At 37.9% G+C, this 72,089-nt stretch overlaps 4 protein-coding genes across 7 annotated transcripts; all 4 read left to right on the top strand.

Moving 5' to 3' along the window:
- Positions 1 to 42,370: 42,370 nt before the first annotated feature.
- Positions 42,371 to 42,916, top strand: LOC145099584 (uncharacterized). Its single transcript, XM_079037135.1, has one exon. The coding sequence runs from the start codon at positions 42,371 to 42,373 to the stop codon at positions 42,914 to 42,916; it is 546 nt and encodes a 181-aa protein (XP_078893261.1).
- A 60-nt stretch (positions 42,917 to 42,976) lies between these two features.
- On the top strand, positions 42,977 to 43,552 carry LOC145099583 (uncharacterized). Its single transcript, XM_079037134.1, has 2 exons — positions 42,977 to 43,019; positions 43,089 to 43,552. The coding sequence occupies exons 1-2, from the start codon at positions 42,977 to 42,979 to the stop codon at positions 43,550 to 43,552; spliced, it is 507 nt and encodes a 168-aa protein (XP_078893260.1).
- Positions 43,553 to 43,734: 182 nt separating this feature from the next.
- Positions 43,735 to 44,722, top strand: LOC145100710 (uncharacterized). The gene is made up of 2 exons (XM_079037875.1): positions 43,735 to 44,082; positions 44,165 to 44,722. The coding sequence occupies exons 1-2, from the start codon at positions 43,735 to 43,737 to the stop codon at positions 44,720 to 44,722; spliced, it is 906 nt and encodes a 301-aa protein (XP_078894001.1).
- Positions 44,723 to 44,991: 269 nt separating this feature from the next.
- LOC145097428 (uncharacterized) lies at positions 44,992 to 47,676 on the top strand. 4 transcript variants are annotated; one of them, XM_079034989.1, is made up of 4 exons: positions 44,993 to 45,409; positions 45,538 to 45,630; positions 45,738 to 45,825; positions 45,994 to 47,676. In XM_079034989.1, the coding sequence occupies exon 4, from the start codon at positions 45,996 to 45,998 to the stop codon at positions 47,334 to 47,336; it is 1,341 nt and encodes a 446-aa protein (XP_078891115.1). In that variant the 5' UTR covers positions 44,993 to 45,409; positions 45,538 to 45,630; positions 45,738 to 45,825; positions 45,994 to 45,995; the 3' UTR covers positions 47,337 to 47,676. The 4 variants fall into 4 exon arrangements, with proteins under 4 accessions (XP_078891113.1, XP_078891114.1, XP_078891115.1 ...); XM_079034987.1 differs by lacking the exon at positions 45,738 to 45,825 and having other exon boundaries at positions 44,992 to 45,409; XM_079034990.1 differs by lacking the exon at positions 44,993 to 45,409 and having other exon boundaries at positions 45,423 to 45,630.
- Positions 47,677 to 72,089: the final 24,413 nt, after the last annotated feature.

Below are 72,089 nucleotides of genomic sequence, written 5' to 3'. Positions count from 1 at the left end.
GGTTTGTTCTTAGAAGGTTCAGGTTATCCTTGGATTCGTGTTTCCTGCTGATTGGCCCTCGGAGGTTTTTCTGGTTCATCGGATGAATTGGGTGTCTACAGGTATCTGTTTTCTGTAGGGGAGTCTATCTCAGCTTCGTGCAAAAAGAATCTGCACTTCTGATCCTCGAGGTGTTTCTAACGAAAACCCTCATAGTCAGTGAGATAAGGTTTTACCAGACGAGTGTTTTTAGGAAGTTTTGAGACTCCTCATCATCGTCTAGTTGGCGCTTTCACAATATGATTCTTATCGGGAAAGAATCATGCTCTTACTTGCTTTGCTATTTCACGAATAGCAAGCTCTGCTCAGGGCTAAATCAATCCTTAGAGATTTTCTGAAGTGTTGGACTATCTCGGGAGGTGGTTCTACTATTTCTATGTGAGATAGTGTTCTTGGAACACCTAGTAGTCCGATGAATCTCTAAGATATGCCTTATTCTCTAAGGCGTCGGTTTATTCTGAAGTATAGGGTTCCGTCACTTGGAACATCTAATTTCCTGATCCACTCTTCTTAGCATTTAACTTATCGTAGCTTCCAAGTTTCCGAGATATCTGCCGAGATGCTTAATTCGTGGGATTAAGCGTGAATAGATGGTCGTAGTCAATTTCCTTGACTCCTACGACTCAGACTTCTTTACCAACTGAGGGTGTTGGCTACTATATTGGTTTAACCGGGATGACAACAAATTTCAGATTTGTGGTCATTTTAGTAGCTCAACCCATAGTGGTTCTCTTGACTCTAGTTCCTATTCTCTGGGATAGGATGAAGGGTTTACTATGAGATTCGTGGTAGAGCTCATACTTGGATTAACCACTAATACTTGGTGTATGCAATCCGTATATAATTGAGGTCGGCATGATGTTTAGTTGTGCGACTCCACCCCAGACCCACAACCAAACGAGGAACAGGGAGTAGGGAGGAAGCACACATCTTAAATCTTTTTTATCTGAATTATATACCACTCTTATGCATATACCCAGTTAATAGTAGTCAATCCCATGAGTTCTTTCCTCTTGATTAACGAACCTGATTGTGAGGTGCTAAGGGTCTGTCTGGGGGATCTACGGAGTAGGTGCTAAGGGTCTGTCTTGGGTCTTGAAGGAGGCGTTTTTGGATCAAAATCGGCTTTGTAGAGAGAGAGAGAGAGTAGAGAGATGGTGGAAAGTTTCAAATGGAGTCCACTCACCCTTATATAGGGTTTGAGTTGGTGGCTCGGTGGAAATCTACCCAATACTGACGTTAGGGGTGCAAACGAGCCAAGCTACTCGCGAGCTACTCGGGATTGGATCGTTAAAAGCTCGACTCGAAATCAGTTTTAAACGAGCCCGAGCCGAGCTCGAGCTTAAAATTAAGCTCGTTTATTAAACGAGCTCGAGCTCGAGCCTATGTCATTAAGCTTGATTAGGCTCGCGAGCCTAAACGAGCCTTTACATAATATAATTTATTATTATTTATATATATTAAAATAAAAATATATTAGAGGAATTACGGATTTAGGGTATTAGTAAACGAGCTTCTTAACGAGCTCGAGCCGAGCTGAAGCTTATTTAGGCACATCAGATAAAAAACGAGTCGAGCCCGAGCCCGAGCCGAGCTTGGATAATTCTTTACGAGCTCGAGCCGAGCTCAGTACCAGAAAGCTCGAGCTCGAGCCTCATATAACTTAAACGAGCCCGAGCCGAGCCTGGCCAGGCTCAGGCTCGGCTCGGCTCGTTTGCACCCCTAACTGACGTTAAACGGGGCTTTTGGTCGCACCCGATTAAATGGTCGTAATTGGTTGAAACTAAAAATTTTCAAGGGAATATTAATTTCAACCCTTATGAAGTCATAATAAAAGTCCCAATTTAATTAACCTATTCCAAAAATGTTAACAGGCAATTTAATAAAGCGATGCTTATTAACGGAAAAAGAGGTTAAAATGACGGGATAAATTTCGGGTTGTCACATAATCATCCATAACTTATATAGTGGGCCAAGGCTCCATGGATTATCAAGTTGGGTTAATCCCATAAGATGCTCCATGGATGCTCCATGGGGGTTACAATAGGGACTGATTGACGCAGTTAAGGAAAGAGTGCCAGAATGTGAGCATAGACAATGTGCTAGGCATGTTTATGCCAACTTCAAGAGAAAATTCTCAGGAGCTGAATATAGGAAACTTTTATGGGGTGCTGCCAAGGCAACAACCACCACAAAATTTGAAGATATCATGAAGGAGATCAAATTAATTGACATAAATGCATATGAACACCTGATGAAAAAAACCAAACACATGGTCTAGTCTCTAGGGCATTTTTTAGGTACGATAGTGGTAGTTATGCCATTGAAAATGGTATATCAGAGTCAATTAATGCATCTATGGTGGAGGCTAGAAAAAAACCAATAATATCAATGTTGGAAGATATTAGAGTCTATGTCATGGAAATGATGTTTACTCAGAAAAGGAAGGGCCTGAAGTGGAACTTTGAGTATTGTCCCTCAATTAGAAAGAAGATTGAGGACATGAAGAAAGTACAGAGGTATATAACTATATTTAGACATAATACACACACACATAAATGTTTGGAAGCTATATATTAATACTAACTTATATGTTACATTTCATAACAGGTTTTGGGGAGTAACTCCAAGTGGTTTTCATCAATATGAGAGTAGGTGGTTGAATGAGGTGTATGCAATTGACTTACATAAAAGAACATGTGGATGCAGATCATGACAACTGACAGGTATACCATGTGTCCATGCTATTTCTGCAATCTTATGCTTGAATGGAAATATAGAGGAGTATGTAGCAGTTTGGTACACAACACAAAATTTTAGAAGTTGCTACAGGTATAATGTGAAGCCAATAATTGGCTATGAGATGTGGCCAACAAATGATATGAATACCATCTTACCACCAAAGCGTAGAAGAATGTCTGGTAGACCAAAGATGAACATGACGAAATACAATTCAGAAAGAAGTGACAGACACACTGTTAGAAAAGTTGGGACCACTTCAAAATGTAGCTTATGTTCCTAACCAGGTCATAATAAGAGGAAATGTCCTCTCAATCAGGTTAATGCAATAGATGATTCAGATCTCTTTGATTACCATGAGCTATTTAAGGGTGAGGGACAAGGACAAGGATAGGAACAGGGACAAGGACAGGGACAGGGATAGGGATAAGCCTATGGGGTTGCTGAGGATGTTGGAGGTGATTTAGAGGAGGATATTGGAGGTGATGGGGGCTAATTTAGAGGCGGATGATGAACAAGTGGTGAATCCTGGAAATCATCATGTGGATGCTTCTACTTTGAAAAGGATAAAGTGTGGTCCTTCTCATAGGAACACATAACTTAGGTTGAGGAGGAAAGTGGTGACCAAGGATGATACAAGGGGAAGTCTTGAAAATCCACTCATAATCTAGTAGTAGTGTTGGGGACAAATTTTGTTAGGTAATCTTTTTTTGGGCACATCTTTTGATAACTTGTTTGTTTTTATGCCAAAAACTAATGAAGGCACATGTGGTTAGGTGTAATGTATGTGTCTTTGTAAATATTTTATTGGCATGTAATGTATGTGTCCTTTTGTTATTTGAAAACTCAATTATTGTTGGACTTTTTAATTCCATTCCAATATATGGGGTCCAACTTTTGTAATGTATGTGGTCCCATTGTTATTTGAAACGAATAAATAATTCCATTCCATTCCAGGAATCACCGATTCCATTCCTGTGTGAACATTCAATTATATTTAGGAATCATTGGTCCAATTCCTTTATCAAAACTAATTTTATTTCACATTGATTTCATTCCAATACAAGACTTTTAATTAACCAAACTTTCAAAGTACATTACCAAAGTCATTACATTACAATTTTCAAAGTGCATTCCCCACTCTTACATTTCATTTCAATATAACATACATAACAAACATAACAAAGAACAACAACATACAACATTTGAGATTCCAATATTTCCTACTTAATTTATCCAAGTCTTTTTTGAAACTCAGTGATTCTTTATCTGCCTTCACCTTATGAGTCCAAAAATTATTTTCCAATACTGATATCTTGGCTTCAATGTTGTATAGCTTTATTAGTTCTTCATCTTGATCGACTCATTCCCAGAAATCACACACTTCTTCTACTTCTTATCCTTCATATACATAATAAAATTCACATAAAAAATTACTTATGTAAGATAAGTAGATGATAGAACACGGAACCACTTACCAGTGAGTTATGACATACTCTGAACTTTCTACCCGGGTTATCAGCCATAGTTTAGGTCCAAACTTGGGAAGGCTTCTCATAGTGACAAGAGTGAGCATAATAAATTGTACTCCTACTCTTCGACATGTTCGAAATTGACTTAGAATAATTTGATGAACTTGAAGAGGCCATATGAGCCGTATTACAGGTGAAGGGGCAGAAGGAGATAAAGATGGAGGGTGAACCCTAATTTGGTGGTTGAAGGTTATTAAATCATGTTTAATATTTGACCTGAGGTAACCAGTTACCTGATGTCACCATAAAGGGTTATTTGTATTTTGTTGGTCTTTTTTGTACAAAATCTTCATTTTAATGGGGCGTTGCAGTCGTAGTTGCCACCGACTACTCTGTTTTGACGGGTGACGGTCGCCATAGGGTGGCGATTGTTGTCGTTGCTGTTCCCGTTGTTTGCCCTGGCATCTGCAATGCTAGCATGTTGGTGGAGACTTGTCCGTTTGAGGCAGATGGTTGTGTGCCATTGAGCGACAACATTGATCTGAGTGGGCTCGTTTCTCCCCCGTCGGACGCCGAAGGTGCCTTTTCTGTCATTGCCGCCGTCTAAGGTCATTTTAAGGTTGTGTAACTTTGAGTACACATCCGGATGGAGCCAAATGTTGTGATATATCTTCAAGCTTAATGACGTCGTGGTAGTTTTGCCTAAGTTAAGCCTGAGAATCATAGCAAAGAAATAGCCAACGTTAGTCGTCGTCCGGGAGGGGGGTGCAAGAACAAGACTCCGACGGTCTAGTCAGTAAAGATGAGAGGATTAGGGTTAAGCTTGAGATAGAGAAAGAGGCGATCCTTTCTTATCGGGAAGAAGGATCTCTTTTATACATGTCGTCGAGGGAGCATGTCCCCGACAGTATCTTTTGTCTTGTATGGGCCGGTAGACGTGGAGATGTCCTATTGGCGGATCATCCACCACTAGCGGTTATCAGCTGTTGGTGTAGAACCATCGAAGGGTAGCGTTCTGAACGCTACACATGTCACTCCGGGAGGCGGTTGGTACTGTTTTGGCTCACTATAGACCGGAGCCTCTCGTTTTGAGTCAGACTGTGGCGCTAGAGCGTCGAGATCTGAGTGCTAGGCCGCGAGGGCAAGGGTACGAGCCTAACACTTATTCGAGGCAACGACCGTTAGCTTGGTCATCATTTAGATAACCGTTCCGTTATCATTGACGTATTCCTGAAAGGATACGTTAACATACCGAGCCATAGGGGCCATTCATGTAATTTACACTTAAAAGAACAAAAAGAAAATGGAAAACATGATCGTAAATGAGTTACGTTACGAATTATGATTACACTGGCCACTAATCATTAAAGAAAATAAAAAAAACGTCAAAGCAACATTAAAAAATATATCCGAACAAAACATCAAAAAGTAATTAAAAAAAACATTATTTGAATAAAACGTCAAAAAACGTAAGCGAACATAGGTCATGTTCGAAAAAACTAGGTGGTAGCTTGTAGCGGGTAGCGGATAGCGGATAGGTGGTGGCTGGTAGCGTTTTGTTAAACACTGCATGAGGTTGCTTTTAGATTTGAAACATTTTGTTTAAATTAAACGCTAGAAGCTTTTAGTGTCAAACGATTTTTTCTGTTAAAAACGGAACATTTTATTAAATGCTAAAAGCTGAACCTCTTAAACCCTGCATGTCATAATGTAAAAAATAAAAAATAAAAAAAGTATTTGAACAAAACATCAAAAATCTAAATCTTGAAAAATATAAATAAATAAAATAAAAATAATAATAAATAATAGAAAAAATTACATAAATAATTGTGGTAGGAACAAATTACATATAAAAAAATGTGTAATGTCATAGGAGACTTAACTAAAAAAAATTATACTTTAACCAAAAGGACAAAGTCTTGTGTCGTTCTAAAGTTAAAAAGATCATCCATAAAATTCCACAAAAAGACCTGCGATTGTAGTTTCTACCAACCATAGTGAAAGAAAAACCAAAACCATAGATACATGAACCATCAGGGACTAAAGCTGTAATATACTCTAAGAATGATATCGCCCAATTGAAAATAGTAAACACAATTTATAACTAGAATCTAGATGCACGAGGAGTAGAAATAAAACATGAACCCTAGGTCATCATCATGAATTATAATGGTTGACGAACCGCCTGCTGCTGTTTGTCTCTCCATTTTTGGTATCAGGTAAACCCTCCGACTGGTTTTCAATCTTGTTGTCTGCTGTTTGGTGCGTATCAATACTCGATTTAAACAATTAGAGGCATACACTACAACAACTAAACTCGAAATTACAAGATTGGGTTTTTTTCTTATTATAAGTTTGGAATTCTTGAGAAATTTTGAAAGTTTTGAAGAGTTTAAAGCATTTGGACGGGAATTCTGCTGTTACCAAGCAATCAGTAGTTTTTGATGTGATTTGTATATGCAATTTTTTAGCTACGCATGGTTGGTGTACCTGTTTGTATAGCGTTGCTATTTTAGTTTTAGTTTTAGTTTAGTTTGATTTATATGTGTATATTAGTATATATAAAATAAGATAAGATAAGACGTGGAAAGTTGATGATGTGTTGTTAATTATGTGTTTGTAGGGATGATGAGACGGGAAGTAGAAGATGTTGCGGAGTTGATGCATCGCATACAATCATGGTTGCCCATAGAAGAAGCAGCCCGCACGTGCGTGTTGTCCAAGTCATGGCTACACGCTTGGTCAACCATCCCTACCCTCAGGTTTTATGTTCTCAACGAACGAAGAGGAATGAGCATGAGGTTAGTGGACATGGAGTGCATTGCAGTCGTGCCCACAATGCCTTATCGATGTACAAGTACATGCTCCAAAATTACTTTTTTTTCGATTTTGGTGGCCTCACGGTGCCTAGTTTCTTGTTTCCGGACTCGTCTCTCAGGCATATCGACCTTTCACTCGATCTCAACCTTCCTATTGATGCTAATTTTTTTCTCAAGACGAGGGAAGCACTCACTTTATCACGCAAGTGCCACCTTCATATAAGAAACAGTTGTAGGCTGCCATTGGACATTGACATCCATGATCTAAGAAGAAGGTTCTTGTTTCCTCCTGCTACGAATGTGCAAGACCTCGAGTTTGAAACAAGTTGGGATGAATGTTTGTGGGAGCGATCCCCATTTTTTGATGCATTCTTTGAGATTTGCCATCCCAAACACGTATATGCAAAGCGAGACATGATGGATGAATACAGTAATCACTTTTGCAGCCTGATGCTGAGGGAGGTCTTGGATACGACAACAGGAACTGCATTTTGGCCTCATCACCTGAAAGATGTTCAAATAAGACGTCACAAAAAATGGAAAACCCTAACAGATTGTGAGAGAAGCTTTCTACACGGGAACATACACTTCAAACTTAACTGGCGTTAAGGCCATCTTCAATGGTAGTTTAATGGAGAGTTGAATGGAGAGTTTAATCCCATTAAACTCAAAATCCCCATTGTGGGTTAATGACATGGCACTCAATAGAATGGGGAGTTCAATCCCCATTGAACTCCACACTCTCTCTCCTCACACACACACATAAATGATGTGGTAATCCATTAAATTGTATTGGGTTTAATGGAGTGTAGAGTTTAATAGGTAAAATTATATTGTGAGTGGAATGTACATGTGGCAATCCATTGAACTCATTTGAGTTCAATGCATTGAGGATGGCCTAACGATCATCTCTGGTCCACGTCATTAAGAAGCCAATTTTTTTTTTTTAATATATACACATATGTATGTTTAAATTTAATATACCCATGTAGGACTATATATATCATATTATGGTTCATTTGTTTTGATTGTTATTATAACACATATCTACTTATCTTAGTATTAAAGAATTTTATTTTTATGTATAAAAAATATATTTAGTGGTCCATTTTCATTTTTTGCACGCCCCCCTCAAAATCAACATGACCCCTTGCACGTTTTAATTTTTGTTTGGTCTAGGACCTTGCAAGATTATGTTTTACAAACTTATTTAAACACATATGGTATTCTTTATTATATTATATTATTTTACTGATGTTAGATTATGATTATATATTGGATATCACATACAACTAAAGTTCATAACCATTCACGAATTTAATGCTAACAGTAGTTTGTTTATGCATTTGTGGTAATAAAAATAGGTAGTTTTATATATACCACAAATTGTTGTGTACCCTTTTTAACTGGAATAAGTGTATATTCCTTTGATTTGATGTGAATGAGTCTCTCTCTCTCTCTCTCTCTCTCTCTCTCTCTCTCTGGGGTGCAAAATTCTTCATGTATGACTTTGTAATGGGTTGACTTGTGTAGACCCATTTGCATGTGGTGCATTAGCCTTTAGACCCATTTGTTAGTTAGAGTGAGAGAGACATGTAAACACCTCTATATAAGGTGGGTTTGTCCACTTATAGAGGTGTGCTTGAGAGATGTAAAAGTGAGTCTGTAAGTGTGTGTTATTTATGTAGATGTAGATCTATGTCCCTTTTTGTAACACCATACACATTCAATATATCTCTTAAACACCCAAATCACCATGTTCAATTGTGAAAGCTTTAATTCTGCATGCCAAACCATGTTCTTTGTCACAACAATTGGTATCAGAGTGGGTCTTCAAGATCAACGTGATATTTGAAGAACGATTCTCGATTTGGCAATTTTTGTCGCAATTTGATCAATTTTGGTGAGTCTCTCTCTATGATCTCTCTTAATTTCATTGAATTCGTGCGTTGCATTTTTGATTTGTGATGTTTGACTCATTGGATCAAATTTTTCTTGAAAAACCCATTTGTTGTGATCCAATATTTTTTTTTAGATCAAGGTCTGATCCAATTTCATATTTGTTCGTTTGATTTGATTCTCAAACTGTGATTGTTCATTTGAATCGAAATTTATGTTCATAATTCACAGTGATTCAATTACTTTTGATTTAGCCCAAGATTTTCGATCTGGTACTGTTCATTAAATCAATATTCGAAGTCCAATGTCTAAATTCCTTGATTTGTTAATGTTTTGCAACTTAAAACAATTTACGTTTGGTTCACTGTTCATAAAACCCAATTTGCAATCTCATATTGTAATCAGAATACCTCAAGCCCATTTGTATGTTATATTCGCTGATATCATATAACTGAGGATTTGTTGATTTGTAAACTTGCATTACCGAGTTATACATTTGTTTCCAAAGTCTATTTCCGTTCTTCATCGGTTGCTCTTTCACAGATTGTCCATTAGTCGGTTGTTCTTGATTCCTGATTTCATTCCGTCATCTCTAATAATCATTTGTTATTGATTGTTAATCTGAGTTTAGATATCGATTTTAGATGATGTGTATGTGATGAAATCAGATTTGTTCGTATCTAAACTTTGAAATCGGAAATTGATTTTGAGCTTTTATAAAACTTGGAAAAAAACACAATGAACAAGTAATGAAGATCTGTTCGTACAGCTTGTTTGATCTGAACTTAAACTATAAAGTTTTCAATTTGTGTTTGTTTGCTGACAAATTCAAAAAGTCAAAGATAAGATGGAAAAGTCAAAACCGATGTTCTTTTGAAATCAATACTAGAATCGATTAAAATGGAAGAGTTCTTTGTGATTTTGGGAGTTGTTGTTTGATGGGTATCGATTGGGAACGAATCAAATGGTGAAAAACTTCGATTTTTGAAAAAGTGAAAGTTGCAGTCGATTGATGAACAGATAGGTTTTGGTTTTGATAAGACGATTTGGTTTAAGATTCGAAGGACTATTGCTTGTTGGTTTGAAATCGAGATCTGATTGTTCGTATGGGAAGATGATTTCGATTGTTGATGTACGAAGGGCTCTCGTATGGTTGTGAACTGGGACGCAAGGTCTGTTAATGGATATGTGATAATCGAATGGTTGATCTGGAAATGTGAATCGATAGTCAATGTATGTTGCTGTCGATCGATGCGACGTCAAGAAAAATGGAATTGATTAATTTCCAAAGTGGTGTAATGGGTTGCTTAAAGAACGAAATGGTTTCAATTTCAAAGGATTGGAGTAGGTTGGAGACAATTGATGAACGAATGGAGTCAAGAAATCGATGTTTGGGTTTGACAATAGCTGATTGATCACGTTTGTTCATTGGCATCAACTGGAAAAGCGAAGCCTGTTTGGACTTTGATGAAATCGATTTGGACGATAGGTTTGTATCAACTAGGAATTCGATTTCATGAAAAACGAATTGTGAAGGGCACTGTGATAATTCGACTTTGTATTGGATGATGGTTTGGAGTCAACGAACACAGGATGGATTTGATATATGGACTTGAAAACGAAGTCTATGATTTTGTGTTGACGAAACGAAGTTTGGAACTCAGACCTATTAACGAAGTTTGGATTCGTTAATTTGTTAATTAGGTCTGATATCGATGTGTTACAAAGCGAAGGTTGTTTGCTGTTGAGGATTTTGGGATTGGATTTTGGTTTCGTGAAGGAGATTTCGATTTTGGGGATGATCGATTTGAAGGGTATTTGCCTTGGGTTTTGGGTTTCGTAAGACTGTATTATTAACGAAACTTTCATTCGAAGGTTGAATGATTAAAAGATTACTTTCATTCAGAGGCTTCGTTATGCTTGGATTTCGTGTGTTTGGATGAAGTTTCATACGAAGCAAAATGAAAAAGTTTCCTATGTTGTGATAGTTTGTGAATTTCGTATGAATTGAAGAAGAAGAAGTCGAATTTACGAAACTGGCCCTCAAAGTTTTGTTTGTTTGACAAGAGATTTCGTACGAATTCAAAAAGGAAGAAAAGGGCCTACTCTTCGCATTTCTGGAGAACAAAAGGGAAGAAGTTTCGAAAACGGCCCCTGAACCTTCAAATATTTGACACTTCGCAAATTAACTCAAGTTTCGAATGGTTGACATTTTTCACCCAAATTCGAATTTATTTTGGAGCTCGTATGAATGGGGATGCTTGGTTTGATTTGTGCACAAAGGGCAAAATTTTCGAAGATGGTCCCTGAGACTTCGAATTTTTGGCAATATGCACCCAAATTCGAAAAATGACTATTTTTTGCTGAAAATTGAAGATTGTGCATTTCGGGCCCCTGCAGTTTGTGCAAATTGACGCTTTCTACCCAGCTTTGGAAAAAGGGGGAGAGTTTTGCATATTTTGCTGTTTTGGGCACACCGGGTCACTGTAGAATTTTGAAATTGACAATTTCTACCCATTTTTTAGAAATTTTGTCAAAGGCAACCCGTTAACGACGATAAAAAATGATTATTTTTTGGGTTTTCCGGGTTGAAGTACAAAGTTTATGCGACATGTTAAGGGGGAGTTTTGACATGAAAAATTCCTAATAGAGCACGTTTTTTTTTCCTTTGAAGTTTTATAATCAAATTTCGATTATAAAAAGGGGGAGAAGTTTAATATGGAAATTCGAACTTGACTTTTTCATATTACACTGATTTGAAGACCGAAGTGGTCTTGAAGTTTTGAAGCCTACGAAATGATGCAATTGGAAGATCGAAAGTGATGTATTTGAAATGGGTTTGGTTTTATTGAAGATTTTTGGGGTGTGTTTTTATGCGCAATATTTGGGTGATTATTTAGAGTTTGGAATACTCTTGATCATTCGTTGCTGCTCGGTTTGTATGGTCTCACATCCCAGAGCTCAAATTGAAGAATCATGAAAGAATTGAAGATTGAAGTTCATTTCGACATGTGTCACCTGTGAGGCTCGAACCGCGTAGTGCTTGATTTTGGAAGATTTGAAGTGGGTCATCCATTCCTAGCTTTGAGGGGGAGAATGTTGAGGTGCAAAGTTCTTTATGTATGACTTTGTAATGGGTTGACTTGTGTAGACCCACTTGCATGTGGCGCATTAGCCTTTAGACCCATTTGTTAGTTAGAGTGAGAAAGAGACATGTAAACACCTCTATATAAGGTGGGCTTGTCCACTTGTAGAGGTGTGCTTGAGAGATGTAAAAGTGAGTGTGTAAGTATATGTTATTTATGTAGATATAGATCTATGTCCCTTTTTGTAACACCATGCATATTCAATATATCTCTTAAACACCCAAATCACCATGTTCAATTGTGAAAACTTTAATTCCGCATGCCAAACCATGTTCTTTGTCCAACTCTCTCTCTCTCTCTCTCTCTCTCTCTCTCTTTCTCTCTCTCTCTCTCTCTCTCTCTCTCTCTCTCTCTCGGTGGAGCTTTTGGATCCATCCCAGGTATGTGATGATCCACATTTCCTCGCATTAAAGCCTGGACTATGGAATCTCATATTATGGACAAATCCTTGTTTAGGTTATTTCGTAGGTCGCCTATTTTTCGTCCTAGATATGAAATTTCTCTCCGTTGATTGGATTCTGCTTCCCAACATCCCTGTGCCATTTTTTAGCCTATTTTTGAATTATAGTATCTTGGATCATATAATTTTTTAGTTATATGATTTTGGCTCTTAATATATTCTACTAAATCAAGTTTTGTCATAACAAATTTTGGAATATTATATTTTTTGAATCATTTAATTTTGAACCAAAAAAAGTTATGATTTATGATCATAATATATTTGAATCAAAATATTTTTGGATCATAAACATGTTCAATCATAACCTTTTTTTTTATCATAAATATTAAAAATTATCCCATTTTGGATTATATTATTTTCGGCATTATTTTCTTAAAACTTGACTTTTTAAAAAATACAATGTCATATCTTAAAAACTTTATTTTGGAAAATTTCTTTTCAAAAAGCTAATAATATATGACAAATAAGAAACCTTTTAAAATTATTTTTGATTTGGAAAATGAAAATTTCACGTACTAGTTTTTATAAAAAACATAGAATCTTTTAAAAGAAACGTATGTAACTTTAATAATAATAGTTTTGAATTTTTTACACAAACTTTATAAAATATTAAGACGAATGACTCCTTCATTTGTTTTTTTTTTATTTTTGAAAAAAGAATATGTTACATTTATAGAAACCAGGATTTCATTTTCTTGAGAGTTTGACACTTTATATGATGTCTTGGAAGTTGGGAAACATTAATTTCAATTGTGCTTCAATCAAGAGATTGTTCTTGTTGTCATGCCCACAATGCCTTATCGATGTACAAGTAAATGCTCGAAAATTACTTTTTTCGACATTGATGACCTAACATTGCATACTCTTTTGTTTCCGGGTTTTATTTTTCATGTTTTAATTCATTTTATCCTTATTTTTTTAGACATATTTAAACATATACTTATCAATGTTATATTTTTTTGATACTACCAAACGTTGAATAAAAGTATACACCATCACCCGATTATACTAACCTAATCACATTACAACCTTGTTGGTTTTAGCTAAACAATTTACACCTATTGATGCTGATACTGATACGACCTGAAAAGAATATGTGTTACAAGCATATTTAAACACTTATGATATTCTGTTTTATATTACAATATCTTAACCGATATAAGATTGTGATAATATATTAAGTATCATTTCCAACTAAAGTTCATAACCATTTATGAATTTAACTGTAGTTTGTTTATGCATTTGTGGTAATAAAAGGCACTCATGGTAATAAAAGCATACATTGTTAGATAATTTTGGGACCATTTAATTAATGTACATATATTGTTATCATTTAAATACATAATTATTATGGTAAGAATATAAAGTTGTTGATGGACTAATTTTATAGAATATTTGTTTACTTTGTGGGTTGAGTTCCCGGTTTGACTCAAGATCATCTATATTTTCCATCTCTCACATTAGAGTATATCTTCATCTATATATACATGTGATGAGGAGCATACTAAGAGACATGAGATACACACTAAAATTAATGAGTCTCTATGTTGCGGATTTTAAAGAGAGTTCTTAAGATCGAATTGAAAACCAACCCTAGTTATCAAATCTCAAAATCACAATAAAACAGGTATGTAATCGTTCTTGTTGTTTAAGTGTAACACATTGATTTTTGCCATGAAAATTTTTCATTTTTAAATCGAGAAAACATCCAATATTATTAAAACCGAGTCATAAAATCTCAGAAGAATCAAATACAATCATCCTAAATGAGAGTATCAAAATGAGGAAAATCATAAAATTTGCAAGCCAGAGTGTACAGGCAATCCTTCGCCTTTTTGCGATCGTCTAAAGTACTTGAAGCACATTTAATCTACAATTGTAAGCACGAAGCTTAGCGAGTTCCCAAAATAGTACATCCAACTCGGCAAAGTAAACAATTATGAGTTATCAGCAGCCTTGTGGATTAACAACACCTTTAAGGGGTTATAAACAACTCCGTGGACTCACCGTTGTCCAAGAGATATCAACAACACAGTTACACAAAACACACGAACAAGTAAAACACAGCTGGTCAACATGCATACACTACTACACAAGTAATATAGTGACAAGACTCACCTCACAGGTAGCAGCTCAAACAAGACAGCTCTCACACAGTGAAAACTGGTAATACGTAACAACTAGTAGCAATAAAAGTACTCACTCACTCTACACCCTGAATACTCTGGATTGACCAAAAGTTAACGGTAAAAATCAACTTTGACCGGTCTTTACGTCCTGGCCACCCATTGATCACATCGTGGGCACTCCAAGACAAACAGTCGGCCACCAGTCAAATCTCACGTTATGGCCACATTGGCCATGCCATGGCATCATCCCAAGGGAAAGGTCACAGAAAAAGCAATCGCTACGTTTTGGCAATTGATGGCCATGTCGTGGACACTAGGCATCCACAACTTAATGGATTAAGCTGTTATACCGCAACCCCAACAACTGTAACACTCAGATCTGAATCCCCATAAGGTCATGATGGATAAAGTTTCCAATTGTATCCATTAGGACATGCTAATAAGTCAAAATCTTCATTCCTAAGTTCTTAATGACAACACCAAGGCATGGGTTCACTTAATAACCCATGCAAGACAACTTTACAACCAACCCCAAGGTCCGGAAGCTATCAATGTACTCAAAAGGTTCTGGAGTTCACTCAAGGCCTATGTTTTTCTATCGGTAATCGCTATCGACCGCACAACATAATTAAGGAGTTTATCCACATGAATATCTTCCAAGAGGTTACTATAGTGGTCTCGTACGCTACACACTCCTGCAGCTGGGATACATGGAAGGTGTTATGGATCAGATTGAGCTCTTCTGGCAAGTCCAAATGGTAGGCGGTAATAAGGTGTATCTGGGTACCCAACTTATCGTGGAATCTCTTCCAAAATCTGGAAGAGAAATGGACATCCCAATTTGAAACAATCGAGGTAGGAACCCTATGGCAAGCAATCACCTTGCGGACATAAATGTCGGCTAGATTTTCAGCCGACGAGCTCTCCTGGATAGCCAGAAAGTAAGCACTCTTGGTCAATTGATCAACAATCACCCAGATAGCATCCAAATCCTTTGCAATCCTTGGTAGATTCGTGATGAAATCCATGGTGATATGCTCCCATTTCCATAATGGAACCTCTAATGGCTGCAATTTTCCTTGAGGGCGCTGATGCTCGGCCTTGACCTTTCGGCAGGTCAGACACCGCTCCACGAACCTGGCTATATACCTCTTCATACAATGCCACCAATAATTGTGTCTCAAATCATGATACATCATTGTCTCACCTGGGTGGATAAAGAATCTCGATTTGTGTGCCTCATCAATCAAAATATGTCGGGTCCTGCCCGAACAGGTTACCCAAATCCTGCCATTAAGTGTCAGCAATCCACGACTATCATAATCAAAAGTTGACATCTGACCAGTCACCCTCTCACTCTTCCAATTTTCCACCCTGATGGCCTCTATCTGAGTAACCCTAATTATCTCCAATACCAGAGTCACCACTGTCATCCTCAGACATATGTCCCGAATCGGAGTACTAACCGCCCTACGACTCAGTGCATCTGCCACCACGTTGACCTTACGCGGATAGTACAAAATATCATAGTTATAGTCATTCACTATGTCAAGACATCTTCGTTGCCTCATATTCAAATTTGGTTGATCTATCAGATACATCAGATTCTTTTCGTTCGTGCAAATAGTACACCAGACTCCATACAGATAGTGACACCAAAATCTTGAGGGTGAAGACTACCGCCCCCAACTCCAGATCATGAGTTGGATACTTCGTATCATGAGACCTCACCTGCCTCGAAGCGTAGGGGATCATGTGCCCTTTCTGCATTAGTACTATGCCCAAGCCCATGATAGATACGTCACAGTATACAACAAAACCCTCAACTTCAGTAGGAAGGGTAAGCACGGGCGCCTCACAAAGCTTCTGCCAAAGAGTGTCTAATGTTGCCTACTACTCAGGCACCCAACCAAAAGTGGCATTCTACCTAGTCAGTATAGTGTAAGGAACTACAATCTTGAAGAAGTCTCTGATGAACTTTGATAATACCTTGCCAACCCGAGGAAACTCTGAATCTTAGATGCAAACTTAGGAACCACCCACCGTATAATCGCTTGGACAACCATCCTTACCCTCAGGTTCAATGTTCGAAGAGGAATCAACATGAAGTTGGTAGACGTGGAGCGCACTCTAAAAAGGTATCTCTGTGACAACATACCAATCCAAAGGTTTGAGTTTCTTATCGACATTGAGAACCAAGAGTCGACTTCTCATGCTGAAAAATGGATATGTTCCGTGGCAACCAAAACTTCTCTTAAAAGGATTTCCCTCTCAATATCCCCTTCGAGTGTGTGTGCCTTGTTTGCATTGCCAGGTGAGATACTCTTGTGTGAGAACCTAACTACGCTAAGAGTTTTACCTTCGTAAGGGGCCCATTCTGTTTGCATGACAACTAACCATCATCTTGCGATCAACTGTTTATCCCTACGAGAACTACACTTAGATGGTGTGTGTGTAACACCCCAAGTTTAGAAGCAAGAGTTCAGGGGTGTAAAGTGTTATTAGAAGGATGGAATCAGGGAGTTGGAGCTATGAATCATCGATTCGGAGCGTGTGAAGAGCAAGTGATAAGTGGCCTGACTCGCCGAGTCAGCGGTTGGACTCGACGAGTCAGTGCTGGAAGAGGAAAACTCTAATCTTAGGGTTTGCACCCGATTTAAAGGACTTAATGTCCTCCCCTCAGCCCCCTTACTACCCTTTGAGATCCAGAAACCCTAAAATCGTGAGTGAGAGTCCTTGGAAGCAACTTGGAGCTTAGATAAGTGATTTTGTGAAGAGATCTTGAAGATCGAGGAGCTTGGATCAAGGAGATTTGTGGAGATTTGGCTTATTCTTCAGTGGGGGGTCATTTTGGAGGTAATGAATCGTTATCCTTGGCCTTCTCTTTTCTAGATCCATCTTTCATGGAGTTTTAGGGTTTGTTTGGAGATAATATGATGAGATCTTGGTGCATGAGTTAGATCTGGAGCTGAAACTCCAGATCTGAGTTCTATTTGGATCAAATATACAGAAAGCCCTTCTAATTGCTATGCAAAAGCCATTCCCCATTAGTTAAGTTCCTTTCTAGCTTGGTTTTTGGAATTATGGGACATTGACCGATTTGACCTTTGACTAAGTAGAGTCAACCAGGAAGGTTGGCTTTTGACTGAGGACTTTGACTTTGACTAATTTGACCTTCAGGGGTATTATGGTAATTTTGGATATTTATGTCATTGGGTCATTGATGATTATAGGTGTTGGAGTTGGAGGCAGTGCTTCGGGTTTGTGCTTTCGTGATTCGGTTCGGCAGTTTCAAGGTGAGTTATCCTTACTATATCAACAGGGTCTACGGCACCAAGGCCGGCCCTTTATCGGATAGGAATTAGTGTATTTGTTTGATATGTTATTGAATCGCTAGATCTGTATCCTGGTATATAGGGTAATGTTATGTTAGTGACTGGTTAGGTCGGTATCCTGGTTAGGATGCTGTTATGATGCATGATCTGATAGATTCGTTTTTTGGCTGAGGATTGTTATGTGATTAACTGTTTTATGTGCACATGGTTGTTTGACTGGGGTTGGGTTGAGGCGGCTCCTGCTTTGTGTTGTAGGCCAACATACCCAGGGCGTACCGGATAGACCGAAGGCCTAGCAAGCGGTCCGGATAGGTTGAAGGCCCCAAGAGGGCGGTCCAGACGTGTCGAGGCTCGGAGAGTGGACTAGACCAACTGAAGGCCCGGTGCAGGCGGACCAGTCATACTGTAGACTCCGAGAGTGGACCAGGTGGATTGAAGGCCTGGTGCGGGTGGACCAATCACACTGTAGACTCGATATGCATGGTTGTTCTGTATTGTGATATGATATGAGTATGGTTATATGTGGTTGGTATTTATGGGGTAACTCGCTAAGCTTTCGGGCCTACAGTTTCAGTGTTTTGTTTCAGGTGCTTCAGGAGATTGTGGCAAGGCGATGGCGTGATCGTACCGCTCCTCATTTTTACATTGATGTTTCTGGGATACTCTGATAATAAACAAACTGAAAACCTTTTTGTAATAATTCATGGATTTGGGTTGTTTTTGAAAAGCTTAAATTAGTTGGAAATTTTTGGTTGTTACGGTGTGCATAAGTGAAGAGACACTCAATCTCATATTTTCGTCTTGTAGCTTGCTTGTGGAGATAGAGCTTCCAAATATATACCATGATTACTTCGAGGGGTTCAAGACGATCAAGGTTATTAACCTTCCTTTTCTTTATGTATTAAGTATAGGTTTAGATGGTTGGCAATCTATTTCTTTGGGAACTAAGGATGTCCCAAATATTGGTGTGTTTAGCTACAAACTATTTCATTCATCATGATTGTGGGAACCACACCCTCTTTCATTCAACTCAAATGCACATTCGATATCATTAGGAAGCAATGTGACACACTTAATGCTAGGTGGTGTGATAGCGGACAACGCGGGTCTAAACATGATCAAATCAGGATTTCCCTTTCTCAAGTGTTTGATGCTTCATCTGACATCTTGGATGTTAGGAAGCTTCCATTTAACATGTGCTTCAATCAAGAGATTGTCGTTGTAGTCGTGCCCAGAAAGCCTTATCGATGTACAAGTGCATGCTCTAAATTACTTTTTTTCAACTTCGATCGGTGGCGACACGCTGCCTAGTCTCTTGTTTCCGGACTCATCTCTCTGGCATGTTGAGCTTTCACTCTCTCTCAACCTTCCCATTGATAGTGACTTTTTCTTAAGATGAGGAAAGCACTCACTTTATCACAAAAGTGTGATCTTTGTATAACAACTAGGAACAACTCTAAGTTGCCATTCAACATTGATATCGAGGATCTAAGAACAAGGCTCCTCTTTCCTCCTACTATGAACGTGAATAAAATCAAGTTTCAAACAGTTGAGGATGAATGTCTGTCGGACCGATCCCCATTTTTTGATGCATTCTTTGAGATTTTCCATCCCAAACACATATATGCAAAGCAGGACATGATGGGTGAATACAACAATCACTTTTGCAGAGTGTCAAATAAGACGACAGGAACCACATTTTGGTCTCATCATCTTAAAGATGTTCAAATAAGACGTCACAAAAAATGGGAAACCCTAACAGATTGTCCGAGAAGCTTTCTACATGGGAACGTGCACTTCAAACTATACTGGTGTTAACGGTCGGCTCTGGTTGGGTTATTTGTTTTACTATTTCCTGTTTTAATCTTTGTAATATCCTTATTTGTTTTAGACACATTTAAACATATACTTATATTTGCTACACCAAGCATTGCATAAAAACAAACCACCACCTGATTACTCTAACTTAATCACATAGAATCCTATTATTCTTAACTAAACATTTTACATCTATGGATACGACCCTTGCAAAAATGTGTTACAAACATATTTAAAAATATATATGATACTTTTTATATAACATTATCTTTAACTTATATTAGATTGTGATGATATATTGACGATCTAAAGTTTACTACTATTTTGGATAATTCCATAAAAAGCCTCAAATTTGGCCAAAATGTCGGTTTACCAACTGATGGATTTTAGTTTGTTTATGTCGAAAAACTACACGGAGACTTGCTAGAAAATTCCCAAAAATGCCCCTTTTGAAAAAAAAAGATGGCCGAAAAAGTAGTGTTCCGGCCGCGGTTTGAGATGAGGACAATTTTTGATAATTAAGGGGGTCAATGAGTACATTCCAGTCAATTTTTGCTAAAAAGGGTGGTTAATGATGGGAGCAATCGGCGACCGGTAGTTGTTTCTGGCGACCATGTTGGTTGTCGGAGTTGGTGGTAGTTGGTTATGAGTTTTTGGACAGGAGGGGGATGCTGGAGGATGAGTGGTAGTAGTTATGGTGGTGCACCGTGGAGGGAAGGGCGGCACATGGCTGTGGCCGAAAAACCGAGAGCGGAGAGAGATAGTAAAGAGAAATAGAGTAAAGAGAGATGAGAGAGAGAGAGAGTGAATGGACCGGATTTTTGTGAAGATCTAGGTCTCATTTTATAGCACACGGTGATGTCATGGTGATGTAATAGACAATGTGTTGCCTCGATTTCCATGTCCCGTAATTCGAGTCCATAATTTTTTTTTCCGAACAAGCCTTTGGAATGTAACGAATGTGGTCATATAAAATATGAAAATAGAAGTCCAAACTGATAAACAGAACTAGGTGAAAACGGCGTTCAAAAGCTTCATTTTTATAAAATTTTTGTCCGACAGTTTTCCCGAATTTGTCTTAACTTCAGTTAAATATAGTGCAAAAGTGAAATCAAATATTGGGCCCTAGTCTAAGTTCAAAAACATTCTCAAAATTCGATAACAAGATGTTCAAGTACCCAAACGAACAGTTTCGGTTTTCTTTTAAGAAAAATCACTTATATTATAATTGCTTTCTTAAAACGGACATATCTTTCGCATAGGAACTCCATTTTCAATATTCTTTATATCCACGAAGTCGTGAGAGTATGCTCTATCCAATTTCAGTGTCAATTTCTCACAAGTACACTTAAGGTGGGTTCTGTTAGGGTAGCACGTGCATATTTCCCTAGTGAAAGGAACAAATCGACTTTTTTTTTTCGTTTGAAGGTGATCGTTATCCGTAGAGTTTAAATTATGGGAGTCCAGTCCGGTGAGTTCTTGGTTTTGGAAAACTTTATCCGGAGTTCGGGATTACGTCTAAGGTGGAAAACGAAGTTGTACGGGAAATATTGGTATGAAAACGTCGGCTAGATCATGATTCAATCTCAATAAATCCAATAAGATGACATCTTGATGCGCAAGGAGGATGATTTCGGGGAGGAAATCTTTATAAGTGGGGAAGAGTTGTAACACCCTGTTTTCACTTTACAGTATAATTTAACATAACCGTTTGTTTATAAAAATCTAAATATAACTATATTGCTTTTTAGCCAAAATAATCATCATAAACATGTAGTAAACGTCAATACTATTTTTGTAGATATAAAGAATGTTTAAATCTGACTTGGTATGAAGAAGTTTAGATTTTCCGAAGTTTTGATGCAACATAGTACAACAACATGCGACACAGAAATTAAAATGAAAATCGATTGATTGTTAACCAAAAAATGTAAACGAGAGTTGAAGATCTCGGAAATATGAATTTATCAATATAGAGATAGTCGAGAACAAAGTTCGTATGAAGGAGTTATGATTTTTGCATGAATTTTAACAGTGTAAGCTCTATAAAATATGAATTTAAAAATAGAATGAGAATTAGTTGTTAGGGTCTAAATGAAAGTTGTAGTACTCCAAAATACCTACGTGTGGATGGAAAGAACGTCGAAAATGGAGCTTGTATGTGAGATATATGATTTTCGAAGTTTGCAAAATACACATGTGAGAATGATGACGTGACACCACATAAAGGCTCCACATGGACTTGTCGGGTAGCCTCCTCCTCCGAGAGACCGGGTAACATGGACCATCTAAATTGCAACACATGACAACTTCTAAAAGGAGCAACGTTACGAAGCACCATGCGGCCCAAACACAATGCACGGTGGGCCTCAAAATCTGGCTATAAATAGCAAATTAACTCTCTTCCCTTCCTCACTAATTTCCTCTCAAATCACTCTCTAACTCTCTCTCAACCTCCGAGATCCAAACCTCTAAGTCTTGAACGTTTTAGCGAAGCGTTGCAACATTGGAAAGCCCAATGGAATGAAGTGTTCGGAGTCAAAGTTCTGCCAACATTTTGGACTTTTGCTAGAAACTCTGTAAATTAAGCTGCACTTACTAGGCTTTAAGCATAACTTATGTTTAAGCTAATTATCATTATTATGAACCTATAGATAAGATTTATCAAAAATTCCAATCATAATACTAATTGATCTACTCACGGGAGTGATGTCTCAGCAAGATCTAGTGAGGTGTTTAAAGTGGATTTTCCAAACAGCATACTCTGTATACCATACAGATCCTACCTTCGATATAGTCTTACATCGTTACTCCTTATTTGATAGAACTTGGAGTATTCATTGGGATTAGTGAAAGATCTAGCATTTATTGCAAGATTACCATAGATGTTAATAAGTTATAGTAATATAGGTTATTACTTGTTAGGTGTGCTGCTTGCCAGTTGGATCTCTCAGATAGATGTTAATCGTCTGAATAATTGCTCAAGTGAGTTATCTCACTATACTATGTATTACGATATATATTCACGTATGTTAGTATATAAGAAATAGTAGGGTAGAGCAAAAAGTATAACCTCTATGTGCTTAATGTTATTATACTTGAGTAATTGAGTAGAGCCGAAAGTATAGTCTCCATGTGCTTAAATGCTATTGTACTTATTTGAGGGGTTGACGGTGGAACAACAACAATTCAGGAGCCTACAGACCAGTGTTGACCATGAAATGGTAGGTAGGCCGCAAGTCTAGATACACACATAATCATATTGAAGATAAAATCGTAGGTACGCCGTAAGTCTAAGTTACACATATTATTGGTGGATCGATGAATGGTCGTGAGCCAATAGGTGGATCGGCGAACGATCGTGAGCCATTGTTTGTATGCATGTATATGTATTGTGATATATGGTATTTTGGGGAACTCACTAGGCTTCGTGTTTACCCAATCGATAACAAATGATTCCTAGTACTTGTTTAGATCGTGAGAAGAACGAGGCTTGACTGTACACATGCATCAACATCATGTTTTCCTTATTAGTTAATTATACTTTGATTTAATTGAATAAATAAAAATGAAAATTTGGCTATGAAAAATTGCGATGTTACGCCTACTCTCTCTGTATCCATGTGTTTTTTGAGTGCTCAAATATCAATAAATATATGAAATCTACAAATTAGACTCATTTGCTGAAGTTATGTTGTTTGTTGGACCTTTTGACATTTTTGCTCCTGGGCTATTATTCAGGTTTCCTATTGTTTTTGTTGATTGATGTTGCCACTGCTTTCATTGGGTTTTCCCTTGGTGTATGTTTGAAGGTTATAGGCTTGATGATGTCTTCTATTACTCTAGCAGGGTTTTGTATGGTTTTGGACAATTTTGCCCATGATTATTGCATATATATTCTTAGCTTCCCTTTCAAGTTGTGTCTGCTTGTGAAATACAGTGAAGTAACAGTAAAATACCATTTCCTGTTACAACAAACAAAACCAAATTTGACTTATGCAAAAAAAATGGCCAATTTACCATTAAGAAGTAAAGCTTGCCAATAATACCTTGGAATGACATTAATATAACAAATGCATTATACTACAAACAAAACAATGCAAAAAATGACCAATTTACCCTTGAGAATTAAAGATTGACAATAATACCCTTGAAATAACATTAATACAACATATGGATTATACTACAAACAAAATAAATGTAAAAATAACCAATTTACCCTGAAGAGGTAATGCTTGGAAATAATACTCCTTGAATGACATTAATACAAAATATGCATTAAACTACCAACAATGAAATTCCATTGCAATACTATTTCCTAATAAAACAAACAAAATCAAAATTCACTTTTACAAACATGACTAATTTACCCTTGAGCCATCAGTAGATATATATGGTTGTGAAAGTAGGATACCATTGCACCACCATTGAAATACCTTTATGATACCAATAAAATACAACAGATTGATATTGTCACACCCCCGAACCAGACGGCGGAAACGTCCGAGGGCTCTTGTGACTTAAATTGAATATCATCACAATGAATATACATGAATCATAACATAAATCATCACCATGCATTGAAATAATACAACTGATATTGTTTACATCCAGTACATTGTTTTAAACATTACAATTTCATAACATAAACTGTCTGATAGATATCATAAGCAAAACATCCAGACATTACTTGGTACTTATTCTTCGGTTTACCTATTATCTGAGAATACAAGTTAATTTTGAAAAACGTCAACATATGAAATGTTGGTGAGTTCATAAGCAATGTTGTGATAAAATGATTTGGTGTAGTTTGTAGAACCCAGAAAATTCGATATTTTCTGAAAAGATCAATGTTTTTAAAAAAGTGTGAAGATCTGTAAATATATGCTTGTTGATTTTCAAACATGTATAATTGTTGAACTTCTGTAATGATCGCGCAAGTGAAAATGTTGAACTTCCTAGGAAAACCCGATGTTTTCACATTACATAAAACACAGTGAATTCTCAATTTGTTATACCGTCACAACGAATGATTTTTGATTACTCGGGTGGCTTTGGATTAATTAGGGTTTGTGAGTCGTTATAATCATGCATTTGAAAATGACTAGTTTATAACTACAGGTTTCGAACGATCCTTAAAGGCGTCTCCTGTTACTACTCACTTAATCCAACAACCATGATTACTTTTGATTAACGTCCTGAATCTGATTACCTTGATTACTCGTAAGCCTAACAAACGAGGAAAAAGGGAGTACGAAGTCCCGTTATATTCTGTGAGTTATTTAGGCTGTCAGGAATGCGAAAGGCACGTTGGCCCAACTCGCATTTGATTTCTTGACCTCACTAGCAATACTAATGGGCCACTAGGGCCCAATAGCACATTAGAGCCAATAAAAGTCCTTTTACATGAAATCGGGTCATAGGAGGCCAAATAGCACATAAGCATATTCCCTTTAGGCCCAAAGATCATGTTAATGGGCTAGCAAGGCCCAACAAGCATGATTTGAAATTCCAGGCCCAAAGTTTGTAAGTTTGCTCATCATAGTTATCGCGTATTTATTTAGATGGTTTGGTTCAACGCTTGCTGTTGTGTATTGATTCGAGACCAAATCGCTTCGTTTGTAACGATATTTGTTGTTGAAAGTGTATTTGCTTTCCGTTTCGTCGGTAGTCGTGGATCTTGTATTTTTGTATTAATGAATTAATTTGTTTAAAAGTAGAATTTGACCTTTTCACTACCCTTCTTTTATAAAAATAACACTTTTGGTCCTTTTATATAAAAGAATTTCATTTTTAGTCCTTAAAACCTTTTCTTGACACTTTTGTATTATTTATTTGATGAAAACACAATTTTAACCCAAAATTTATTTTGTTGACAGCTTCAGCCCTTTCAGAATAATGTTTCTCAGTTAGAGCCCCATTTTTCACAACTTTTACAGTTTTGGCCCAAAATCTAAAAACTTTACATTTTTGATCCTTTTTGATAGTGAAAAGAATTTTGACTCATAAAATGATTTTGTCATGCTAATTACCCCCTGTTTTACAAAAAAGTTTCATTTCAGCCCCTAAAATTTATCATTTTTCGCATTTTGAGGCTTATTGGGCCGAAAAGCCCAAAATTAGCCCATTTAGCTAAAAATTTACATTTTAAGTCCCTTGAAAATTCTAATGTTCAGAAAAATGATTATAGAAACTGATTTGACCCTTTTAACCTTCAAGAAACTTGACTTGTCGGTTTGTATCCCAAGTTTTGTATTTTTGACAATTTAAGCCCAAAAATGGGTGTTATGTTAGAATATGTTCATCATGACCTTATAAGCTATTATTCTTGACTTATTTTGTGTAAAATAACTTAGATTATGTTTTTTTTCCTTTCTCATGTCATAGATCTCGGGTTTACACCCTTTTTGGTAACATATTTATCACAAAACACATAAAATCACACACATACATGCATCAAATCACACATAGCATACACATACACATAGATCTACACATTTTCTTATATTCTCCCCCATAAAACTCATAAAACACGAAAAGAAAGGGGTATGAAGCTCACCTTGAGTTGTGGTTTCGGTTTTGAAGAAGATTTGGAGAAGTTTGGTGTTATTTTCGGCCCTAGCAAGTTCCTTGGATGGATCTCGAACTTAGTGGGTTCTAAGATGCAAGATAATGAATTTGAATGGATTAAGAGGTGATTTTTGATGAAAAGAAGTGAGTTAGATCATAGATTGAAGCACCAACTTACCTTGAATGATGATTTTTATGGAAGAAACTCCTTGAAAAGCTCTAAATCTCTAAATTTTGAAGAATGAATGCAAGTGTTCTTGAGAGAATTTGGAAAGAGTTTGAATGAATTTTGTGAGTGTGTGTGGGTGTCTCCTCTCGGCCGAGAATCAAGAAAAAGAAGAGAGAGAGTTGAGGTGACTATCTTAGATGCATGTTGGTCCATGCATGGAAGTATGTGGTGTATTAATGAGGTGGCAATCTTAAAAGTCAACTCTTCCTCTCCATTTTGTGAACTTGGGCCGAGAGAAGGAGAAAGGAAGAAAGAAAATTGGGCCTTGTGTGCTTAAGCCCACATTATGGTTCAATTAGAGAGCTTTTGGCCCAAAGTAAATCAAGAAATGATTTTTATGGCCTATTAGGGCTAATTAGGTTAGTTATGGCCCAATAAGGTCCATTTAGGTATTTTATTTCATTCTAGGCCCAATATGGCCCAAAATATTTAAAATGTATGGAAGTTGGTCCAATTAGAGCCCATTTAAGTGTTCTAAGCCCAAGATAGTCAAATTGGAAGTTTATTGGCACATTGGGCCCAATAAGGAAACCCTAGTCCAGAATGGACTTAAACTGGGATTTCTAGGGTTTCCAATTCTTTGTTGACTATTTGCAGTGCTTGTATGAAGTGTTTGATTGAAATTATGTTGTTATTGAATAAGCATCCTACATGCTTTCACATTGTTGGTTCACATTTGTTATCATTGTTCAATGTTTACAAGGCATCAAAATTCCTAGTTGTGACAGATATTGAAGCTTGATTTGAATGAGATGGAAGTAAGATGTTATTGTAACATGGAAGTAAGCATCGTATACAAACCTATATACATCACTATATATAACACTTTATACAACACAACTATATACACACCTGTACACAATACTTTAAACATCAAATCTATATACAAACCTATAACAGGGGTATCTTGGTCTTTTGTTTATATTTTACCACTAGTGGTTCATATGACCATAATCAATCATGATTTTGATCAATTGTCATTTACATGTTGTAATATATTAAACCATTATAGCATTGCACACTTTTCATTTACCCGATGTGCATCAAATGAAATATCAATGTACTTTCATTTCTTTCTATTTTTATGCTTGATGTCTTTTTTACTTTCATGCCTAATGTATTGCTTGGTTTTTTTTTTGTGATATATTAATATACTTTCATTGCTTATAAGAATTAAATTTTCATGTTTGGTGTCAAGGGTATAATATCACTGTCAAAGTTAAGGGACAAAAATGTCTAGGCCAAAATTTTCAAGGTCAAAGCTATGAAAGGGACAAAACTATAGAATAAATTGCATTAATATGTCATAAGTGCAATGCCTCAATAGGGTATTTTTGTTAAATACCACCAGTTATACTAATGAGCTTTAGATACTTAGCTTTTGACACTTCATCAAGAAAAAATGTAACCAGGTAATACTTTTACTTTCAATGATATACCAAAAATTCATATTTGCAACGTACATGACACATATGCACATTTAGTCAATTTTATCATATTTAGTCATAGATGCATATATGCCTAACACATCATATTTAGTCACAGAGGTGCATTTAGTCATAGAAACATATATAGCATATGAAGATTGCATATGCATTGGTTACATTTTCATTAAGAACAATATAATACATGGCATTTATACCCTTGATCACGAACAAATACAAGAGTTGCAGGGGTAATTTGGTCAAAATTGTAACAGAACCCACAAACATAAGCATAGACCAATTTGAGCAGAGGGGGTTTGATCACTCGAACCTTAGAGATTACACATTGATTCCTTTCACTTAATCGATTTGAGTAGAGGAGGGTTGATCGGTTGCTTTGAGTATTGTCGCTTTTGGGCTTCATTCCCTCCTTAAGTCAATTATGATTCATTTCCCTTAATCCACATAAGAATGCCATGTCACATTTTATTTTCCTTATTTTTTTTTACAAGTAATAACTTTCTTTTTACCTATACATGCTGTCGGTTACTAGTGCGTACAATTTGAACAAAGCATAAAGTTTGTTGGCGTTTTTTGTACAAAGTGTTTACTTGGATGGTGTTTTTTTTGAACAAAGCAAACTCAGATGGTGTTTTTTAAATGCTTTTGAAACATACTTACCCTTAGGCCACTCAGAGTAGCTTCGACAATCAGCTTGGATACCTAGGCGAACATCGAGCTAAGCCCTCGGCATGCCGAGCTCGGCTCGGCAACTCGGCTAAAACTTACTGATAAGAGAGGGTATTAGGTTTGAATATTTGTGAAAGTTGGAAGGGTCTTTTGACTATTTGTTTTTTCAAAAAATCCCCCTTTTTACCATACATAAATACTAATACATATTCTGTTTTATCCCACTTCATCATCTTCATATTTTCATTCAAACAATATAATTTTTGTTAAAAAAATGGCTTCCCCTTCCAACCCAAAATCTCAAAAAAGATACAAAAAAAAAACACCGAAAACCCAAACATCTCACCTTCTTCACCAAATTTCATTCAAAATCAAAAGTGATCGACAAATTTATTCTCCACCAAATTGACACTTTAGTGGTGTTTACTACCCATTTCAAACCTAAAACCAACCTCAATACCAAAATCAACCACAATACGAAAACCAACCTCAATTCCAAAACCATCCACAATTTCAAAGACAACTCCAATTTCAAAACTAACCACAAATGAAATTCTTATCCCAAGTGGAAACTGACTTCAATCTATTTGATGATCTTCCAAACTCCCATATGACTTTCCAAACCTAATTCCAAACTCAAGCGAACCCAGAGTTATCCCCGAAACAAAATCGGAGCTGGTAGAGAAGCCACCACAACCCAAAAAAAGTGGAAGGGTGGCTCCAAAGAAATTGTAACACCCATAAATATCAAGCCAATTTAAAACTTTTTCAACCATTCAAAACCACTAAGTTATTAAAAAGTGTTTTCAAAATAGTTTAAACATCAGAGTATCCTAGAAATCCAGATTATAAAAATGTGAGGAGGTACACGATCACACCTTCGCCGTCCCGCGATCATCTAAAGTACCTGAAACAAAATGCAAAATTGTAAGCTCGAAGCTTAGTGAGTTCCCCCAAAATACTCATACACAAAACAATATACATATATTCACAAACATGGTTCCAATCAACCATCATGTTGGAATATCCCATGCTCTCAACCATCGGGTTGGAATGCCAACATACTATGGGTTCAGTCATCCTTGGGACGGTATACTCTCGGCCCACAACCATCGGGTTGGAATGCCCACCTACTACGAGTCCAATCATCCTCGGGATGGAACACAAATGGCCCACAAACATCGGGTTGGAATGCCCAGTTCTGTTGGTTCTCGCATAAAGTAGATAAGCCTCAACCACTAATCAAACATGTGCACATATATCATATAATCACATAACAGTGTATAGACAGACAAACCGATCTAATAGATCATAAAAGCATAATAACATCTTATCTACCAGGATACTGATCTAACAGATCATATGATACTCGAGCATATAACATATTAGGATAATAATCCAAAAAGGGTCAGCCTTGGTGCCTTCGACCCTTGAGTATAGTGAGGAAAACTCACCTCACAAGTAGCTCGGGATGATAATGCCAAACTCCTCCGACTACAGCTCCAAATCAAACACCTACATCCACCAATGATCCACTTCCATAAATTACCAAATTACTAAAATACCCCCAGAAGTCAAACTGGTCAACCCTTGGTCAAAGTCAACGGTCAACGGTCTAGGTCAACAGTCCATGTTGACCTAACTCGTCGAGTGTAGCTCACTGACTCGTCGATTCCTTGCAGAACACAAGAAATCGTGAAAACCCTAGTTGACTCGTCGAGTTTCCAGACAACTCATCGAGTCCATGCGGTGTCCAAATGTCGAGAAAACCCTAACTGACTTGTCGAGTCGTCTCACTGACTCGCCGAGTCCATGCAAAAACCAACAATGGACAATCTTCATCTGACTCGTCGAATTGACCATGCAACTCATCGAGTCTATTCGGTCTATTTCTCATTCAAATGTTTTTAAGCTATCCCGAAGCTTCAAATTGCAGACATAACCTCCTAGGGTATGGTTTCCATGTAAAGTTGCAAACTTTATGTACATGCAAGGTCCTAAATGCCAAAACCAAGCTAAGGGAGAAGTTTAAGGTAAGGGGAAGGCCATAACTTGCCATAGACTAGAACTTTATAACTATAAGGGCTTAGAGGAGTCCAGATATGAAGTTACAACTTCAGATCATGGTTGTCAAAATCGCGATCCTGATCGTAGGATCGCACGATCCTACAATCCTAGGTATGAAAAACGATCCGGATCGTAAATAGATCGTATTTGGGGTAGGATCGTAAGATCGTAGGATCGAGATCCGATTCGATCCTACGTTCCCTTGATTTTTTTTTTCCAAATGAATTGTTTTTACTACTTTATGTCTTTTACCCTCTACCAATTTACCATTTTTTCCAAATGTTTGAAATTTTTTTTACTACTTTGTCTTTTTTACTAATATTTTAAAATTTTTATAACTTTTGAACAAAAAATTGAATGTTTGAAATATTTTTATGATTAAAAATTATAAGTTAAAATTATATTTTATTTTGTGGGATCTTAGGATCCTGATCGCGATCTTACGATCCCGATCTTACAAACCCAAAAACGATCCTACATAGGATCCCGATCTTGACAACCTTGCTTCAGATCATGACCAAACCCGAAATAACCCACAACCAACCAGAAAATGGCCCTAAACCTTTGCATGAAGAGATCTAGCTTGAGAGAAGTCAAGGTAATGACTTGTTACCTTCAAGATAATTCCAAGATGAATTAGAAACCAGATCCACAAGCTTTTCCTTACTCCAAGCTCCTTCGAGTTCAAGCTTTCTTCACAAAATCCACCTTCCAAGCTTCTTAAGACACAAAATGGAGAGTAGGCGCGATTAGGGTTTTTTGAGCTAAAGAGGGACAGTAAGGGAGGCAGACGGAGACTAATGACCCTTTAAATAGGGTGTAAAACCGTGGAAATTAGGGTTTCATTTTCCAGCTCCTACTCGTCGAGTTGGGGTCCACCAACTCGTCGATTAGACCCCTTAAATTCACGCGGGCTGAATCGTTTCTACACGATGAGTTGGGGCATCTAATTCGTCGAGTAGGTCTAAGAACATCACTATAAGTTTAGGAGTTTGGATGTTACAGAAATGGACATCGGCCGAAGAAAATGTGTTAGCTCATGTGTGGGTGGATGTTTTTGAAGATCCGGTGGTCGGAAACAACCAAGATTGTCCAACTTTTTTCCAGAAAATTACATGGTCTTTTCTCATGGATATGAATCTTGGAGAGTACCGGAAAAAAGACCAAATTTATTCGAAGTGTAGAAATGTCAACAAAGCGGTGACAAATTTTAATGTGATGTTTTTTAGTGTCAAACGACAATGACAAAGTAGTGCAAACGACAAAACTATTTTGCAAAAAGCTTTTGAAGTGTATCGGAATCAGAAATGGGCCAATTTCAAATTTCTATATATTTAGAATATTTTAAAATTGTCAAAAAAATGGCAAGAGGTCGACGCTTTTGAAACCTTTACAGGTGGTTCTTCTAAAAGAACCAAAACATCTAAAACGACGCATAGTCAATTGTCATATACGCATGTCAGGATTAACCTAACTGAGGAGGAGCATTTTGAGGCTCCAAGAGCCACTTGTATCATGGGAAGAGACCAAGTCAAGCGAAAGGGAAATGCGGTGGGCAAGTGGTTCGGGAAATTCTTTAGGAGATATCGACCAATTAACAACCAAAATGGACAACTTGAAGTCGTCTTTGGAACAATATTTGGCGGTCGCATAAGAGAAAGAAAAAAAAATCATGTCATGACGATCTTAACGAGAGAAATGGACAATTTCAAATTTCGATATATTTAGAATATTTTAAAATTGTCAAAAAATTGGCAAGAGGTCGACGCTTTTGAAACCTTTATGGGTGGTTCTTCTAAAAGAACCAAAACATCTGAAACGACGCATAGTCAATTGTCATATACGCATGTCAGGATTAACCTAAATGAGGAGGAGCATTTTGAGGCTCCAAGAGCCACTCGTCTCATGGGAAGAGACCAAGTCAAGCGAAAGGGAAAAGCGGTGGGCAAGTGGTTCGGGAAATTCTTTGGGAGACATCGACCAATTAACAACCAAAATGGATAACTTGAAGTCGTCTTTGGAACAATATTTGGCGGTCGCATAAGAGAAAGAAAAAAATTGTGTTATGACGATCTTAACGAGAGACATGAGCGCTCTCAGCACTTTCACGAGACGTGAAAAAGAAATGACAAAGCAAAAAAGGAGGTTGTGAAAAAATATAACATCTAGGGTTTGTTATTTTATTTTTATGGTTTCGTTATTTAAATTTCTAGGTCTGTAATTTGAAATTCTATGTCTTTTTGGTGTGTTGTATTTTTATTTTAAGTTTAATGAAATTTAAGATAAAAAAAATAATATTTTTAAAATGTTTATTTTCTATATTAATTAATTTTAGAAAAAAAATAGTATGTCAACTGTGACAACTCACGCCATGTAAAGATAAATTTTGGCTTAAGTGTTGCAAAACCGACGTAGCGTCCTGGCAAGTACTCCAACCAGCCTTAATTATAAGTCATTTTTCCTAATAATTACTTTATCACCTATAAATATATTATTTATTTTCACATCCTTTTAATGCTTTTACGTGTGATCCCAAAGGTTAACATATAATTATAAGTATAATAATTCTTTGTTTCTTGCATACTAGATCTTATGGGATTAGGGTGGATCATAACTCTTCTTCGACTTCGTTTTTGGTTAACGAGTCTTCCATGACTCAATTTAAAATTTAAAGAAGGTTACCAAATAGGTAACTTGGTATATGGTTTCACCATAAGTTTAAAGGGGGAGGTGGGATAGGGGGGTCATTTATTTTATTAAGAAAATTAAAAATACAAAAGATAAAAGATACAAGGGAAAATGTCACTATAACCCTACGATCTTTCATATTTTGGTTTAAAAGGTCCCTATTGTTATTTTTTGGCTTTATAAGGTCATGAATTCTCTTTTTACCGGCTTGTCACGCCCCCGAACCAGACGACGGAAACATCCGAGGGCTCGCGTGACTTAAATTGAAATATCATCACAATGAATATACATGAACAACACATACGTCACCAACATTACATAGTATAACTGACATTGTTCACATCAAGTACATTGTTTAAATATTACACATCCGTAACACAAATTGTTTGAGAATTTTTCAAAACATAACATCCTAACACACTTGGTATTGTTCTTTGACTTATCTGTTACCTGAGAATACAAGTTATTTTGAAAACGTCAACATATATAATGTTGGTGAGTTCATAAGCATGTTTGATATAAGACTTGTTTGTATCGTTTGTAAAACCCAGAAAATCCGATATTTTATGTACAAAAACTGTTTACGAAAAGTTGCGATGATCCCATAAGTGCATGTGTATGTAATTTCAAGACAAGTAAGAGTGACTGTTATTCAAAATTGATTATCCTATTATAGTTGTTGTGTATAGGATTGAATAATGTTTTTCCCCCGGAAAACCCGATGTTTTTCGATATAAATAGTATGATAGTTTTATATTATTGTATCATCACAACGAATGAATGTGTTTTCCCCTTATTACTTAGATGGCGTTGGATCTCGATGTGAGTCGTTATAACCATGCATAATAATGACTAGTTCGTCTGTTTTGGCATTCTAGTGAATGCCGGAATTGATTTAAGATTTTGTCACCCTAGACTGGCCGAGTGTAACTGTAGTGAACAACTCAAGTGTGGGGGAGTCACCCCCGTATAGATCTATACACAAACTCTCGCTCTCCCTCCAGGGGACTCTGGTTATAACTACAAACTATGACCGACACTTAATAGTGTCACCCGTTATTTCCCACTAAATCCAACTGAATTTGAATAACCTTATTTATCAATCAAAATTTATGTTTACCTAACAGACGAAGAGAAGAGGGCAGCAGAGGCCCACTAATCATGTATGTTATTATAGGTTGTCGAATAAGAGACGGGCACGTTGACCCATCATGCATATGTTTGATTTGGACCTTACTAGCAATACCAATGGGCCACTGAGGCCCAATAGCATGTAAAAGCCATTGAGGGTCCCTTAGGCATGTAATTGGGTCACAGGAGGCCCAATAAACATGTGTGAATATATCGGGCCCAATAAACATGATATTAGGCCACAAAGGCCTAATAGCACGCATAGAGGGTATTTGAGCCCAACTTTTGAATCTCCTATGTTTTATCGAGTTTAAGTTCGTATTGTTGGTATTCGTGGTATGTTAAATGTTTATTCGCAATAACGAAATATTTTAACGTTTGATTTATAACGAAGTTTTTATTTTATATATATATATATATATATATATATATATATATATATATGTGTGTGTGTGTGTGTGTGTGTGTGTGTGTGTGTGTGTGTATATTTTTAAAACCATGCGTTATAAACTTGATATTTTTAACCCCAAAAGTTATAGTAGTTTAATTGGCCCATAAACATTTAGATTAACCATTGCGACACCTTTTACTATAAAAATGACAGTTTTAGTCATTTTTTATGAAAATTGACATTTTTGGTCCTTAAACCATTTTTATTGACATTTTCCACCCAAACTTTATTTGAATATTAATTTCAGTCCAAAACTATTGCATTTATAATTCCAGCCTTTATTTGCAAAAAGTTACATTTTTGGCCCAATTTCCGTAAGTTTTACAATTTTGACCCCAAGATCAAAAACTTTGCATTGTTAGTCCAAATTTGGTAATAAACTCATTTTTAACCCTTGAAAAAGTTTATTTACATTTTAGACCCATATTTTGTTAACTTTTCCAATTCAGCCCCTTTAATTCTCATTTTTTTTTTGCAACTTTGGGCCCAAAACCAATTAGGCCCACTTTTAAGCCCATTTAGCTAAAATTTATGTTTTTGATCCTCTTAAAAGTGTTACTTTCATAAAAATTAGCTTTTATGAAAATATTCAACTTATAACCCTCATAAAACCGACAAATTACAATTTATACCCAATCTTTTTTGTTTTTGCAAAAATGACACTTGTAAGGTTCTTTTGGTTTTGTTTTTCACTTTTTAAGCTTAAAGACCCTTAGATCCATGATGTATATTGTTCATTATGTTCTTGTTCATGTTTGTTTCACCCTTTTTTATTATAGATCTCAAAATATAACAAATATTTCATATTATCACAACCAAAAACTGAAGAATTCACATATAACATGCAAACACACATAGATCATCACATAATGCTTGTATTCTACCCCCCCCCCCCCCAAAAAAAAAAATAAGTAAAAACCAAAACAGGGGGTATGAACTCACCTTTCTTAGTTGCTTCGGTTTTGAAGAAGATGTGAAGAAGATTTTTGGTCCTAGCAAGCCTGCTAGAGTTGATTTCGAACTTAAGAATTTCTAGGAAGCAAAATCACCAAAACTTTTCTTAAAAGAGTGATCTATTAAGAGAATGGAATAATAAAACTTGGAGGTGTAAAGACTTACAAGAATGGAATAATAAAACTTGGAGGTGTAAAGACTTACCAAGAATGATGATTATCTTGTGAAAACCTCTTGAAACACAAGCAAAAGTCTTGAGAATTTTTGGATGAAGAAAATGGATGAGTCTTGAGAGAATTAGAGAGAGTTTGTTGTGATGTGTGTGTGTTTGGGAGGCTCTCGGCCAAGAGGAAGAAAAAGAGAGAGGGAAAGAGAGATGTGAGATGACTTTATGGATGTATGGGAATTATTGCATGGATACATGATGAATTTTATTGAGGTGGCATCTCCTAGTCAACTCTCTTCTATCCAATTCATTTTTCATTTTTTTTTGTTGTTGTTGGGCCGAAATGGGCTAAGGAAGAGGAAAGGAAGCATCTTGGGCCCATTCTAAGTCTTGCTCCAAATTATGAGGCTAAATAACTATTTTTCAGCCCATTAGGTTTCTAGGGGTGTTCACGGCCCAATTTTGTATAGAAGAATGGATTTATGGTCCATGAAAGCAAATTGAATAAATTATAGCCCAATAAGGCCCATTAAGGTAAACCAATTCATTTTCGATCCATTATGGCCAAAAATGTTAAGTTTCATGAAAGTGGGTCCAATTAGAGCCCATTTAAGAGTTCTAAGCCCAAAATAGTCAAATTGGAAGCTTATTGGTCCATTAGGCCCAATAAGGAAATCCTAGTCCATAATGGACTTACACCAGGATTTTTAGGGTTTCCAACCTTTTGTTGACTATTTGAATGTTTGTATAGAGTATTTGATGGAATTTTGTTGTCATTGAATAAGCATCATACATGCTCTCAAGTTTTAGTTACAATGTTATCCTTGTTAATTGTTTTACAATGCATCAGAATTTCTAGTTGTGACAGGCTTTTAAGGCCATTTTCTAGAAAGTGAAGGGGTCACCCGGTCACCCCTTTTCCAATCAGCCAATTATCTTGTACACATCATTAAAAAAGCCAACTCATTTGCCAAATCTGATGCCACCTAATGTATTGTTAAATGAGACAAACAGGAGAGCACGAATTTGAGGGAGAACGACTATGTGGAATCCATCGCCATTATCATCACTTCCCCTCAAAATAGCATTCATCATCTCTTTCTTTCTTTCTTACTGCTTCTTTTTTATCTTACTCTCCCCCAACCCCCAACCCCCGTTATCATTCCATCTCAATTCCGAAAGTCAACTCCAAGAAACAACGACCACTGCCACCAATAGAGACATACTCGCACTCCTTGGCACACCTCAGCAGGCTGCATCCATCGACCCCCCAAGTTGCTATTGAACTTCAATCTTGCTTGAATTTCATCGTTCCTTTTAATCCTACTACCAACACTCCACCTGATTACCGTTTCAATTTAATAAATCAGCTGAGTCAATCCCTAACCGAATCAAGAATTCAATTTCCGCGACACACGCTGAATTCTAAACCCCGTCGTGACGTTGAGAGTTATCAGAATGAGCTTATCTAGTCACCATCGACACCTGTGTTGGAGATTGCTCGACTTGCTGTTGATTCTGGTGGCGATCCAGGTTTTGTTCCAATCTGTCCAACTCCTATGCAAAAGGGATTTGCTTACATCTGTGTAGCAGGTATCAACTGTTACAAATTAGCAATTTTCTGTAATCAAATAGCTTCATACTCCTAGTCGCTGGTAGCAAAAGATTAAGAATGATGAAGAATCATAATCAGACCTCAATCACTCAATGTGCTCACTCTATTTCTTTAAGAAGTAAAAAAAATGGAGTGTAATTGAAGCTTCCTTTAACTATGTCACAAGTACCAGATTGTGAAGGCTCAAATGAAAATCGATGTTAACTTACAAGATATCCTTATGGACGACACTTTATAAACGAGGTTTTCACAACAAGAATTGAATTCCTACAAGTTGGGTGATGAATTGGGTGACCACTGAACCCTTAGGGCACAAACAAGGCAACTCGTTAGTGAGTCAGTGATGTGTCATCCGAGTTGGGTGAGTTGACTCTGTACCTGAGTTGGGTGATGACTAGGCAAGGAAACCGGTTGAATTGGGGAAAATTTCCTAATTAGCCGATAAAAAGAGAATTCATGCCCTTATAAAGCCAAAAGATAACAATAGGACCTTTTAAACCAAAATGTGAAAGTTCGTGGGGCTACAGTGGCATTTTCCCAAGATACAAAAGCAAAGGTATAAATAGTCCTTTTTGTCACACCCCCAAACCGGAACGGCGGAAACGTTTGGGGGTGGATGACTTCATGTACAGTATCATAACAATGTAAAGTAGTAAACAAGCAACAACATCATCCATTACATTAATAGTATAGTTTAATACATATGTGTTCTTTCATAGTAATATGACATAAACAGGATAGACAAAATAAAAGACAAGTCTTGACATAAGCTTCGTCTTCTCAAAACCAGGCATCGGTATCTGTCTACTGATGACCTGAGAATACAAGTTATTTTGAAAGCGTAGGTCAGCATTTAAGCTGGTGAGTTCATAAGTATTTAATGTCATTGTTTGTATAAGTATGAAGAAAACGTTTGAAATTGTTCAATGTAATTTGTTTATATAAAACTGAATAGAATGGTTTGGATATATTTGAAAGTTCCTAGAAAAATCCCATATTTTCTACTAGTATAAAAGCAGCTTTCTACCAAGACCCGACTGATTTGAATGTTTACTTCTAGAAATCCGATGTTTTTTAGTAAGTGGGTGGCAATTTAAAAGTTCCAAAACTGTAATACAATGATGTTTTTCATTCCTAAATAGTAGATTTATGTATGTATAAAATTACTAAAGCATTTGATGACCCCGTAAATCAACGTGTGTTTTTGATACTCCATGTGAGTTTTATAACCATACTAATGACTCAGGCTGCCTGTCACAACGTTCTTCAGGCGTTGGAATGTTATGATATTTGTCACCCCAGACCTGCCGGTCTAGCTGTAGCTAACAACTTAGGTGCGACATTGTCAATCCCGTATAGATCTATACACAAGTATCACGCTCTCCCTACAAGAGATTATGGTATATAATACAGGACTTTAACTGCATACTCGAAAGTACGTGAAGCTGAACGTCTCACAAAACTTAGTATCAAATAGATTTACATATGAAAAGTCCATTTGTTCTTGTATATTAAAGTATTTCCTTGATGTAGTACTTATAGTATGTAAAATCTCATGATTTCCTTGTAAACTATACCCATTATAGTTTTTCCAAAAGTGTGTTTCGTTTGAATAGTAAACCCTAGTGTAGTGTCAGCTTTGTATGTATAGTATAACATTTGTAATAACATTATCGAACATTTATACTCAAAATATAAATAAAGTGTTTGATATTTATATAAAACATGTTTTATTCCAAAAAGGGCAAGACATTATCTTGACATGTTTTGCATTCTGCTATAGTATTCTCTGTTATAGTATTTGTATATGATAGTATTTCTCCTAAACTATACCTATAATAGCTTACTAGTAATTTGTATAATTTGAATGAAAGTATACCTTTGCTACCCAAAGGTATTGAACTGATTGAATAGTACTTTTATATCTACATATGTACACATAATACATAAGTTTAAAAGGAAGTTTTGTAAAACATATAAAGAGTTTAATAATAAATATTGATGACTTGATGTCAATGTATAAAATGATTTAAAAAGTAGCTTGTTTGATAAGATAGTGTAAAGTAAAAGAGACCTTTGCATCCTCGGACGGAGTATGATATTTATAGGGTGTTGAAAGAGGGATTACGCTAGGCGCAATTTCGGAGTACGCTGGGCGTACTTGTTACGTTGGGCGTATGCGACGTCAACGCTTACTGCATCCTCGGATGGAGCATTGGATGGGACCCGAAGCGACGTGGAAGAACCGAGGACTAGCACCCAAGTACGCTGGGCGTACGAGGGTACGTTGGGCGTAAATCGTCTTGGTGTGTGTGCCTTGAACTTGTAAAATCCATAACTTTCGCATATGAGCTCCATTTTTGACGTTATTTATATGCACGCGTAGGTGAGAATGTACTCTACAACTTTCATTTAGACTTCGTCGGCTGGTTTTGATTTTATTTTTTATTATTTATTTTTAACAGGCCGGGACAGGAACAGTCCATTAAAAATCCATAACTTCTTCATCCAACGTCCGTTTTCGTCAGACTTTTTACCATTGTAATACCAATGATGAGATCTTCGATTCTCATTTAGGTTGTTTTGGCCAAAAGTCTCTCGATCTCTATTCCGAGTTTTTAGCTGTCTACTACTATATCCGGATTTTGGAAAATTCATAACTTCCTCATACGAAGTCAGATTTGGACATTCTTTTTATGTACGTTTACGGTTTGATCATTTCTACAACTTTCCTTTAGATACCTAAGGCTAAAAATTATTGTATTGAAACTTCCCGTTTTACGTCTATCAGTGTTGCCGGTTTTTGCCGCGAATTTTAGATTGGTCATAACTTCTTCGTTATAACTCAGATTTTAGTGTTCTTTATATGTACGAAAACCTTAATACGATTCCTAACACTTTATTTAACCCAAATAAGATTTTAGGAAAGTCAAAATTTGACCTAAATTTGATTGGTGTTACATTATATTGCCTCGAAATGTCGGGTTGTCAAACTTTTACATACATTAACATTTAATGGAAGGGATGAAGGGACTAAATTGATGAATTTTGAAACACGAGATGTTTGGTATCTAATTTGAAAAAATAAATAAATAAAAAGAAAAAAAAGAAAAAGAAAGAAAGAAAAAAAACTATAAACATGAACTATCAGGGACTAAAGCTGTAATATACGCCCCGCTCCTAAGTTTCACTTAACGAAAGAACAGAACAGAATTCAGAGGATTTGGAAGGAAAACAGAGAATTTTGGTTGCTCCCTAGTTTTTTTTAAGAAGAGAAGAGAAGAACAGAACGGATTGTAGAGGAATTGTATCGCTCTAAACTTTCCTCCCAAATCGGGAGGAATTGGAGAGAAAGAAACGCATGGAAGATAAAAAGTTAACTTATGACGAAAATACCCTTAGCCTTGATGATAAAAGGATACGCCCCTGTCTTCTATTCTACCTTCTTCATCATCTAGCCTTCTGCCTTCTCCAACTGGTACGCACAATTTCTTCTTATATACTGTTTTTTTTTTTTTTTTTTTTTTTTTTTTTTTTTTGTACAACTTCTTATATACAGCACAATTTATTCTTATATACAGCTTCAAACTACTTTTTTTGGGAGATATTATGTTCTTGATCGTCTTCCTTGTATTTTGTTTTTGGTTATTATTCTGTACATAATTTCTTTGTATGTAATTTCTTCTTATAAACAACAACCTGTTTTCATATTTCTAGTAAAAAGGGTAAAATTGGAAATAAAATCAAATTGGAAATAATATCAGCAAATGACTATACAGCAAATTTGTTTATCCTTTATGTTCACAGTAAGTATATATCAGCAAATGGGCAGAAATATATAGAACTAATGATAACAAACTTTTTGTATATTTTCATTTCATTCCTGTGATCTTTTGTGGTTTTCCCAGATATACCCTTTTTAACAAATAAGTCTTAAATTCAATATTAAAAATTAATTTTTTTTGTACATGCTTAAGTACTTATTGTTTGTTGTAGATGTATAATTAGTATAAAAAAATTAGTTAAAACCCATTAAATTATAGATTTGGTTTTATGAAATTTTATATTTAAGTGAGACAAATGTATGTTACCTATGCTTACAAATGTTTTATATATTTATTTATTAAGAGTAGAAAAAGACAACCGATCTTAATCTATGAAGATGTTCTTAACCTAAATACTTAGTTTAAGGTGATGTGGGTAGTTGTTTATTTATACAATAAAAATTCCATCACAGTACTAAATAGAATCAAATTTGCTTCTTTAATAACTAAATAGAATCATACATTATAATTAACAAATGTATATAGTTCATATATAGTCCTTATAAAAAAAAATAAATATTGTTGTTTATCAATGTTGTTTAAATTTAACTCAAACTATTTTATCATGTATCAGAAAAAGGGATTAGTTCATATATAGTCCTTATGGATACTCCGATACTCAACCCTGCCCATGCTTTAAGAGCCCAACAATTGCAAGTCGTTAACTTGATTTGCTTGTTGTTGACCTTTATTACACAACGTAATATGGCTAACAAAAAGCGGGTTAGGTTACCCACTAGAAAAGTTATTTTAGAAAGACAAGTTGTACGAGAAGAGTTGCTACACAATCTTTTAGAAGGTGGTCAATGTCGTGACCTTATTCGTATGAGTGAAAACGCTTTTAGGAGATTGTGTGAAATCTTACAAACTGTAGGTGGTCTACGACGTACGCAACGCATGTCCGTTGAGGAACATGTTGCTAGATTTTTGCATATTGTAAGTAATGATATGCGAACTCGGTTTACCTCGTGGATGTATCGTCGCTCTAGATCAACAACGAGTAGGTGCTTCCATAGAGTATTACGATCGATTATAGCAATAGAAGGTCTTTATATTCAGCAACCTACAGGTGATGTTGTCCCGAGAGAAATTCAAGAAAGTAGGAGATTTTATCCTTTTTTCAAAGATTGTATAGGGGCAATAGATGGAACACATGTTCGTGTCCATGTGCCTAATAGAGATGCCCCTAGATACCGTGGTCGTAAGGGATACCCGACAATAAATGTATTAGCTGCTTGTACATTTGATTGAAGTTTACGTATGTGTTAACGGGTTGGGAGGGTACTGCATCAGACTCGAGAATAATAAAGAATGCATTTACTAGAAATGATCGATAAACTACTAATTCCATCAGGTAATTTATTAAACCAATGTAATTTCAATATCTAATATTTTTCAATAATATTGATTAAGCTCTTTATAGGTAAATACTGTTTAGTAGATGGGGGTTTGCCTCATATGAATATATTAATGGCGCCATATAGAGGTGTTAGATATCATTTAAAAGAGTACTCCATGCATGGTCCACAAAATTCTAAAGAGTTGTTTAATCTTCGTCATGCTTCCTTACGTAACACCATTGAGCGAGCTGTTGGTGTCCTTAAAAGAAGGTTTCCTATCATTCGAAGTACAACGGAACCATTTTACTCTTGTGAAACACAATCTGTCATATTTTTGGCATGTTGTATTCTACACAACTTTTTATTAGATGAAGACCGCGACATAAATCTTGAAGATGAGGTGATGCAAGAGATCTTAAACGGACCACAAGAGCAAGATCGTCGTAATTCAACAGAAACAGATGAGGGTAATAGAATGGCAGAGCAACTAAGGAATTCAATTGCAAATGAAATGTGGGCAAATTATTTGACACATTCAAACAATTAAATTAATATGTAAAACTAGTTTCATTTTGATACATTTTGTTTTCAATTTCATATTGTATTGATGATTGGTTTTTGAGATTAATTATGTTATTTACCCTTCATATTTTTGATTAGTATTATGCTTCATATTGTGGTCTAACAATGTACCATTCTTTAATTTTTATTCCTATGTGCAAAGTCATCATGATCAAACAGGAAGCTGGTGGTAGTGAAAAGGAACAAGTTAAATGGTCAGAAATAATGGATTATGCGTATGTCCAAGCGATGATTAAACAACAAGAGACAGACAATAGGGTGAATGGTAGTTTCACACCAATTGCATATGCTCAAATGGTTGAGGAGTTGAACACAAACCATCAAATGGATATTACCAAAAGTCATTTGAAGAATCGCTACAAAACCTTAAAAAAACAGTTTTCGCAATGGTACGATCTGTTTAGGGGAATTTCAATGAGCGGGTTCTCTTGTAATTCGTCTACTCAACTAATAGAAGCAGAGGAAGAAGTATGTGATAATTTAATAAAAATAATTGTTCCTTTTATGTCTATGTTATTTTTTAAAAATATTTTATATTATCGTTTGCAATATTAATTATTTTTGTGTTGTTATACAGTCAAAACCTGAGGCTGCGTCGTTAAGGACAAAAAAGATTGCATACTTCGATGAGATGTTGGTATTATTTGCAAGGGATAGGGCATCTGGTGCACATGCTGAGACAGTGAAAGAAAGAAATGCCCGATTAAATAAAAATGAAAATATTCAAGTTGAAACAATTAATGAAGTTGATGACATGTTAGCTAACAATGAAATTCATTTGGAGAACGAATATGTTGATCTTGATGATAACATTCAGGATGTTATTCCACCTCCTTTTTCACAAGAACATTCTTCATGTGCAAAGAAGTGTAAGAGTAAAAAGAGGAAATTTGAAGACGACGAAGAAGAAGAAGATATTAACTCAAAGATAATGAAATCAGTTGATAATGTGGCTGGTGCTATCAGGGAGGGTAATATAATTTTTGATAGAGCTTATCCTCGGGAATATACAGGGGAAGAAATTTATAGAGAATTGGAGTTGGTGGGTTTGGAACCCCATGAATTACCGAGGGCTCTAAATTTTTTGGCAACAAATCAAGCAAAAGCTAGGACATTGTTCAGTTGTCCCCTTTAGATACGGATGAGTGTCCTCAAAGATATGATGGGTGCACGTGATTGAATAACCTTGGGTGATTGTTACTGGATTGATCTAATGCGTTTATGATTTTGGTTTTTTTTATTTTTTTGAGTTGTTTGTTGTTTTCGTTTTGCATCTTGAAAACAATTGAATAACATGCGGTTTTCCTTTTTACAATTTACTTTATATTAAAATAAAATTGTTTTGTTAATGTTTTAAGTAGAGGGGAGGAAGGGAGAGTTGGTTTTTTTTTGGGGGTGGGGGGTAGGGGGTACGGTAGAATGAATGTGAGGATGTAAAGACTTAATATTTACTCAAAAACATAAAAGGGTATAATTATTTTTTTTTTTTACTTTCTTTTCTTTCCTTTAATGAACTCGGGAGCACCTAAAATGAATACTCTTTTTTCCTTTCTTTCGAACTCGGGCTGAATACTTTATTATTTCCGATCCCTTCCTTTTCTTTTCTCTCCTTGTTCTTCCTTTCTTTTCTTTTCTTTCCTTTAATAAACTCCGGAGCAGGGGATACTCTTAAGAATGATATCGCCCAATTGAAAATAGTAAACACAATTTATAACTAGAATCTAGATGCACGAGGAGTAGAAATAAAACATGAATCCTAGGTCATCATCATGAATTATAATGGTTGACGAACCGCCTGCTGCTGCTTGTCTCTCCGTATCAGGTAAACATCAATAAAATAATTAAAGGCATAAACTACAGCGACTAAACTGGAAATTACAAGATTGTGTTTTTTCTTATTATAAGTTCGGAGTTCTCGAGAAATTTTTGAAACTTTATGTGGTTTTGAAGAGATTTAAAGCAGTTGGTAGATTTAATTCATGGTTGGGTCAACATCATATCGCCGGTCTTCACCCCCTGGACGGGAATTCACCGAATTAAACCGTAAGAGTTTTTGTATGCTTGTAAGACTAAATGTGCAGGCAAACATAGTTTCAAGCAGTGTCTTATAGGCTTTTGTTTCTGATTAATTCCTATTGCTGCATATATAGTAAACTGGAAGACAAAACCCCTAAATCTGTAGAGACTATCTATGGATGGAGATGCAAATCTGGTGTTAGCTGTTAGCAATCAATCAGAGTAATTTTTTATTTGATTTGTATGTGCAATTTTTTAGGAATGGTTGGTGTGCCTGTTTGGATGGCGTTACTGTTTTAGTTTTAGTTTGATATATATGTATGTATATCAGTATATATATAAGATAAGATGTGGAAAGCTGATGATGTGTTGTTATTTATGTGTTTGTAGGGATGATGAAACGAGAAGTAGAAGATGTTGCGGAGTTGATGCATCGCATACAATCATGGTTGCCCATAGAAGAAGCAGCCCGCACGTGCGTGTTGTCCAAGTCATGGCTACACGCTTGGTCAACCATCCCTACCCTCAGGTTTTATGTTCTCAACACACGAAAAAGGAAGACAAAGAGCATGAAGTTAGTGGAAGTGGAACGCACTCTGATAAGGTATCTCCGTGACAGTATACCAATCCAATTGTTTGAGCTTGTTATCGACATTGAGAACCAGGAGTTGGCTTCTCATGCTGAAAAATGGATACGCTCCGTGTCAACCAAAACTTGTCTTAAAAAGATTTTCCTCTCAATATTCCCTTCCAGTGTGTGTGCCTTGTTTACACTGCCAGACGAGATACTCTTGGGTGAGAACCTAACAACTCTAAGAGTTTTAGCTTCGCGAGGGACCGTTTCCGTTCGCATGACGACTAGCCATCATCCTGTGATCAAGTGTGTGTCCCTTCGAGAACTGCACTTGGATGGTGTGTGCATAAGTGAAGAGACACTCAATCTCATATTGTCGTCTTGTAGCTTGCTTGTGAAGATAGAGCTTTCAAATATATACTCTGATTCTTGCGAGGGGTTCAAGACGATCAAGGTTATAAACCTTCCTTTTCTTTACGCATTAAGTATAGGTTTAGATGGTTGGCAATCTACTTCCTTGGAAATTCGTGATGTCCCAAATCTTGGTGTTTTTAGCTACGACTTATTTCATTCAGCACGATTGTGGGACCCACACCCTTTTCCATTCAACTCAAATGCACATTCGATATCATTAGGAAGCAATGTGACACACTTAATGTTAGGTGGTGTGATAGCGGACAACGCGGGTCTGGACATGATCAAATCAGGATTTCCCTTTCTCATGTGTTTGACGCTTTATCTGACATCTTGGATGTTGGGAAGCTTCCATTTCACATGTGCTTCAATCAAGAGATTGTCCTTGCAGTCGTGCCCAAAAAGCCTTATCGATGTACAAGTGCATGCTCCAAAATTACTTTTTTTCGACTTTCATGGTGACATGCTGCCTAGTCTCTTGTTTCCGGATTCATCTCTCTGGTATATTAAGCTTTCACTCTCTCTCAACCTTCCTGTTGATGCTGACTTTTTTCTTAAGTTGAGGGAAGCGCTCACTTTATCACAAAAGTGCGATCTTCGTGTAACAACTAGGAACAATTCTAAGTTGCCATTCAACATCGAGGATCTAAGAACAAGGCTCCTCTTTCCTCCTGCTACGAACGTGCAAAAATTCGAGTTTCAAACAGTTGAGGATGAATGCCTGTCACCGATCCCCATTTTTTGATGCATTCTTTGAGATTTGCCATCCCAAACACGTATATGCAAAGCGAGACATGATGGATGAATACAGTAATCACTTTTGCAGCCTGATGCTGAGCGAGATGACGACAGGAACCACATTTTGGTCTCATCATCTGAAAGATGTTCAAATAAGACGCCACAAAAAATGGGAAACCCTAACAGATTGTCCGAGAAGCTTTCTACACGGGAACATGCACTTCAAACTATACTGGTGTTAACGAACGTTTCTGGTTGGGTTATTTGTTTTACTATTTCCTGTTTTAATTTTTGTAATATCCTTATTTGTTTCAGACACATTTAAACATATACTTATATTTGATACACCAAGCATTGTATAAAAACACACCACCACCCGATTATTCTAACTTAGTCACATAGAATCCTATTATTCTTTACTAAACATTTTACATCTATTGATACTTTTTAGATAACATTATCTTTTACCGGCTGACGGGATTTTAATTCGTTTATGCCGTAAACTTACAAAAAAATATTTGGTTATACCTTTTTTACAGGTTAAGTCGGTCGTCTGTAGGCCTTGTTATGTTTATAATGTGAACAACTAATATATAATGTATATCACTGAAACAATTTAAAATACAATTTTGTCGTCGTCATTTTTCTGGTTTAAAAAAATGAATTCCCTCCTTATTAGGTCACCAAAGATGGTCCCTATGTTTAAAAACATTTAATGCATTGTCTCTCATGTATATAAAAAGACATTTATTTTCTTTTTAAATTATTTTAGATTTTTTTAATCAAATTTTAATTCAAAAACAATAATAAAGAAATAACATGGACCCTCTGCCTATTTCGGAACCACTATTTAGATTTTAGAATGTATAATATGATTATTTCTCATTTCTTATAAATCTTTATCTTTTTGTTAGATTTGAGGTTTTAAACCAACTATCACATTTTATGCATTTCTATTGTATCTATTTCTTCTTTCCTATGAATCTTTATATTTTTGATAGATTTCATTAAAATGTTAAGCATTTTCTCGAAATATAGGATTTGTTTATCGGATTTCAAACATATTCTTGCAATTTCGCAATAATTTTTTTTATCCAGAATCCAAAATTTGTATTTGAAATGTATTTAATTGTTAGAAAATATATCTTGAGTATGGAATAAAGTTGGTCTAAAATTACACATTTAAGATATAATGATCATGTTGGAGAATATTAGCATTAAGTACACATTATATAGGTAGCAGAAAAATCAAAACTTGATATATCTAAGTGCACATGCAAGCTAGGATCTATGTTTTACTATTATAGCATCCTACTTTGAAAAACGACATAAAAGAAAGTACCAACCTCTTGTTGACTTCCTTGTAATCTCGATCGTGACATCTTTGTTGCAAGATGATGCATCTAAAGGAAAATTCATCTAATAGAATCGCACCCACATACCAAATAGCAAAAGGAAGAACTTACAAATTAGGGTTTGTTCGAAAATCACAAACCCTAAGAGAGAGGTTTTGATTTTCATCCAAGGAGGGTAGTAGAGACAGAGGTTCGACGATTTTGACAATAGGAATAATTGGGCTATAGGGTTTACCCTAAGAGTCTATTTATAGTTGAGCAAGAAGTATATCAAAAGGATACAAAATCTAGGATTTATTCTTATATGAAATAAACATGTCAAATCGTTATCCAAGCAATCTAGAAATCGTCCATAGTCTATCGCCAGTAGGTTCTAGAATATTCCAATTAATCCCTACGATTATTTAAATTAATTAAAACATTTTAATTAATTTACCAAAATAATTTTAATTAATTTATTAATTTATTAATAAGTTAACACGTTATTGTTCTCCATTTTCTCATGTCATTTGGCTCATGAGGCCAAACCAAAAGGACCATATTATTATAAAAAATATTATCAAAACAGTTAATAACCTTGACACTATTTCCAACAGATAAATTTTCAAATCTTGAATTAGTTGGTTAGTTCGGATTATTACTTCATTTTTATGTGTCATTTTTATAAATATTCATTTTTAAAATATATTTAATGGGAAATTGAGTAATTAAAACTTAATTATGTAATGTGTTAAAAAAATAATTATGTTGTTTTTTTATGTTTTGAAATATATTTAGTAATGGTAAGTTGAGTAATCTAACCCATAATGTAATTTGTATTTGACAAAAAATAACTAACAATTTTGATTTTTGAAAAAATAACCACCAAGTGCGGCATGGGAAATCTAAGAAAAAACATACATTTTCTAACAAAAAAAAATTACATTTCAGATTGACATTCAATAATTTGGACAAACATTCTAAATTCTAGATTGAAATTTCGGAGTTCAAAAGAAAAGCATCATATTTTTTATGTCTGTTTTGGGTTCATCTTTTATTCGGGCTAAATTTAGCGATCCATGCAAAATAAGTTCCGTTCACCTACCGTAAGGGAACCAACCTAAAAAATTAGAAATCAATTGAGCGGCTAAACGATACGAGCATGCCACACGCTTCGATGTATAGGCAAACACAACAGTTTCAACACGCCTAGATTGAGGAGTCTCCTTTTAGCCATTCTCTGGTTGGATTTTGATTTAAAATATGAATGTAGAGAAGTCAAAGACAAGAAGTCAGGAGAGTAGAAGATGAGGACACTGTGAACTAATGAACAAAATACTGTTAGAGGTTTCATTATTGAATAATAAAAGAGTACAATTACAATGAAAAGGAAATACATTATAAATACGAAAACTAATTAGGTTAAACCTAAGTAAAGGGTTAGACGGCCAAACAATCCCAAACCAAAAAAGGGCCTAAAATATGTATTATGAGGTAGAGAAATAGTCTCCTACTAAAAGTGGTGATAAGTGAAATGATAATCAATCTCAATATTTTTTTTCCGCTCGTGGAACACTGAATTCTTGGAAATCATTATCACACTCTCGTTGTCACAATGCTAAAGGAATAGGTTAAGAAATATGAACACCATATATGCAAGGAGCCACCACAGCCAAACAATCTCACAAGTAGCAAAAACCATAGCTTGATAATAAAATTCTATAAACAATCGAGATACAACATCATGTTTCTTAGTCTTCTACGAAATCAACGAATATCCAATAAAAATATAATATACAGTAGTGCACTTGCGCTCATAAAACGTCACTATCCCAATCAGTATCAATATAGGGACATATATCAAGAGAGGACGTGGAAGGAAACAAAAGGCTTTAGAACTGAGTACCACAAAGATATCTCAAAATATAAAGAACACCTCCCCAATGAACACTAGAATGAGCCATTACAAATTGACTAACCACATGAACTGCATGAGCAATATTTGGCTTAGTGACAGTAAGATAAAAAAAACTTCCCATAATAGTACGATAAATGCTCAGATCTGATAAAGGAACACCATCAGTTGGAGAATACTTTGTATTACTCTCTAGAGGCGTATCAACTATATGATAATTCGGGAGTTGAGCGTGTTCAAACAAATTTGATATATACCCCATCTGAGATAAAAAAAAAACAACCCTTTAGATATTGTGCAACTCCAATCCCCAAGAAATAACGCAGTAAGACCAAGTCTTTCATAACAAATTGGTAGGACAAATCATGCTTCAAAGACTCTATATCGTCATGATCATCACAAGTAATAATCATGTCATCAACATATAAAGAAAGAATAATACGACCTGAACTTGTACATCTAACAAATAAAGTTGAATCATGATTACTAGCATGAAAACCAAGCGAAGAAATCACCGTAGAAAATTTCTAAAACCAAACACGAGGGGTTTATTCGAGACCATACTGTTGGATTAGGTATCTAAGCCCATAACTAAAATTGGTATGTGCTTGATTTGATAGTAGTATAGTCCTTTTAGGTTGCTTTTACCATATCAACTTGACAGGATGACTTTCGGAGAGAGAAGAGAGAGGTTATTTAATGATTTATTAATATATTATAAGAAAAATATATTAATTAGAAATCATATTATTTAATTAGTATTTAATTAGAAATTAATTTGGTATTAATTTTGAGATTAAAGGAACTGATTAAAAGTGCGGAGATTGATATTGAAAATCAATGATAGTTGCAATATTAGGCTTGTTAACGTTACCATAAATGGTCCTGTTAAATGTAACAAACATCATAAACAAGACGTTATCTCGTCAGGACCTTGGCCAAAGCCCGATCTTGGCCAAGGCACTCTAACACCGGGATGGCAGTTTGTTTCCCTCCGTGAGGGATGGATATTTCCCACAATCTTCTCATTCACTCACGACCAATCAGGGTGTGGCAGAAAGCTTAGGTGATGCTCAGAACTGACGTCACCAGGCAGTTAGTTAACGTGAGCATGATTGTAACATCCCAAATTTCGAGTCCAAAAATTTCAATTTTAATATAACGGTTTAGAAAACATTTATAAGAAAACATCATTAAGTCATATCATTTCGTAAAACCATAATCTCATGTCTGAAAATCATGTCATAAAAATAGTAACAATGTCAGAGTACAATCCCAAGAAATCTCATAATGTGGAAAGCCAATGTGTGTGTATGATGTGCAGCTACCGCACCGACTCCTTCCCCTTCGCGGAAGAGGTACCTGAAACAAAACTGAAAACTGTAAGCACGAAGCTTAGTGAGTTTCCCCAACATTCCACATACCATACAATCACATAGCATACATATTGTCGGGCATCTAGAGTGCCCGACCTACCCGGTACGACCATTCTGGGGTGCCGACCTACCCGTGTCAAGTCATTCTGGGGTGTTGACCTACCCTTCGCTCCTAACAATCGAACCTCGGGGACTATTCCACCCCTACTGCTACTATCACATATATCATAACATAAACATACTATCAGACATATCTGGGGTGTCTGACCTACCCTTCGGTCCTAACAACCGAAGTTAGGGACTAGTCCCCACTTACTATCACTATCACATACAACATAGCATGTCAGCAAACAACATATCAGGTAGTAGCAAACCTAGATGAATATCACATAAACAATCATCTAACATACAACTCTTACTAGTGGGACGAGATTGTGGTCGCAGACCCACCGTTACTGGAAGGTAACTCACCTCATATGAATGAATGCTGTTAATCCGAGTGCAAAGTCCCTGCCTGCTGCTCCGGAGACTCTCCGACTATAATTCCCATAAAGACACTTAGTCAGAAGCTGATAACTACTCTTAGGGTAAAATGACTATTTTACCCCTGGCTAAAGTCAATATCCTGGTCAAACTCAACTTCCAGTTGACTTGACTCGCCGAGTTGGACCGACAACTCGCCGAGTCCCTATTCTTTCATCTGACCCCCTTCCCGACTCTACTCGTTGAGTTTGGCAAGGACTTGACGAGTTCTCCTTCTACAATATCATCGAATGGACCTTCATCTGACTCATTGAGTTCACCTTCATCCTATGAACATGTCCAGTCTGCGACTCGCCAAGTTGTATGAACAACTCGTTGAGTTCATCTTCAAGGGTTGGGAGATTGTCTTGGACTCGTCGAGTCTGTTCATACACTCACTGAGTCCTATGATTCCCATATCCATGGATAAATCTAATGCGTTGGGTCACTCCCCTGGACCCCTCTAAAACCCTTCTAACACTCCACTGGGTTCCTTTGAACCTCAACAGATTGGGGACTCAAGCCCCGACTCGCCGAGTTCCAAGAATAACTCGCCGAGTCGATGTTGTCCAAGTCTTATATCTCGATTTCTGATGTACAACACTCATCCAAAAGGTAGATCTGGGCTTCTAAGATTGATCTAGCACGTAAAGTTATGAACTTTACGTGCATGCATGGGAGTATAAGCTTAAAGGACCCAAAAATGAGGTCTAAAGGCGTATCGGACTCTCTATGGCTACAAGGTTGGCCACTTTATGCCATGTAGTCCCCTAAGGACCCTGGATCTGGAGTCTTAACCCCAACCATGCTTGCACTCATGATTAGTCACCAAAAATGGTTCCTTAAAGCCCTAATTCACTTCAAAAAGGGATCTAGAACATGAATGAACAAGGTCTAAGCTTTATACCTCCAAAGAACTGTAGATGCTGCACAAAATCGAAATCTTCTGGTTTCCTCTTGGCTCCTCAAGCTTTTCCTTCCTTCTTGTGATCACAAACCACCAAAATCACCAAAAAAAGGCCTTAGATCTCACAAAACGATTAGGGTTCAATATGAGGTGTTCTGGGAGCATAAGGGACGATGGAGGCTGCAATAAGACGTTTAAATAGGGTGCAATCCCTCGGATTTAGGGTTTCACTCAAACAACACCTACTCTCCGAGTTAGTATACCCACCTCACCCCAACATATCAGGGTGCAATCCCACCTCACCCCAACATATCAGGGTCCTACACTTCCTCCCGTATAACATCTCGAAGGGAGGACGATCGATACTCGTGTGATAACTATTGTTGTAAGAGAACTCAGCTAATGGGAGGTAGGTATCCCAACTACCTCCGAAATCCAACACGCATGCCTGTAGCATATCCTCTAGTGTCTGGATGGTCCACTTGCTCTGACCATCCGTCTGCGGGTGGAAAGTGGTGCTAAAGTGTAGACGAGTACCCAACTCGTCGTGAAATTTCTTCCAAAATCTAAAAGTAAATCGCACATCTCTGTTGGAAATCATTGAGACTGGCACTCCATGTCGAGCCATCACCTCTTGAATGTAGATGTCAGCCAGCTTCTCGGCCGATATACTCTCCTGGATCGGTATGAAATGGGCACTCTTAGTCAATCGATCCACGATGACCCATATGGAATACACTCCCCGCGCGGTCCTGGGAAGTTTGGTGATGAAATCCATGGGAATTTCTAACGGATGCATCTTGCCGTGTGGCCTCTGGTGCTTGGCCTTGACCTTCCTGCAGGTCAAGCATCGCTCCACATACCATGCTACATCCCGCTTCATGCAGGGCCACCAATAGTCAAGATGAAGATCTCTATACATCTTCGTCACCCCGGGATGGATAGAAATCCTGGATTTGTGCACCTCCTCCATCAATATCTGGCGCACACCTCCATGATAGGGGACCCACACTCTACGGTGAAGAGTCACTAACCTTCGGCTATCATAGTCGAAAGAGGAAACCTGACCCACAATACACTCGCTCTTCCGATGTTCCTCCTTCATAGCCTCTTGCTGGGCCTCTCGGATCTGCTCCAACAATGGAGTCACTACCGTCATCCGCATGCAGATGTCTCGGATCGGCACTGACTTACGGCTAAGCGCATCGGCCACCACATTGGCCTTCCTCAGGTGGTAAAGGATCTCACAATCGTAATCCTTCACCACATCCAACCACCGACGCTGCCTCATGTTCAGATTCGGCTGATCCATGAGGTACCTCAAAATCTTATGGTCCGTGTAAATGGTACATCAGACACCATAGATGTAGTATCGCCAAATCTTGAGGGCGAAGACGACCGCCCCTAACTCCAAATCATGCGTCGGGTAGTTCGCCTCGTGGGGCTTCAACTGCCTGGAGGCGTAGGCGATGACATGCCCTCTCTACATCAATACTGTGTCCAAACCCGAAATAGACGTGTCGCAGTACACAACAAAAACCCTCTATGCCCTCTGGCAGGGCTAAGATCGGCGCCTCACACAATCTCTGTGTCAGAGTCTCGAATGCTGCCTGCTGCTCAGGCCCCCAACGAAAGACTACGACCTTCTTCGGTAGCCGAGTCAAGGGTACGACTATCTTGGAGAAATTCTGGATGAACCTCCGATAGTAGTCGGCTAATCCCAGGAAACTCAGAATCTCAGATGGAGACTTCGGAACCTCCCATCTCATCACGACATCCACCTTGACCGGGTCGACCAGAATGTCGTTCTGGTTGACAAGGTGTCCAAGAAACTACACCTCGCGCAACCAAAACTCACACTTGGAGAACTTGGCATACAAGCTCTCCCTCCTCAGAGTATCCAAAACCTTTCGCAGATGCTCCTCATGTTGCTCTTGTGTCTTGGAGTAAACCAAGATATCATTAATGAAAACTATCATGGAACGATCCAGCATCGGTCTACATACGCGGTTCATGAGGTCCATGAACGCGGCAGGGGCATTGGTGAGCCCGAAGGGCATCACTACGAACTCGTAGTAGCCATAGCGAGTCCGAAAAGCAGTCTTCTGTATATCCTCATCTCCGAGCCTCATCTGATGGTAGCCTGATCACAAGTCAATCTTGGAAAACCAAGACGCCCCCTGAAGTTGGTCGAACAAATCGTCTATCCTCGGAAGTGGGTAACGGTTCTTCACCGTTACCTTGTTCAGCTCCCGGTAATCTATGCACATGCGATGCGAACCGTCCTTCTTCTTGACAAACAGGATCGGGGCTCCCCAAGGCGAACTACTCGACCTAATAAATCCCTTGTCTAGCAGCTCCTGTAGCTGCGTAGACAACTTCTGCATCTCAGGAGGAGCCAACCGATATGGTGCCTTTGCTATCGGAGCCACTCCAGGGAGTAGGTCGATCCTGAACTCCACTTGTCACTCTAAAGGTATCCCAGGAAGATCCTCTGGGAGCATATCCGCGTAGTCTCGCACTACCGGAACATCGCTCACTGTCGCCTTACCCGCCTCCCGGGTATCCATAACATAGGCGACATACCCAACGTATCCTTGTTGTAGGTAGCGCCTAGCCCTTGCTGCTGAACACAATGTGGGTCCACGCTGTGGCCTCTCGCCGTGGATCACCAACTCTCCCCCACTTGGGGTCTTGACTCGAACTAACTGTTGCGCGCAGTCTGTCACCGCCCCATTGGGGCTCACCCAATCCATGCCTATAATCACCTTGTTCCCACGCAATGGAATGGGAACCAAGTCCACCAGGTAGCACTCCTGGAATAGACTCAGAATACAATCTCTGAAAATTGTTGATGCTTGCACCGATCGGTCATCGGCAATCTGAACCTCTAAAGGGCAATCTAACATGCCCGAAGACTTAGGGAACCTCTTGCTAAGTGCAAGAGAAACAAAAGATCGAGTGGCACCTGAATCGAACAACACCTAAACTGAGATACCGTTCACATGGAACGATCCTAAACATGTATACGCAAAGCACATGAATATCATAAGCATCAAATAATAAAATCTAGAGAAAAGGATTCATACCCGTCACCACATCGGGTGCGGCACGTGCCTCCTTGGTAGTCAACTAGAAGGCCCAACTCCTCATCACTGGAGCCTCTGCTATGCCCTGCCGGCCATCTATAATCCACAGGGTCGCTAGGGCTGGCGCCTTTACTGCCGCTGCTGCTGTCAACTGGGGGCAATTGGCCTTTTTATGGCCCCTCTGGTTGTAGTGGAAACACAACAACTCTGATGTCTGAATAGTGGGTGCAGGGGTGGTACAATCCCTATTGAGTCTTGCCGTACTTGTAGCAGCCTGGCGATCCCAACCTGCAAGCTCCCTCATGTGGCCTGTCGCATTTCTTGCAGCGGCCTTGTCTCGACTGGTCCTTCGACCTAGTGTCTGCTCCCTTAGTCTTCTTCCCCGAAGCCCCGGTCATCTGTCCCTCCTTAGTCTTCGTCTTACGGATATGATACAAATCAATCTCTCTCTCTCTCTCTCTCTCTCTCTCTCTCTCTCTCTCCCTTACCCTGTTAATCATGGAGTCCAGGGTAGGACAAGCTGAAAAACTGACATGCTCCCGAATATCTGCTCGCAACATGTCGTGATAGCAGGTCCTCCTCATATCCTCATCTCCCGCGTATTGGGTAACCAATAAAGCCCTCTCTCGGAACTTGGCGGTGATCTCCGCCACTGTCTCAGTCGTCTGCCTCATATCAAGAAAGTCGCAGGCCAGTTGCTGAAGCTCCACCGTGCGTGCGAACTTAGCCCTGAACCAGGTCACAAAATTTGGCCATGTCATAGCCTCAATAGCCGAGGCTCCCAGAGAGTCGCTAACCGACTCCCAACATTCCCTGGCCCTGTCCCTCAAGCATCCCGCTGCATATCGCGCCTTCGACCCCTCAGGGCAGAGGCTAGTAAACCGTGCAGACTCAATGTCTGCAATCCATCGTCCGACAGCAATGGTGTCCTTCGCCCCATGGAAATCCGGCGCACCACTACCCCTGAAGTCCTTGAAGGACAGTGTGCGTGATCCTGACTGGCTGGTCGCCATGTCACTCCTGAACGCCCTGAGGCGATCCTCTATCGGCTCTACTATCCCTTCCTTGATTGACCCGAAGATAACCAGGGTCGCATCAAGGATGCCTCTAGTGATCTCTGACGCTATTAACTAGCGTATCCCCTCGTCCACTGGCTCGGAACCTGAACCCGAATCCAATCCCTCTCCTAAACTGCCAACAACTGGTCTAGAACGTAGTACCAGCATTCTATAAACACATAATGACAACCGTCAGAAATACTGTTATATCTAGAGGGATCACATCTATCACAAGTTCCCTGGTCTTGTACTAGCCTTCCTCGGTTCAAGTACGGATCCTATGATTTCAGCATTACGGGCCCATACTACCTTCCACATCTATCCGTACTTTCCTTAAGAACTGCCTTTACCCCACCAAGTCCCTTCTACTACTACTGTTCTCTGCTATTATCATCCTAGGCTTACCCTAGGGGAAATCTACTACTCCAAACTAGTCCTCAGCTGCTGAAGGCCCCTTCACATACAACGAGGCTCGGATAATCCTTTGAGTAAGGGACTCATCCCTACAACGGTTAAGACTCAAACGAGAGCTACGCAATAGGGTCAAATCCAATACTCTAAGATTATTCAACCCTGATTGCATGTGACTTTGACGTATTCACCTAATGGCTAACTCCCATTAATCAGAGTCCCACAAAGCACAAAGCAAGTAGCATTCAGACAAGAAGGGCACACACTCAAGCATTTCTATTCACATAACAAAATCTATACTAGCATGCGATATAAGCTCGTATAATCAGGCATAACCTAAGCAGGCTATCCTACCTCTGTCTGACCAACACTATCATGCACCTCCAAAAGCACATATAACAGGCATATAAGGCATCCTTCCTAGATCCTTAGTCCTAATCTATCATGTCGTTCTACTAAACTGATAATCATAACATAAACTTGTACGGGTAATTTGGGAGAAACTTACTTGAGCTCGACCGGTTGCGCACATCACACACCTTGTTCTTTTCGAAACTTTTTAACTTAGATTTTAGAAAACCATTTTCTTTGTAAAAAATCTTTTAATCCCTCAGTTTGAGTCCAGACACTCCCGAGGGTGTGTCCGGGTCCCTCAAACTAGGGCTCTGATACCAACTTGTAACATCCCAAATTTCGAGTCCAAAAATTTCAATTTTAATATAACGATTTAGAAAACATTTATAAGAAACCATCATTAAGTCATATCATTTCGTAAAACCATAATCTCATGTCTGAAAATCATATCATAAAAATAGTAACAATGTCAGAGTACAATCCGAAGAAATCTCATAATGCGAAAATCCAATGTGTGTGTATGATATGCAGCCACCGCGCCGGCTCCTTCCCCTTCGCTGAAGAGGTACCTAAAACAAAACTGAAAACTGTAAGCACAAAGCTTAGTGAGTTCCCCCAACATTCCACATACCATACAATCACATAACATACATATTGTCGTACGATTCTGGGATGCCCGACCTACTCGGTACGGCCATTTTAGAGTGCCGACCTACGCATGTTAAGCCATTTTGGGGTTCTGACCTAACCGTGTTGAGCCATTCTGGGGTGCTGACCTACCCTTCGGTCCTAACAACCGGTCCTAACAACCGAACCTTGGGGACTATTCCACCCCCTACTGCTACTATCACATATATCATAACATAAGCATACTATCAGACATATCTGGTGTGTCCGACCTACCCTTCGGTCCTAACAACCGAACTTGGGGACTAGTCCCCTCCTATTATCACTATCACATATAACATAACATGTCAGCAAACAACATATCAGGTAGTAGCAAACCTAGATGAATATCACATAGACAATCATCTAACATACAATTCTTACTATTGGGCCGGCATTGTGGCCGTATACCCACCGCTACTGGAAGGTAACTCACCTCGTATGAATGAATGCTGTCAATCCGAGTGCAAAGGCCCTGCCTGCTGCTCCGACGATTCTCTGGCTATAATACTCATAAAGACACTTAGTCAGAAGATGATAACTACTCTTAGGGTAAATGACTATTTTACCCCTGGCCAAAGTCAATATCCAGGTCAAAGTCAACTTCCAGTTGACCTGACTCGCCGACTTGGGCCGCCAACTCGCTGAGTCCCTATTCTTTCATATGACCCCCTTCCTAACTCTACTCGTCGAGTTTGTCAAGGACTCGACGAATTCTCCTTCTACAATATCATCAAATGGACCTTCATCTGAATCGCCGAGTTGTATGAACAACTCGTCGAGTTCACCTTCATCCTATGCACTTGTCCAGTCTGTGACTTGCCGAGTTGTATGAAGAACTCTTCGAGTTCACCTTTGATGTGCACAAAAGTACCCACTAATTTTAATATTTACAACCTAACAAACTTAGACTAACTATGCACTTATAGGCAGTGTACCTAGTTAGATTACAGTATAGCTTAGGTAAGTCGGGTGTCGATCACAGGGAACGGTGGTGAATTAATTTAATATATTTGATTATATGTTACAGGTCACACGAAAAGAATAAAGAAATAGTTTAATAAATCTCAAACTAACAATTAATTAACAACTCTCGATAAACTAACAGGAAAGCAAATCTCTTCAGGTACTTTGGTTTAGATAAATTACACCTTAAAAACATAGACAATTGCATACACAAATTCATTTATTCATGTTCACCGATTCCTAAAATGATTAGATTCGCGTTCACTTTAACTAATCCTTTAGCAAACAAATCAATTCAAACAGTGATCAGTTGGTTAAACTAACATGCTTCCTAGTATTCAGTTCGTATCGAGAAAGACTTGTAAATATAGTTAATAAAATTAGTCATTCAATTAACCTCTTGTTGATGGTCATCAAACAAGGCTCACACATTAACTTACTTATTCCCAAGTTAATCCTAGTTTCACATTCGTTATTCCTAGACTTATAATCTCGATAGTCATCAAAATCATAAGATACAAACAATCAAGCATATGTTCATACAACTCAATTTACTTAACAATTAACAGCAAATAATTATCATCCATACGTATGGATCTTTTAACAAGCTTGGCAAGATAAATTAAACACAAATAAACAATTCAATATAGCAATTAGTGTAATAATCAAAGTTGCATTCAATCATAAACGCAAAGTAAAAGGTTTTTACACCCAAATCATAAACTAAATACAGAATAGTAACACAATGGAATGCTAAACATGGTCACGTTAACAACCCATATGATTACCGACATGTATCCGCTCTCCAACCCTTCCAATCTCCGCTCCCGTTAGCTTAACGGCCTTCTGGCCGCCTTCTAGACCCTCAAAATGGCTTAATAGAAGTTTAATATCGACTAAATTAAGTTGGAAGTCGAATTCCCCCTTTTGGTTAGCTAAAAATCGACTTTTATAACCCTTGTAACCGACTTACGTACGCTGGGCGTAAGTTGGATTTATACGCGATTGAGTTTATCCGATGCCAGCCATTACGCGGGGCGTAATCTAAAGTTACGCTGGGCGTAACTTGAATTTGGTTGCTACACTTAGCGTAGAAGTTTATTACGCGGGGTGTAAATGGCCCTCCAACATTTTTCCTTTCTTTTAGCTTCTAAGCCCGATTTCCGCTTCAGTCTTTTCTTTTGTGCTTTATTGACAACGAATATCTGCAAAACATAATTCAAAGCATTATGAGTACTTTTTAGTTCTAAAAGAGAATAATAAAGGCCAAAATATTAAGATATAATGCATAAAAATATATATAAAAACACACATATCAAAATACCCCACACTTAGCCTTTGCTTGCCCCCAAGCAAATTTTACTTTTATTTTACCAATATCGTACTAAACAATCCATTTAAATCTCAACCATTATGCCAAGACCGCAACGCATGCATTTGTGACTAAAATTTTCCTAAAGTAACCCCCCATACTTTAAATACTCACAATCTTCATAAACATTTGCCCACTTTTTCCGAACAATGCTCATTTTATGCAACCCTCCGAATCCATCCGTAGAAAACCTCCTAACCTGAAGGTATTTTTAGTTGAGCAACCTAAGCATACATAATCTAGAATTACAATTTATGATACCACTATGGAGCTCTTTTGAATTCTTCACTTTCTTGATAATTTAATCTTTGATTTCTTTGAATTCACCACCTTATTTGATTTGATTTTTGGTATCTTCAACTTTTGAATTTCTTGGAATTTTGATCTTTTGATCTTCACTTTATTTGCTCCAAAATTCTTCAAACTTTTCTTTTTTGCAATTCTCTTTTTTTTTACATGTACCTCACTTTTTTCACTCAAAACCTACATGCTTAAGCAGAGGCGCTCAACCTCAACCTTTATTGGTTAATGATAATAATTTTCCTAGATACATTTCAAGTTTAGGCTGCTAAACATATTGCATCCCTCAAACCAAGTGGGGTTATGTTTTTGTTCCATGATTTCACTAAAATAAGGGAGGCCACAAATGCACTATAACGTATATTGGCTCAACTAAACATTTGAGTTCTCATCGGATCATCTCATACAATATTAGCAAAAATTTTAAATTATCACTAGATTCTTCTAAATTAAACTATTATTTCAAGTTTTTAAATTTTTAAATTTCCCTAAATCTAGCAATTTCAAAACTATTATTTCATTTTTTCTTTTAATCTTAATTTACTTTTACCGACCCCTACCCCACACTTATTTCATACAATGCCCTCATTGTATGCTAAAACAAATTAAGAACATAAAAAGGGAGAAAAAGGAACAGACTCCCCTGGGTAGTTGTGGCGAGATCAAATGGGGCTGCTACAAGTTGCTTCAAATATTGCTGAAAGACTGAAAACTTGAACTGCTGCTTCTGAATTTGCCGAAAAAATAAAATCAAGACTGCCGACTTCAAAAATGTGGTGCAAAAGACTGCAAACAAATGCACTGTGTAATAACCATGACGTGGGAAAGTGTCGACCACGTCGTCTCGTCAAGAATGACATCCTCTTCTCGCGATGAAAAATCCCCACAACATAGGAAAGTGTCAACTATGTCGTGGCACCCGGGATGATACTTCTTCCTCGCATCGAAATAAAACTCTATGGTGTGGGAACAGCTCATCCATATCATAAGAGTCAAAATATCGTAAAAATGCCAATCTTTTAAATAATCGCTCACGAAATCAATATGCACCCCACACTTATGACAAATTGTGGGTCTTGACTATAATCTTCGATCTCTCACACGACTCTCTCTAGCAACAGTCGGACCTAGCTGCTGAACTTACTGCCAGCTTTCTAAGAGCGAAAATTCTGCAGAGATCTAAACAACCAAAGAGCATCAACATGGAAAACAAAAGTAAAACACCCTAAATCAAAGTTTAATTACATACCAAATAAAAAAAACTAATACTAAAAATAACACAAAAAAATAAAAAGGATAACTAAATCACTCATCATCTCCGTCATCATACTGCTGTGTCCCAGAAGTACCGACCCCATCATATCGTGACTGGAATGGTGGAGGGTAGGGAACCGAGTACTGAAACCCCTAGTGGGCAAAGAATGCGGTCAACACATCCCCACACCACTGTTGTTGCCTGTCCACATGTGCAACATACTCACTAAGGTTCTGGACCCTCATGTCAAGACGATCAATGCCCTGAGCTAGGTAGCGCATATCAATCTCCGGCTCAGGTCCCTGCTGTGCTCCCCGAGGAGCAGGTCTACGCCGCTGGACCCGTCTCGGTTGTGGCTCGGCGGCACCCTCCTTGTCCGCCACGTCATCTGCTCGTACCCGCAAGACACCATCTCCGCCCCGCTCTAATACACGCATCGACTCTAACAACTGAAGGCTCATCGGCCTCATGTCATGAAACACCATCGATCTCGTGATCTCACGCGTCAACAACTGATATGATCGAGCTAAACGCGTGATAAAATACCCTCCGCAAATCGGGCTATCCTCCCGAAGTCCCCTGGCCCTCCGTCCCAAATATGCAGCTAAAGCAACTGGAAGGTTCAGGTGCCTCCCTGGAGTAACAAGTGCCCATAGGAAATACAAGTCTGTCGAAGGCACTCTCTCACTGTTCTTGTGGTGCGTGAGAGACATAGAAATCAAACAGTGCAGCAGTCTATATGTAGTAGACCGAATCATCCTCTCCCGTGCAGTAGATGGCGTATAAACTCCTCCTGTAATCTCGACCCAAAAATTGTTTTCGTTATAGTCATCCAGCCGGTCCGTGAGACAATCAGCAAGGAATGCCGGGAAGTGGACACTCCTCGTCTCATCTACTGTGTAAATCAAGGTTCTAAGTAACGTAAGACGTGACTTGGCGGAAATGTCAAGCCTCAAGCTTTTCCGAGCCTTGGCGAGTCACGTCGTTTGTAAGGCATGACTTAAGGCGGCAATTTTGTATATAATTCATATTTTTATATGTATTTTCTACTACTATTCATTTTTATACACATATATGGGTCAATGCGGCGTTTTGGCAAAGCTTGGCGGCACATGCAAGCCTTGGAGTCATGGCGTGCCATGGCGGAGCCATGGCGAGCTTTTTTGAACCTTGGTGTAAATACCCACTCGAGTCGTAAGCTCTATCACACTGCATTCCCGGCTCACACCCCTGAGTCTGAAGGCAAAGGCTGTCCTATCATCGGGTGCCTTCCTAGGATCATAGGAAACTGTAGCGTAAAGCTCCAGCAAAAATTCTCGATAAACAGGCTCCTGGATCCTGAACAATTGTGCCCATCCCTGACATACGAACAAATCCACTCCACTCGCGTCTGAGTGCGTGTATTGCAAAAAATCCTGGATCAGTGCAGCAAGTCCAATCCGGGTCGCCAATTCCCAGTCAGATAAGGGTGCGATATCAATCTCCTTGGTGAGCAACAAACTCAAATTGGTGACATATCATGCCCGGGTTGCATCGTTCAGAGTTTGCGGAAATTGTAAGAAACGGTGATCGGTCACATCCTCGGGTGGGTTGGTCCTTTGAGTTCTTCGGGCCATAATCTGCATAGACACAAAACCAAACAAAATATAACAACATCAACAATATATATATATATATATATATATATATATATATATATATATATATATATATATATATATATATTAAACAAAAATCTTGGTCATGGACTTGGTCTTTACGCTGGGCGTACATCCAGCATACGCTGGGCGTACGTCCAGGTTTATGAATCTGTCCCCCCGCTTGTTCTAAAGTCATAACCATATCAAAAAATTTTAAATTAAGCAAATCTGCAAGCAATAAGCACAGCAGGGGAAAAATACAAGGGGCATATCGAGCATACAGCCTCGTGGTCCAAAGCAGAAAAAAAACGGGACCACCCTTAATAATACGAATCATTCCCATGTTCGTGCCTTGTATTTTTCAAGATTAAACACTACAGGGAAACTGCATAGGTCAGTCAAGAATCGAAGTCAACAGGGGTTACGCTTAGTGTCCGTCCCCGAGCTCAAATCGATGGGTCTATCACGGGATTAAGGACAAATTAAGTCATAGGGTTTAGTCCATTGATGGAAATCGGTCTTTTTAAGCCCTAATCAAAACATACAATTGTGAAATCGGCCCTAATTCAAGAACCCTATAAACCCTAGATTTCGAACAAAGGCAATATGCAGCCAATTTTATCGATTTAAACACAAATCCAAAACATTGAGTAACCAAAAAACTTACCTGTGTGCCGAATTTTACAAGAAAAGAAGCAAAATTGAAAATCCTTGGGAGAGCTTGCCGTCACAGTTCGTGTGTGCGAAGGAAGGGCTTGTGAAAATAACAAAAAAAAAGTCAAGGGTCAAAAGATATAACCTGGTCGCCGATTTACGCTGGGCGTAAAACAAGGTTACGCTGGGCGTAACCCAACTCCATGAAAAGTCCATCCGGGATCCGGGGTTTATTACGCTTGGCGTAATTGAACTTACGCTGGGTGTAATGAAGTATTCCTTTTCTTTAATTGAAATTTCTTTTCTTTTAACTGTTTAATTAAGGGACATAAAACTTAATTATTTTTCTTTTTAATTTCTTCAGCAACTGATGACTTTCCGATGAGTGACATAAAAAAATGAGATGTCATAATCACTTAACTTTGTCAAGATCAAACAAAAATGGTTTATTAAAAACCTTTGCACGCAAGAATTGGTTTGCGAAAACAACCACTTTCGGGACCCGTTAGAATATTTCCTTTGTTTTCTTTGCACCTTTAACTAAAAGCGGAACAAGAAGTGACCTAACTAGTCAAGAACAACAAGAGCTCGGTCTTCCACTTAACCACCACAATACGCCTAGCTATACTACGCCTCATGGATTGAGTTGGACAAATCAACAAAGTAGTAGGCCAACCAGGTCAAGAATTCCCTAATCGCTTGCATTCTCGAAACCCATGCAAAAAAGTAAAGTCAAGCAATGTGTACAATCCCAAATTCCTGCAATTAAAAACAAGAACCTTCCCGACAAGTGAAATGATATCAACGAAAATCAAACTAAAAATAAAAACTAACTAAAAACAAATAACGAATAATCAAATAAACTAAATTAGCGACAAGCCGTTCCCCGGCAACGGCGCCAAAAACTTGATGTGCACAAAAGTACCCACTAATTATAATATTTATAACCTAACAAACTTAGACTAACTATGCACTTTTAGGCAGTGTACCTAGTTAGATTACAGTTTAGCTTAGGTAAGTCGGGTGTCGATCACAGGGAACGGTGGTGAATTAATTTAATATATGTGATTATAGGTTACAGGTCACACGAAAAGAATAAAGAAATAGTTTGCTAAATCTCAAACTAATAATTAATTAACAACTCTCGATAAACTAACAGGAAAGCAAATCTCTTCAGATACTTTGGTTTAGATAAATTACACCTTAAAAACATAGACAATTGCATACACAAATTCATTTATTCATGTTCACTGATTCCTAAAATGATTAGATTCGCGTTCACTTTAACTAATCCTTTAGCAAACAAATCAATTCAAACAGTGATCAGTTGGTTAAACTAACATGCTTCCTAGTATTCAGTTCGTATCGAGCAAGACTTGTAAATATAGTTAATCAAATTCAATTAACCTCTTGTTGATGGTCATCAAACAAGGCTCACACATTAACTTACTTATTCGCAAGTTAATCCTAGTTTCACATTCGTTATTCCTAGACTTATAATCTCGATGGTCATCAAAATCATAAGATACAAGCAATCAAGCATATGTTCATACAACTCAATTTACTTAACAATTAACAGCAAATAATTATCATCAATACGTAAGGATCTTTTAACAAGCTTGGCAAGATAAATTAAACACAAATAAACAATTCCATATAACAATTAGTCTAATAATCAAAGTTTCATTCAATCATAAACGCAAAGTAAAAGGTTTTTACACCCAAATCAGAAACTAAATACAGAATAGTAACACAATGGAATGCTAAACATGGCACGTTAACAACCCTATGATTACCGACATGTATCCGCTCTCCAACCCTTCCGATCTCCGCTCCCGTTAGCTTAACGACCTTCCGGCCGCCTTCTAGACCCTCAAAACGGCTTAATAGAAGTTTAATATCGACTAAATTAAGTTGGAAGTCGAATTCCCCCTTCTGGTTAGCTGAAAATCGACTTTTATAACCCTTGTAACCGACTTACGTACGCTGGGCGTAAGTCGGATTTATATGCGATTGAGTTTATCCGATGCCAGCCATTACGCGGGGCGTAATCTAAAGTTACGCTGGGCTTAACTTGAATTTGGTCGCTACGCTTAGCGTAGAAGTTTATTACGCAGGGCGTAAATGGCCCTCCAACATTTTTTCTTTCTTTTAGCTTCTAAGCCCGATTTCCGCTTCAGTCTTTTCTTTTGTGCTTTATCGACAACGAATAGCTGCAAAACATAATTCAAAGCATTATGAGTACTTTTAGTTCTAAAAGAGTATAATAAAGGCCAAAATATTAAGATATAATGCATAAAAATATATATAAAAATACACATATCAACCTTCAAGGGTTGGGAGATTGTCTTGGACTCGTCGAGTCTGTTCATACACTCGCCGAGTCCTATGATTCCCATATCCATGGCTAAGTCTAATGTGTGTGGGTAACTCCCCTAGACCCCTCTAAAAACCTTCTAACACTCAACTGGGTTCCATTGAACCTCAACAGATTGGGGACTCAAGCCCCGACTCGCCGAGTTGATGTTGTCCAAGTCTTATATCTCGATTTCTGATGTACAACATTAATCCAAGAGGTAGATCTAGGCTTCTAAGATCGATCTAGCACGTAAAGTTATGAACTTGATGTGCATGCATGGGAGTATAAGCTTAAGACCCAAAAATAAGGTCTAAATGCTCATGGGACTCTCTATGGCTACAAGGTTGGCCACTTTATGCCATGTAGTCCCCTAAGGACCCTGGTTCCGGAATCTTAACCCCCAACCATGCTTGCACTCATGATTGGTCACGAAAAATGGTTCCTAAAAGCCCTAATTCACTTCAAAAAGGGATCTAGAACATGAATGAACAAGGTATAAGCTTTATACCTCCAAGTAACTATAAATGCTGCACAAACTCGAAATCTTCTGGTTTCCTCTTGGCTCCTCAAGCTTTTCCTTCCTTCTTGTGATCACAAATCACCAAAATCACCAAAAAGGGCTTTAGATCTCACTAAACGATTAGGGTTTCAGTATGAGGTGTTCTGGGAGCATGAGGGACGATGGAGGCTGCAATAAGACATTTAAATAGGGTGCAATCCCTCGGATTTAGGGTTTCACTCAAACAACTCCTACTCACCGAGTCAGTATGCCGACTCGTCGAGTAGGTCACTTAAAATGTCCGTGGATCCTGACTCTACTCGATGAGTTGGGCCTCCAACTCTTCGAGTCCCATAGAAAAACATAAGAATACTTTGAATTAAATGTGTACCAGGAATCGAGTGCTACAATGATCCTCCCAGTCAGAGGAGGCTACGTTTCACACTCGTCGGATGAGGTCCCCACAATCCGTTAGAAGTAGGTATAAATGGATCTCTTTCGCCTCAAGGAAGGGATCCCATCTTCTCTTTCACATAACTTACCCTAAAATTACCTCTCCCATAAAACTAACTTGATCGTCGGAGCGATGTCCTGGGAAAACACCCGGACGTCCTTTATCAATTTCTTTATGCTGTGTTCTTAGGAAAACTCTCAAGGCAGATCCATCTTCCAGCATCTATACATTCTACTAAACATGTCACAACATTTGGTGCCATCTGGACGTATCCTCAGAGTGATACAGCCAATAAACGACGCTGGTTCTCTACAGGAGGGCGATTTAAACCTAGCGGCATCTGTGGTTGTAATAAGTAACCTGTCTCAAAAAATAGTGACGATAACCAACAATCACCACTTTAAAGATAGAACGCAGGCCCCAACCCAGGTGCTCATGGCACAAGCCTTGACGCTTATGTAGCCAGCACTCCCTAGCAGTTTACGGTAACTGTCATCGGATGGTTTGCTACCTCAGAAAGCAACAACGTATCTCAATCTGTTGCAGTAGCCTTTGCATGACGGTACAAGGGTACTCACCATGTCCAAATCTCGCAAGAGAAATACCATTCACCAAGCGGGGGATGAAATAGAGGTACTCTCGAGAAACCTACTCAATATCAGTTTTTTGAGCAATGGTCCTAGACCATTGAATTGGGATCCGCGAGATCCGCTCCTTATATCTGGATTCATTTGTAACATGAAAAGCCATCGAATATATATCGAAAATGGTAGTTGCTCTGATATCCTCTATGAGCGTTGTTTTAGGCAACTGCCGGATGCGTGGAAGGAGGGGTTACATCCCTCAACCGGTGGACCATTGATAGGGTTCACCGGACACAGTTTGTGGCCATTGGGCACAATTTGGCTGCCCTTAACGATGGTCAGTCACGATGAGAAGGACTGAATCACAAGAACTATCGAATTCTATGTGATCCGGATTTCCGTCAGAACACAACATTTTGCTCGGATGGTCGGCAATCTCCTCATTGCATCTTGTACCATCGACGATCCACGGCATAGTTAAATTCAGTACATGCCAGGGATCAGTGACGAGTCTCACCACAAACACCAGGGCACAGTGGTGTCAACAAATCATAGCCGCTCCCCCGAGCTTGTGCGAGCGCCAAATAAGTCAAAAGAGGGATGTTCCACCGAGTAGCACCAAATAAACATGGAATATCGAGAACAACCCGTGCGAATTGGCGTCCACTTGTTAGATGAAATTAGGGCATGACTATTGGCACTCTTGAAACAATATTCCATCGTATTCTCCTGGAAACCAACTGATTTGGTAGGCTTCGATCGACAAGTTATAGAACATAGCCTTAATATCACACCAGGGAGCAACCCCGTTAAACAAAAGAAGAGGGGCTAGGCAGCAGACCGGAACATGGCTATAAATGCAGAAGTGGTCGTCCTGGTGAATGTTGGCATACTATGAGAAGTTATGTTCCCAACATGGATATAAAACCTTGTCATGGTGAAGAAAGACAACCAGTCATGGAGAATGTGTATCGATAATTCAGATCTTAATAACGCCTGTCCAAAGGATTGTTACTCTCTCCCGGAGATCGATCAGAAAGTCCAGTAGCTTGAAGGTTTTCGGCTTAAAATTTTCCTTGACACATACAAGGGTTATCATCAGGTGCAGATGAAGAGATAAGACGAGGAAAAACAGCCTTCCATACAGAGAAAGGCATCTTCTGCTATCAGAAAATACCATTTGGGCTCAAAAATGCGGGTGCTACCTATCAAAGGCCGATGGACAAGGTGTTCGTCGATCAAATTGGTAGGAACATCAAGGTCTACGTCGACGATATGGTAATCAAGAGCCGCGATGAAGAAACATTACTTCAGGATGTAAAGGAAACCTTCAAAACGCTAGTTAAATCGCATACAAAGTTAAACCCAACCAAGTGCACTTTTGGGGCCGAGGAGGGGCAATTCCTTGGGTATCAAGTATCCAAGGAGGGGATTCTCCCTAATCCCACCAAAATACAGGAGTTCCTTGAATCAGAAGCCCCCCACAACCTCAATGGAGTTCAGGAGATCAATGGTTTGCTGACGACATTAGGGATGTTCATTGCCAAATTTACAGAAAAGGCACTTCCTCTATACCAGACACTCAAAGGATGCTTAGACAAAAACCAGTTTAAATGGATAGAGGAAGCAGACGTGAAATTGCAAAAACTAAAGGACTGTTGGATTAGATGTCTAAGCCCATAACTATTATTGGTATGTACTCGACCCGAGAGTAACATGGTCCATTTGGGTTGCATATCATCACGACAATTTGTTAGGATGGACTTTTGAGAAGAGGTTATTTATGATTTATTAATATATTATAAGTTCTAATATATTAATTTGAAATCATATGATTTAATTAGTATTAATCAAGAATTAGTTTGGAATTGATTTTGTGATCAAAAGAGACTAATTAAATCTATGGGGACTAATTATGGTAATTAGTTGTATTTATATGTGTTGGGCTTATGATCCATGTTGGACCAAGTTATGTATGGATACATAAAGAGTTGGGCCATATGAACCATGGATCATACACCCATGTGTATGGATTTGGGTTATACCCATGACCTTTGGAATCCCACATATAAATATGTCACTTCATGATCAATTTGATGTGATTCTATTCTTAGAGAAAGATGGACGATTTTGGTGCAAGGAATTCTCTCTCAAAATGTCATCCTTTGTCCTAGATGTGTTGTGATTCCATTTCAGGTGCTCCACTTGGGGCACTAAGTTCTTAAAGGCCAAAGTCTTTCTAGCAACATCAACAACATCAAGAGGTATGTCTAAAACTTGTTTTATTATACATATGTTATTTGTATGCTCGTTATAGGCTTAATGCTTTGGAAACACTATTACATGTATAATTAGAGAAAACATAGATCCAAGGCATTTAGGGTTGGGAGAGTTGGGTGTCGAAGTCTCGAGGAAGGTTCTCCCTAACCCACAAGTTCTTGAAAGGTTCAAGGCCACTCAATCCCTATTGACAAGCTGGGAGAGTTGGGCGTCGAAGTCTCGAGGAAGTTGGCTGTTGACTGGGTTCTTTAGTCACTCCCTGATGACAGATCATGACATGACCCTTATTGATCTTACCTATTTGCTTGTTGCTGCTGAATCAGAAATGATTTGGAGCACTGCTAAAGAAAATTTCATTGGAAGATCTACTTCCCAAACTTCCATGGACATTGACAATGGTAACATTAGAAGTCCAGAAAAGCTTTATCTTCCCAATGGTAAGGGATCGGCCATGGAGAAGTCATTTGACCCAATGGTAAAGAGAGAGGCTAAGTCTGAGATAGTCTCGTGTACCATATCCATAGAGTCCATATGTTTCTATTACCAAAATAAGGGCATTGGTTGCGAAGTTGTCCCTATTTACCTGAAAGATCATAAGGATGGTAAAGTCAAAAAGTTTGACTCTACTTCAGGTAAGGTCCACTATCTAACTCTATTAAGTTCCTATTTGGAGATTCTTAATACATGATGTAATGTAACTACATTTTGATTTTTAAAGAATCAAAGAAAAGAAAGGAAGCTTAAAGCAAGAGTAAGCTTATTCTA

Source organism: Lactuca serriola, chromosome 4, assembly GCF_051521515.1.
Source record: "Lactuca serriola cultivar US96UC23 chromosome 4, Lser_US96UC23_V15, whole genome shotgun sequence".
Classification (NCBI taxonomy): Eukaryota; Viridiplantae; Streptophyta; class Magnoliopsida; order Asterales; family Asteraceae; genus Lactuca; species Lactuca serriola.
This window is presented reverse-complemented; position numbering and strand designations above follow the sequence as displayed.

Bases quoted from the DNA above. Each gene is read 5' to 3' on its own strand.
- LOC145099584 (XM_079037135.1), top strand. From the start codon at position 42,371: ATGGCTAACAAAAAGCGGGTTAGGTTACCCACTAGAAAAGTTATTTTA.
- LOC145097428 (XM_079034987.1), top strand. From the start codon at position 45,567: ATGGTTGGGTCAACATCATATCGCCGGTCTTCACCCCCTGGACGGGAA. The intron at 45,631-45,993 runs GTAAGAGTTTTT...ATGTGTTTGTAG, and splicing joins GGAATTCACCGAATTAAACC to GGATGATGAAACGAGAAGTA.
- LOC145099583 (XM_079037134.1), top strand. From the start codon at position 42,977: ATGCATTTACTAGAAATGATCGATAAACTACTAATTCCATCAG. The intron at 43,020-43,088 runs GTAATTTATTAA...AGCTCTTTATAG, and splicing joins TAAACTACTAATTCCATCAG to GTAAATACTGTTTAGTAGAT.
- LOC145100710 (XM_079037875.1), top strand. From the start codon at position 43,735: ATGATCAAACAGGAAGCTGGTGGTAGTGAAAAGGAACAAGTTAAATGG. The intron at 44,083-44,164 runs GTTCCTTTTATG...GTTGTTATACAG, and splicing joins ATAATTTAATAAAAATAATT to TCAAAACCTGAGGCTGCGTC.